The sequence below is a fragment of the Moschus berezovskii genome, chromosome 3 (assembly GCF_049115385.1).
Source record: "Moschus berezovskii isolate FMDL1 chromosome 3, NW_MosBer_1.0, whole genome shotgun sequence".
Taxonomy (NCBI): domain Eukaryota; kingdom Metazoa; phylum Chordata; class Mammalia; order Artiodactyla; family Moschidae; genus Moschus; species Moschus berezovskii.
The window spans coordinates 62794602-62866690 of NC_142462.1; positions in this window are offsets into that span (position 1 = coordinate 62794602).

Below are 72089 nucleotides of genomic sequence, written 5' to 3' on the forward strand. Positions count from 1 at the left end.
GTGCTTCAAAGTCACAGAAGGCAAAAAATTTTATGAGTTGGATTTTTTTCCCTCCAAGTTGATTCTTTTAGACAAATGTCATGGCTCACTTCCTTCAACTCAGGGATTAGAAAACAGACATTGTGTTCTACTGACAAGAGCCTGTGTGATCCGTTAAGAAAACAAGTGCAGTACAGCTCCACCATCAACTATGTGTCTTTGGGCCAGTAGTTATCCTCTCAGAGCCTCTTATAAGTAAAACGGTAAAAAGTAATGCAATAACTTTTGTAAAGATTTTGGGGAGACTGCCTGGCAGATATGAAGCCTGAACTAAAAATCAAAAGGGAAAAGAGGGAAAAACAAGCAAGCAAGCAAACAAACAAAAGAGCAATTCTGTGGTAAAATAGCAGAGTAATATGAACATTATGACAAAATACAGAAAAGACGTTTAAAAGTGCTAGAAAAGAGTATTACTTACTCAAATAGAAACAGAAGTTGAAAGGCAAAAATAAGATGAATCAGTGATTTTTTTACAAAAAGATATTTCTTTAAAAAAGAAAAATAAAAGGAAGAAAAACCACAAAAGACCCAGAACAATTTATAAGCAAGAGGCAAAATGCTATCAAACTTCGAAGGAATTTAACTTTCCAATTTATCTTGTTTTTATTTTTATAAAAACAAAAACTCCCACCCTATTAACTCAGTAAGAAAAGATCTATTTAATAGACAAAGTATAGACCAAAACCCTAAACAAATACTAGCAAACCAAAACCAGCAAGCTACAAAAATAATAGAGAATCTATTATGATCAAATAGGGTTTAATCACAACATTCAGGAAAACTATAATTTAAATTCAGTAGTAAATTGAAGGAGAACCTCTTCTCAATTGCAAAAAATAGTGTGTGACAGGGGTCACAGCTATGTGAGTTTTTACATCTCAAAATCTATTAATGTAACGTTTTAAATCTTAACACCTAACTTCCAAAAACACTGGAAGGATCTCTTAAAAATAAGGAACAAAACAAAGATGCCCACTATGAGTGCTTCTTCCAACACTGTAAACTCTCCTTGAAGTTACTGTCAGCTGAGAAATAAGGAAAAAAATAATAAAAGGTAGAAGATTTTAAAAGGAAACTAAAACATATGATATAATTGATAACAGAGACAATGTATTTTGTATAATAACTAAAAAACATAAGCCATAAAGATTCTAAAAATATATTTAGAAATCTGTTCATGTTTTTATAAAGAAAATTGTAAAACTCTATAGAAAGAAGCTAAGAATGTATAAACAGAGATGAATAAAATGTTCATCAGTAGGAAGACTCAAATAGTATTGCTCAAAGTTCCCTCATACTGATTTATGTAATCAGTATTATATCCATGAAAATTCCAAAGGCTTTTATGAAAACCAAAAAGCTGACTGTAAAATTCATATGGAAAAGCAAAAACAACCTAGGAATAACTAAGAAAGTAGAAGTCTTAGGGAATCTACAATAATTACAAAGGTAAAGTTCAGAGATGGACAAATTTACTAAATAAATAGAATAAAGTCCCCAAATAGGGTAATACATATTATATACAGTATAGGGCAGAGAAGATATGGACTTGCCAAAAACAGTACTAGAATTACTAGTTATGTATAAAGAATAAAACAAAATTGATTTCCATCTAACACTCACAACATATCCCAGTGGAAGAAAGACTTAAATGAAAAAGACAAAAACTATAAATTTCTAGAAGGAAGGAGGAAAACAAAAATAACTTTATGACTGCAAAATCGGAAATGTTTGCTTAAATTAGAAACAAATAAAAAATATCCTAACCAGAAAGAAACATGGATAAATTAAATATTTTCACATCATCAAAAATCACTTAAAGAAAGTAAAAAGGAATACCAGAAATTGGGGTAATATATTCACCATGTGCAATCACAAATTAGGAAACTGTTTTTGCCATCTATCTATGAATTTGTAAATACTGAGATTATAGATAAAGAATTCCTTCAAATCAATATGCAACAGAAGCATAATGCAATAGAAAAATGGAGAAAAAAGACAAAACAGTGACCAATAAACAAAGGCTGATCAACCTGATTAATAAACCAGGAAATGTAAATTAAGAACATCATGAATTATCTTTTTTTCACCCATTGAAAAGGGAAAGTGAAAGTCACTCAGTTCAGTTCAGTCACGTCTGACTTTTTGCAACCCCATGAACAGGGCTCCCTGTCCATCACCAACTCCCAGTTGTGTCCAATTCTCCAGGCCAGAATACTGGAGTGGGTGACCTTTCCCTTCTCCAGGGGATCTTCCCAACCCAGGGATCGAACCCACGTCTCCTGCATTGCAGATGGATTCTTTACCAGCTGATTCACAAGGGAAGCCCAAGAATACTGGAGTGGGTAGCCTATCCCTTCTCCAGAGGATCTTCCTGACCAAGGAATCGAACCAGGGCCTCCTGCATTGCAGGCAGATTCATTAACAATTCAGCTATCAGGGAAGCCTGTTTTCACCCATTCAGTTCAGTTTAGTTCAGTCCTGTCCAACTCTTTGTGACCCCATGAACCACAGCACACCAGCCCTCCCTGTCCATCACCAACTCCCGGAGTTTACCCAAATTCATGTCCATCGAGTCGGTGATGCCATCCAGCCATCTCATCCTCTGCCGTCTCCTTCTCCTGCTACCCCCAATCCCTCCCAGCATCAGGGTCTTTTCCAATGAGACAACTCTTCGCGTGAGGTGGCAAAAGTACTGGAGTTTCAGCTTCAACATCAGTCCTTCCAATGAGCACCCAGGACTGATCTCCTTTAGGATGGACTGGTTGAATCTCCTTGCAGTTCAAGGGCCTATCAAGAGTCTTCTCCAACACCACAGTTCAAAAGCATCAATTCTTCAGTGCTCAGCTTTCTTTATTGTCCAACTCTCACATCCATACATGACTACTGGAAAAACCATAGCCTTGACTAGATGGACCTTTGTTGACAAAGTAATGTCTCTGCTTTTTAATATGCTGTCTAGGTTGGTCGTAACTTTTCTTCCAAGGAGTAAGCGTCTTTTTATTTCATGGCTGCAGTCACCATCTTCAGTGATTTTGCAGCCCAAGAAAAGAAAGTCTGCCACTTTTTCCACTGTTTGTCCATCTATTTGCGTGAAGTGATGGGACCGGATGCCATGATCTTTGTTTTCTGAATGTTGAGCTTTAAGCCAACTTTTTCACTCTCCTCTTTCACTTTCAAGAGGCTCTTTATTCTTCTTCACTTTCTGCCATAAGGGTAGTGTCATCTGCATATCCAAGGTGATATATTTCTCCTGGCAATCTTGATTTCAGCTTGTGCTTCTTCCAGCCCAGTGTTCCTCATGATGTACTCTGCATATAAGTTAAATAAGCAGGGTGACAATATAAAGACTTGACGTACTCCTTCTCCTATTTGGAACCAGTCTATTGTTCCATGTCCAGTTCTAACTGTTGCTTCCTGACCTGCATACAGGTTTCTCAAGAGGCAGGTTAGATCAAAAAAAGGGAGGAGTTGTCTGACAAATGTTGATGAGCACAGACAGCATGTAGAACATGTATATGTGCCGGCAGAAGTGTGAAATGATGCATACATCTAGGAAAATAATTTGGTATTGTCTTTTAAAATTGAACATGCAAACATTGTAACTTAGCTATTTCATTCCCAAGAAAAGACCCTCGGAACATCCTACATACGTGCATCAACAAATGTATATGAAATGTACTAAAATTTTACCATTGTTTACAATAGCAAAAATAAACAGAAAATGCCTACAGACAATAAAAGATAAATAAAATATGAGAAAACTACAAAATGGAATGTTACATAGTAAAAATGAATTAATGCATTTATTGGTAATGTTCTAATTCTTTTATTGTGTGTAGATTCACAATGTTTGTCTTATTACATGTCAGAACATATGAAAATATTACATACATTCTTTAGTATGCATCAACTATTACATAACAAAAGGGGGGAAAGAAAGAAACTCAATAATCATAATTAATGCAACTCCTTGGACTACAACAGCTACTCAAACGACCAGAAAACTTTTTCCAAATTTTTCACTGAAATTTTCTTGAATATACTTTAAAAAAAAAGAATCTGACAGCCCAATTTATTTTCTTGAGTGTTTACTGCAGATATAGAAAGTCACAGAGGATAAGAAAGCTGTACTGCTGTGAGAAGAGTTAGAAAGATCAAGATAGAAATACAAATCTGGATATGCTAAAGGGTATCAAGAGGAACAAACTAGTAGGTACAAAGCAAGTTATAAGGATGTAATATATATCACAGAGAATGCAGTCAATGTTTTATAACTTTGTATATATAGTATTATATATAAAAATACCACATTACTATGCTGTACAACTGAAGCTAACACTAATACAATTATACCCCAATAACAACTGTAATATATTAATTAGTTAAAATACTACCTTTTGTTCTGAAGCAACTAATGGAAACCCCACTTAACAGGGAATATATCTTACTATAATATTTCATTTCTCTATTTTTATTTCCATAGAGCCTTACAGTTAGTTACTCTACTATATCATACATAAACTGCAGAAGGTGGAGAGGCCTGTTTCTATCTCTAACATGGTACATAATACCTGGCACACAGCAAATGCCTAATAAACACATATATAAATATAAACTGAAACAAATTAGTTAAATGAATAAATTGATTAACTAACAAAGTAACAGAAACAATGTCAAGGGTTACTCCTAAACCACCATTTTATTCCTGAATACAAATACTCTTGGGAGACCCACTGGAAGTAGCCCGCTCCTGTCCTGAAAAATAAGGACTGGTCAGTTTCACATGAATAAAAAGGCACATATATTTCTACCATAAACCCTTTTTCTCTGCTCAGAAGTCAGTAACACATCCTTGACGTGAGTGGAACTAAAACAGAGCTTAGGCGAAAAGCATAAAAAAGAAACCCAGCAACTCTTGAGAACAGTTATTTGAGTCAAGTGCAGAGTTCTATCAGTGCAGCCTAAGATCAGCAGCCACACAGTATCACTAATTTATCAGATATTTCAAGTCATTCAGTTCAAAAAGTTCCCATGAACATGATGTGCAAATTTAATTTAATTAGGAGAAAGGACGTAAGCAACAAAAACATATAAAATTCTACTTCTAAAGAAGGATGATTTACTGCAGTGCACAGCCTTATGGAGACAAGAGGGGCCATAGATACTATATGCAGGAGTTAGAATAAATGCCACCCATTTATTCTTTGCTGGGAAAACAAAGGATGTAACAGAAAATAGAGAGGATACACATGAAATAAACATTACTTGCCAGTTTAGTCTAGGATTGATCCTTATACCTTCTTTTCCCTTGACCTTTTTGGCCCTAAGAATAGTAAATCCAAATATTTCTTAGAAAAATATTGAATTACTTATTTCTGGGCCATAAATTTTAGGACATTTTGAAATACAGGGAAAAAAATGTCTTGGCAGTACCCATTTCCCCCCACAATTTCCTGGAAATTGTGTCATGAAACAGAAAACCACAAAGTGAACTATTTTTACCCATGTGAAGGGGTATTAAAATTATAATTCAGTATTTAATACTGACTAAAGGACTTAGTATCAAAACTATGAAAAATAATAGAAAAACCAAGTCCATAAACTAAAATCATAAAGTCCAAAATGAAGTCATTTAAATCATAAAATTAAACTTCAGTACCAACAGATTGGTGACAGATATTTAAAATACTGATTGCAAGATATACTACAAGATGTATAACAATCAGCTGACATTAAATTGGCTGTATCATATACCTATCCTAAAATTAATATACTTCATGCTGCTACTACTCCTACACTTAATAACAATGATGATAATCACACAATGCAACTTAATTGCAACTAAATATCATAGCATATCATATAAATATCATTGCTAATATCATAGCATAGCTATTGCTATGTGATTACCTTTTACTTGGACAAGGAAACTAAATAAATGGGTGAGGAAAAGACAGAAATTATTCAACAAATAGCAAAGAATGAAGAGGCAATGTACTAGAGAGGTGGAAAAGTATGATATTCATTAAAATAATTTAAAATTTTGAAAAAGATATTTTTACATGCAATGGGTCTCGCTAGTAACACCAAATAAACATAAATAGGTTTAAAAAACCTCTGCCACAAAATAAAGTGACTCAAATTCCAAGTAAATATGGAGAAAGTTTTATCTAGTAAAGTACGTGGTTCCAAAGTGCTAACAAAGATATATAACAAACATAGTTGTCATCACTGAAAAGAGAAACTGAAAAGCAGAGAAAAATATATTTTAATATAGCCAAAGTAAATTAAAATGTTAACAATCTTCTAAAAAAAAGATAAACACTGTTCTAAAAGGGAAGACCACAAGTTATTATATCCTTTTAAAAATGTCTTCTTATCTAACACTATTAAGTAATAAAATACTACTTTTTCATTTTTTATTGTCATTGAAATCAACTTTATGTTCTTACTATTGGGTAATTAATTTTTATCATGAAGATGGATCTATGGTTTAGTGAAGTCAAAGTCGCTCAGTCGTGTCCATCTCTTTGTGACCCCTTGGACTATCCAGTCCATGGAATTCTCCAGGCCAGAATACTGGAGTGGGTAGCCTTTCCCCTCTCCAAAGGATCTTCCCAACCCAGGGATAGAACACATGTCTCCCGCATTGCAGGTGGATTCTTTGCCAGCTGAGCCACAAAGGAAGCCCTAGAATACTGGAGTGAGTAGTCTATCCCTTTTCCAGGGGATCCTCCCAACCCAGGAATTGAACTGGGGTCTCCTGCATTGCAGGCAGATTCTTTACCAACTGACCTATCAGGGAAGCCATGGCTTAAATGACAATGAAGTGAAGTGAAGAGAAGTCGCTCAGTCATGTTCGACTCTTTGCAACTCCATGGACTGCAGACTATTGGGTTCCTCCGTCCATGGGATTTTCCAGGCAAGAATACTGGAGTGGGTTGCCATTTCCTTCTCCAAGAGATCTTCCCAACTCAGGGATTGAACCCGGGTCTCCCACATTGTAGGCAAATGCTTTACCGTCGTAGCTATCTTTAAGACTCTAAATATGTTGTTTAAAATTTACATAATCTTTTGTATTTGCAAAACTTTATAAAATTAAAAAATTTATTAGTATATAGCCTGCTTATAAAATTAGTATAATTTATTTTAAAGACTAGCAGCTTTTAAGCTAAAATAAAACGGGACCTCAATTTAGTCTAACCACTGAATATCAATTTGGCAGAAAAAGTTCCACTTCATGCGTTACTTGCCCAGGATCAAGAAATAAGGGGAGGTGGGGGGATGGTCGGCCATTAAGCAGCAAATATTATATGAAACGTGTGAGTTTAGAACAGAACTTGGGACCAAAATATACCAAGCATAACTTGATATAATAATATGTAATTACATAAACATGTTCTTTGTTGCTATAGTAATATGAGTGGCCGGAGATAAATAATACTATCTTAATGATTGACACTGCCCAATAAAAGTAACTGAAATAGCACACAGCAGATAGCAACAATCCTGCCAGATAAGTGAAGATTATTCTTTCATAGCTAACATATTCAGTGCTTGACACTATTTTAATTTTGCTTAAATTAGGCTATTTTTTGTATTCTCTCTTCTTTTCCATATTGCTTTTATTGCATATTTCCATTACTGCTTATTATGTGCAGCAATATAGAATGTGGCTTTCTTGATGAGCCTCCTCTCTTTAAATACAACACAGCTCTGAAGAGTCACTCCCACTGGGTGAAAAATATCATTTTCATATAGCCCAGAGGCATATCACACAATCAGTTACTATAAGAAAGACCTATATTTAAAAGCTGCCTTATAATTCTTGCTGCTTGGTGAGCAAGGATATAGTGGGGAGAATTCTGGGGGTTAGGCTGAGGGTCATCCCCACTCCCCTAACAACACCGACATCTAACCAATAAATTTAAACAGAAAGATGTCACAATACTTTCAGAGTGCAGTGGGTACTGTAATACAATTAGATCAGGCTTTTCCATATGAAGGTAAGATATTAGCACTTTTATAATACACACTAAGATTATATACATACATACATACAGACTTTATTTTTGGGGGCTCCAAAATCACTGCAGATGCTGATTGCAGCCGTGAAATTAAAAGATGCTTACTCCTTGGAAGGAAAGTTATGACCAACCTAGATAGTATATTAAAAAGCAGAGACATTACTTTGCCAACCAAGGTCCGTCTAGTCGAGGCTACGGTTTTTCCAGTGGTCATGTATGGATGTGAGAGTTGTACTGTGAAGAAAGCTGAGTGCCGAAGAATTGATGCTTTTGAACTGTGGTGTTGGAGGAGACTCTTGAGAGTCCCTTGGACTGCAAGGAGATCCAACCAGTCCATTCTAAAGGAGATCAATCCTGGGTGTTCATTGGAAGGACTGATGCTAAAGCTGAAACTCCAATACTTTGGCCACCTCATGCGACGAGTTGACTCACTGGAAAAGACTCTGATGTTGGGAGGGATTGGGCACAGGAGGAGAAGGGGACGACAGAGAATGAGATGGCTGGATGGCATCACTGACTCGATGGACATGGGTTTGAGTGAACTCCGGGAGTTGGTGATGGACAGGGAGGCCTGGCGTGCTGTGATTCACGGGGTCGCAAAGAGCTGGACACGACTGAGCGACTGAAATGAACTGGAGATTACATATGCGTATTAATTCTTCCTAAGCTTAAAATGATTTCAGCCAACTTTTATGAACCTAACACTTTCTGAAAAATTGGGAATAAAGCACTCACTATCTAATGGAGAAAACAGGTAAAATAATAATTAATTGTAATTTATGTAATAAGGACATGCTTATATGCATGAATGGTCTCAATATCATACAGATTTTGATAAAACTCACTATCACAGCACCCTGGACTTCCCAGGTGTCTCAGTGAGAAAGAATCCGCTTACCAATGCAGGAGGCATGGGTTCAGTCCCTGGGTCTGGAAGATCCCCTGGAGAAGGAAATGGCAACCCACTCTAATATTCTTGCCTGGAGAATCCCATGGACAGAGAAGCCTGGTGGGCTACAGCCCATGGGGGTCACAAAAGAATGGGACATGACTTAAAGATTAAACAACACCACCATAGCATCCAGGCCTAAACTGAGATGATGTCCTACTTGGAAAGGAATGTAGAATCAACATAGGCTAATATGTTTAGACTAATTTTCACATTTTTGTGTCTGTTTAGTTGTAAGTCATGTTCAACTCTTGTGACTATATGGGTGGTAGCCCACCAAGCTCTTCTGTCCATGGGATTTTCCAGCAAAGAATACTAGAGTGGATTGACATTTCCTTCTCCAGGGCATCTTCCCAACCGAGGGATCGAACCCATGTCACCTGCATTCGCAGGCAGATTCTTTACCGCTGAGTCACCAGGGAAGCCAATCTTCACACAGATAATAAGAAAACTTTTCCTAAATTCTGGAAATTATGTTTTATAAAAGCAATGTTCTATAACTGCACTGAACAGCTTTGGAAGTTTTATTTTTAATATCATTATTTGAGAATGGGGGATTTATGTCAAACAGTATCCTATACTTGTTTTATTTTACTCCCTTTAGTTCTTACAACAACCCTATGAATATATGACTCTTAACCCCCATTTGCTACCAGGAAGATTTCATGCCCATCATTATGTGCTTTATATATATTAATTTTCAATCACAACAATACTATTGCTAAACTTGTATTGAAGAAAGCTGATCACCGAAGAATTGATACTTTTGAACTGTGGTGCTGGAGAAGACTCTTGAGAGTCCTTTGGACCACAAGGAGATCCAACCAGTCCATTATAAAGGAGGTCAGTCCTGGGTGTTCATTGGAAGGACTGATGCTAAAGCTGAAACTCCAATATTTTGGCCACCTCATGCGACGAGTTGACTCACTGGAAAAGACTCTGATGCTGGGAAGGATTGGGGGCGGGAAGAGAAGGGGACGACAGAGAATGAGATGGCTGGATGGCATCACCGACTCGATGGACATGAGTTTGAGTGAATTCCGGGAGTTGGTGATGGACAGGGAGGCCTGGCGTGCTGTGATTCATGGGGTCGCAAACAGTCAGACACGACTGAGCAACTGAACTGAACTTGAACTTAAATTTGTATTATCAGCCCCATTATGCAAACCAATATGCTAAGGTTAATAAATTTACACTGAGGTTAATAAATTTACTGGTGATTTAAAATATAGTAAATAACAGAAATGGAGTCATATAGGTGGAGTCAAATGGAGAAATACAGGTGTCTTGCTCCAACCTCAACTATTTCCCCAACTCCATACTGACTGGCACTCCTACTCCGACCAGTCATTGCAGCCTCACCTCTCTTCCCCACCCTTGCCACCACTCTTATAGTCCAGACAGTTCACATCTCCTCACATTTCAGCATGCTGCTCTTTTTGCATCTAGTGAGCTTACTAGCCTTTACAATGGTTTAAAATGTATTCATCCGTCAGATCCCAGTTCACATTGTACCACCTTCTGTAATACCTCCAAAATAATTCATCATTCTGGCTCCTTTTTTGTTTATACTTCTACCAGAGTACTTTCGTGGTGAAATTTGTATTGAAGTATATTATGTTTATCTCAACTCAGGCTAAGAACTCCTGGGAAAGCCAAGAACTACATCTTACTAATCTTTCTGGTGCCTAGCATGGCTCAAGATACTCAACTATAATATGTGATCAGCAAAGTCTATTAGTTTTACACTAGTTCACACTTAAGGTCTTCCACATTGTGATCATTACTCTTTTTCCACTCTTCTTCCACTCTCCAGAACCAATAGATCCACTTGACATTTCTCCCACAAGTGACTCCAATGTTTTGCTTGGCTCATGTTTTTCCTCTTTACACAACATACCATTTGCTCCCCAATCCTATTAACATATAAAATTCTGCCTGCCTTTCAAGATTTAATTTTATTGCTGCCTACCCAGGAAAAATCTTTGTAAGCTTTCATTTTTCTTAATGCCTTCAAAGGACATTTGTCAGATATATCACACATGACCTATACTGATGACAAAAATTCGAGAGGGAAAGAATCATGTTGTTATTCTTTTCATCCCCAGTTTTATCATAAAACTTTGCTATAGTAAACATGTATTTGATAGTAATCTAAATTTAATTCCTTGAGTTATAAAGTATAATATAGTAGAAAAATGTGAAATAATTTTTCTGCCTCTGTTCTCCCTTTATTTTTAACTGACACACACTCTGGTAAGAATGACACTGCACTCTGCATTATAATCATGTTAGGAATCCCAAGGCAGGGAGGGGGCTGGTCAACCTAAACTATTGACAGTATCCAATATATGCAACTGAAATATCACATAGGCACGTTGCCAGAGAAGTAAAGGGTATTCTTTTAAAGTTAATGTATTCATGCATCATACTGTTTGGATAATTTTGCCAAAATTAGGTTAGTTTTTATTAGTTTTTATTCCATCTCTTTTACCAGGCATACCTCATTTCTACACATGAAAGCATAGAAGAAAAAAACAAGGCACAGACATAACTGAAAATATTCATCTATTTTATTGGGAGACAGTATTTCAGATATCACATTTGGAATACCCTTCCCCTAATTGGTAGCCTTCCTATGTAGCCAATAGGCTTTATTATTCCAATTCCAGAGGCAAGACTGCACATATGGTGGATATGGCTATATCAGACTGCCTGGGTCCAATACCATAAAACATCTGATACATCAACCTCTCTTCAATTTTGATTCTATTACAATCACCAAGCAACCCTGTGATTTTAATTGTTTTTTAGCCACCAGTGTTAACTCTGCTTAAAGGAAGTTTATAATGCCAAAACTCATTTGAAATTTTACATATACAGAACTCACAAATTCTTCATATCCTATTTTTGTCCCTAGAAAAATAATTTATCATTATAGAGCAACAAATCAAGCTTTTCAGTTGTAATTTCATGAGCTTGCTTAACATGAATCTATCCTCAGAAATGTGAGTCTATTTTATAGACCAAAGGCTACCTGTTAGACCGTGACAGGATATAAACGCTAGTCTTCTTCTGGTCCTACTAGACTTCTCTTCCAGTGTCCTTCTTTGATAACAGTAAGATGCCAGCATTAATTTCTACAAACCATATATTTTACTTCCTTTATGGTTAATTCCAAAAGATAGAATAGAAGATAGCATCTCCTACAATGAACTAGCTCACAATTTTACCTTTTATATAGTCATTTTAAAACATCCAGTATCTGTCCTATTTGGTGATAAATAATTCCAATCTGTTATCAATCCACTTGCCAATCAAGCAGAAGGACTTTAATGTTAACAGGTTAAAATAATTATTTCTTCATTATTCATTATTTTATATTAGCAAATCATAATGCTTATTATTTTTAAAATGACAATACTTATGATTTAATTCTGTCAATGAAAACTTACTTATTAAATTTGGATAGAGCTAGATTTTACTAACATATTCCATTTGCTTTATGATGTTTTATTTTGTTTCACTGTAAGTTTTAGATAGAAATCAGAAATAGCGAATGAAGAAGATGCAAATAATTTTTCTCACAACAATGAGCCACAAAATAGAATACCAACTTAGCCACCAGAAAACTGAGATGTGTACTTATGAGATAAACCTGAGAGTTTTTTTATAATGTCAGCTACAAAAATGAAGCAAATACATTAAAAATCCTTTAGTAGAAACCAAGATCACAGTGAGTGGATACAGCATACATATCATATATAAAACTTGAAAAATGAATATGCTTTCCTTATTGTTTTACTATTATGCTTATTTTGTTCAAGGCTCCACTGTATTAGATTAGTTCAGTGTATGCATATGTACACTAGAACAAAAAATACTTATTTTAATGATTTGCCAATGTTGTTATAGATAAAGTCACTTAAATTGGATCTTATAAATCCCAAACAAAAACTGCAGAAAAGTTAGTAGCATCAATATAATTCAGTTCAGTTCAGTCGCTCAGTCGTGTCCGACTCTTTGCGACCCCATGAATCACAGCACACCAGGCCTCCCTGTCCATCACCAACTCCCGGAATTCACTCAAACTCACGTCCACAGAGTCGGTGATGCCATCCAGCCATCTCATTCTCTGTCATCCCCTTCTCCTCCCACCCCCATTCCCTCCCAGCATCAGAGTCTTTTCCAGTGAGTCAACTCGTCGCATGAGGTGGCCAAAGTATTGGAGTTTCAGCTTTAGCATCAGTCCTTTCAATGAACACCCAGGATTGATCTCCTTTAGAATGGACTGGTTAGATCTCCTTGCAGTCCAAGGGACTCTCAAGAGTCTCCTCCAACACCACAGTTCAAAAGCATCAATTCTTCGGCACTTAGCTTTCTTCACAGTACAACTCGCACATCCATACATGACCACTGGAAAAACCATAGCCTTGACTAGACAGACCTTTGTTGGCAAAGTAATGTCTCTGCTTTTTAATATGCTATCTAGGTTACTCATAACTTTCCTTCCAAGGAGTAAGCGTCTTTTAACTTCATGGCTTCAATCAGCATCTGCAGTGATTTTGGAGTCCAAAAAAGATAAAGTCTGACACTGTTTCCACTGCTTCCTCATCTATTTTCTATGAAGTGATGGGACCAGATGCCATGATCTTTGTTTTCTGAATGTTGAGCTTTGGCATAGTCAATGAAGCAGAAATAGATGTTTTTCAATATAATTAGTTGGAGGTATTTATGTTTAATTAGAGTGTCATGGGGAACAATAGGAAAGTTCTATTTGTTTTGCTCATATTTTTATGAAGAGACTTTTGATCAAGAAATGCAAGTAGCTTTATTCTGTCCCTTCAATTCTTACCATGGGAAAAGCAAAGACTCATCACACTGGTGAATTTAAGAGAACATATGAACATGACCAGTTTAATTCCTTTTCTTCAGTTCAGTGCTACCTATGGAAAGATGGATTCAGTCCTATTTTTACCCAATCCTCAGTCACAGAGGACTGTGGATGTCCCATTGTGACAGTGGCTTGGAGGGTACAACTGTCTGACTCAGAGGTGAAGCCAATTTCATCTGGATACCTAATGCATGTCCTCCAATTCAGCTTCTATCAGTAATAAAACTGGTACTTTGATCTCCATCTGCCTGGCACCTGTGTCTGTTTCTCTGAAGTTTCCAAAGTCTGGAGGGATTATGATTAATATGATTTATCCAACCTCTAAAACCCCACCAGAATCAACTGCTGACACAGAGGTGGAGATCTACATAGATCGAATACTGTTAAGATTGACTATTCTTATTTATTCTCTCAGTAAATATTTACTGAGCACTGAGTATGTGCCAGGTACCATCTAGGCGTGGGAATATGGCAGGGAAGAAAAACAAAACCCTGTATCTTAGGAAACCAACTCTAAACACACACCACCAGGCTATGTGTAAATCATCAGGGAACTAGAAGAGGAATACATCTGTGTTTTCTTTCTCACTTATTTCAGACTATAAATTACAGTATTTCAACATATTAATTACAACAAAAAATAAAGACATAAAAAACTGCAGATAGTCATTCATTTGACCTACAAAAATAAAAGTTGTCATATTGTGGAGCCTAATAATTAATTTGACATTCAAGAATAAGTGATCAAATTCCATCTTCTTGGAATGACAGAAAAGAACATATAAATATTGAAAAATATAAAATAAAACTAATGATTACAAAGAGATATAGTTTAAAATAGGGTTTAAACATATAAATAGAAAATAGGGTTTGATATGGGAAACTACGTGTATAGATTGACTGAATCTTTTCAATTCTGGATAATAATACCATATCCTATTGCATGACTAACAGAAGCAGAATCAGTTTTCTTTTAATATAACTGAATAGTAAAGATTAAATATCAAAAGTAGCACTGATTTTCCTCTAATGCAATTGAATATTACGGATTCATATTAATAATACTTATCCTCTCTAAAGTGTTTCTCATATTTTAAGTATTTCACAAATATTAATTCTGAAAAATCATTAATAGTGTCAATCCAAGACAGATTAATATTCATGTTTCAAATATAGTCTATATCTAAAACGCTTTATATATCTGAAAACAGAAGATTTTACAAAAATTCTGATGAACTGCTAATTCTAGCTAACAAAGACACAAAATATAACACTTTTTTTTGTATTTATAGAAGATTATAATCATTGGGATACTAACAGGGAAGAGGTGGCATTTTGCCAACTGGACTGAGAGCCATTCTGCTCCCTGCTGCTGCTGCTGCTGCTGCTGCTGCTAAGTCACTTCAGTCGTGTCCGACTCTGTGTGACCCCATAGACGGAAGCCCACCAGGCTCCCCAGTCCCTGGGATTCTCCAGGCAAGAACACTGGAGTGGGTTGCCATTTCCTTCTCCAATGTGTGAAAGTGAAAAGTGAAAGTGAAGTCGCTCAGTCGTGTCTGACCCTTAGCGACCCCATGGACTGCAGCCTACCAGGCTCCTCCATCCATGGGATTTTCTAGGCAAGAGTACTGGAGTGGCTTGCCATTGCCTTCTCCGATTCTGCTCCCTAGGAAATTAAAATTTTTTTAAAATTCCATACTAAATAGAAGTAAAGGATAATAGAGGGGAAACTATGTTTTATCAGTGAAACAAGGCAGAAAGGTAGTTAGTGAACAGTTACCCCAGCAGAGGCAGAGCCAGCCTGCAGTACGCTCCAGGTCAGCTTGAGGTGTATCACCCAATATCATGCCTTGATTATTACTGCACCTATCTCAGTCTACATATCCTGAGAATAGACGTGCTAGTTTATTATGAGTCTCTGAACTTGAAAAGAGCACACAATAATTATGATAAAAGATGATTTCTTGAAAAGCAACAACAAATTTGATGAAATACTATTCAGCTACTTCTTTAGATTATTTTTCACCTCTGAAATCTCAGCTGGAGATAGGACCTTGAAAACTCTAGCATGATGATAACATTTCAGAACAAAAATCACAAGTCTTAAAATGAGTATATTCTACAGAAACTTATGTCACAGCTTATCCTCTCGTTTTTCCTTTCTATAAAATTGAAATGATTTAAAAGTACATTTTCAGTATAACCTGTTGCAAAGTGAGAGCTCTGTAGTTCACATACCTGTATCTGTGTGCATCAAAGACTGCTAAAGTTTTACTGGCTTTCCCTAAAGCCAATCTTTTGTAATTTTCGTGACATTAAATTAAAATATACCATTGTATGTAGCTACTTCTCCGTTATGTTAAAATAGCATTGAAGTGAAACAAATAAAAATAAATATTATGGTTCAGATAACTAACAGTTGGATCATATTTGAGGCATCTAAGGAGAAACTAGTACAAATTTTTTAGTTTTGAAATGAAAAAAATAAGTTATTATAAACCTTAATGCAGTTTTTAAAACTTTCTAGAAAAGATTTGAGTCTGGGAGATGAAGTCCAACCCATGGGAAGAAATTAATTGCATGTGTTTACAAAATAAGTAGGTCAAATAAGAATCTAGATGATATCAACAGGCATTGTAAAATTATTCTATTATTTGAGTAAATACACACATCCCTTGATATTCTTTGAGAAGTTTACAAACTGAAATGTCTTAGATTTATACATTTCAAACTCTCTAAATATATAGTCTTTGTTTTAAAACCCAGTAAATATAAGAGTTCAAATGGAGAGCACATAATCACAGTGAAACCCTCAGGTTCACACAGTTTAGACATTCTCAACTAGAGGAGCATATATCTTTTTAATACATTCCTAAGATGACAAGATAAAGCAACTTCTGGATCATTTATTTTAAAAAGATGAGCTATAAGCATTCTGAAATAACATATTCAAATGTAATGTGGATCAGGAAAACAATGAGGTAGTGCTCACAACAAATAACACTGACAGACAAATCTAAACTTCCGGATTATTTGACATTTAATAATAACAACAATAACAATAATGAAATCTTCTAACCACCTTAGTAACATAGGAATGCTGACAGTAAAGTTCATTGAGAATCAAGTTCAGCAATTACTGATTAATGGTTTACCACGAACAAGGCACTATGCTCGGCACTTAAAGGAAGCAAAACCAAACAAGACCTCACTTTCTCAGATGTATTATGATTGGCGCAGACACCAAAACTGGCACTAAGTACTAAGCCCATTTACTTCCACGGTCTTTTCCAGCTCAAATGTTTCCAGTCTCCCGGCAATATTCACTTACAGGATGTTGTTGTTGTTGTTTTTCTGGGAAAAGGACTTTCCCCACCCTTGTTTTTCTGTCTCATCTTATTCTTATTTTTAATTTATGCCATCTTGTTGTATTTTACATGCTCTAAGTTGTCTTAAGACCATTCTGGAATGAGGCAGGGTATAAAGAAACAAATAGAAAACAAACACAGAAGAAAATCAAGTCAAGATATCCCAGGACACACTTGAATGTCAAATTTTCAATGTCCAACTTTTCTGTCTCAGCTGGCATACTGGCTTGAAGTTAGAATATCTAGATTTTAATGCTATCTCACTACTATAAAATTTTAGGCAGGATTCTGACCCTCACTAGGTCTTGGTTTTATCATCTGTAAGTAAAGGAAAACAGCCATGTCACAAGATTTTTTTGTATATTACAGGGTAGTCGGCATGCAAAAGGTGTTCAACAAAAACCAACTTTATTTCCTTCCTTTACAAACTCATTATTGATTATTTATTTACTGCACTAACATTGCAGTAACATGTCAGTCAACAGTATGTCATGCCATGTTAGCAAAAGCAGAACAAATGGAAAACAAGTACAGAGATAAAACAATACGGAAAACCAAGTAAAATCAAGATAAAAATTCATTTAAAATCCTGCCCACACTTTATGATTGGGCAGGATTATAATTTCTACACTATCAAATACTTTGCAGAATGAAACAGAGACTTTTTTTAAGGGGGAAAAATGGTCCATTATTTCTTCTACATTTCTGCTTCTTAGGGTACATATATGACCCCCAGAGTGTACATAAGAAACCAAAGGATGGCCATTTTCTTGCTGTACTGATTGGAAAAATTGTCAACATTCTTATATAAAATATTGTAACTAGACAACAAAATAGAATTCAAGATTCCCTTGAATTTAGGGGTAGTTTCCTCTCGGGGGGACCCTTGAGAGATCAATGACAACTTTCAATTGTGAAGTGCTTTTTCAGTTAATTCTCCCTAAGTTGATCTATATATTTAAAACAATCTCCATTAAAATCTCAGCAGAAAGGCTGAATCTAAAATGTATGTTAAAATTCAAATAATTTAGAATATCCAAAACAATTTTTTAAAGGAAATAAAAAGTTGGAGTACATACACTGTCTGGCTTCAAAACTTTGATATAAAGTGGCAGTTATTAAAAGAATAGCACTGTTATAGTCATGAAGATCACCAAAACAGATAAGGAAGTACAAAAATATGCCCTTAATATGTGCCTATTATATGGCCAACTGATTTTTGACAATAGAAGCAAGAAAATTTAAGCATAAAAGATGGTATTTTCCACTGACAAATCCTCCATACCACATACAAAAATTAACACAGAATGGATCGGACAAAATTTGTTAGCTAAAACTATAAAACTTTAAAAATACAAAAATAATAGAAAATCTTTGTGATCTTAAGTTAGGCAACAACTTCTTAGACATAACACCAAAACAGCAATCCATAAGGTAAAAAATAATTAAATGGGGCTCAATCAAAATTAAAATGTTTTATTCCTCAAAACACCATTAAAAATATCACAAATTAGGACAAAAATTTTGGAAATCATGTATCTGGTAAGGAATCTATATCCAGAATACATATAAAAAACTCTTAACAACTCAACAATGAAAAGTCAAATGACCCAATCAAAAATATGGGCAAGAGGTTGAATAGACAATTCACCAAAGAAGACATAGTAATGGCCACATGAATATCATTAAAGAAATGCAAATTAAAACCACAATGAGATACCATTATATGCCCACTAGAATGGCTTTATAAAAAGAACCAAAATACCAAAGTTGGAAAGGACAAGGAAAAACGGATCCTTTCACTTTTCTGGTAGAGATGTAAAAAACAAATAACCATTTTTGAAAAAAATTTCCATTTAGTAGTTTCATAGTTCCGTTACGTTCCGTCGCTCAGTCGTGTCCGACTCTATGCGACCCCGTGGACTGTAGCCTACCAGGTTTCTCCGTCCATGGGATTCTCCAGGTAAGAATACTGGAGTGGGTTACCGTTTCCTTCTCCAGGGAATCTTCCCGACCCAGGGATCGAACCCAGGTCTCCCGCATTGGAGGCAGACGCTTTAACCTCTGAGCCACCAACCCTGCCTTTATACTTCTAGAAAACTGTATAAGAGAATGAAAAGATACGTCACACAAAGATAGGCTTCCCTGTCCATCAGATGCTCCAGGCAAGAATACTGGAGTGGGTTGCCATGCCCTCCTTCAGGGGCTTCCTGTCCCAAGGATCAAATCTGCATCTCTTATGTCTCCTTCATTGGCAGATTTTATTTTATTTTATTTTTTTACCACTAGCAGCACCTGGGAAGCCTATACAATGAAATACTTTGCATTATAGAAAAAATTCTAAACATGCTACAACATTGAAGTCTCAAAAGTACTGTTAACTGAAAGAAGAAACAAAACATTACATATTGTAATCTTGTAAGATTATATTCATAAAAATTTTCTAGGAAAGGCAAATCTGTGAACACAGAATGCAGATCAGCAGTTGCCTACAATGGGTGTGGTAGCAGGGCTTAACTACAAATAAGCATAAGAGAGTTTTGAGGGGTAAGAACGGAATCACAGAACTGAATATGGTGATAATTACACAACTTTAAATATACTAAAATCACTGAACTCAATTACAATGAGGAGGTTTTATCGTATGAAAAGTATACCTTATAAAACTGTTAAAATTAACATAACATTGTAAATCAATTATACTTCAACTTTTAAATATTTAAAAATAACTACAAATGAGTATGTAAGGTTCTAAACTAAAGCCATAGATTATTTTTGCAATGACTAATGAATAAATTATTAGTTTGAGATGTTTTACTCAAAGAAGCAGACATATAGTAGAAATATAACTATTTTCAAATTCCTGATGTTTTCTAACATATGATATAGGTATACATAAGTAATATGCCTTTCAAAGAACAACTAAGACTACTGGGTTTTAATTAGAACAAATAAACTAAACTATAAGAATACAAACACAAATCAGTGCACTAAGAGCTCTCTAAAAATAAGAGCCAAAGTTTCCAAAAAAATAAAAGCTGTCAACAATTAACAGGATGTTCCATGAGTCACCCTATTTCTTGTTTCTATTTAAAATAGTTAATCGAACAACTCTTTAGTGTTGTTCAGATTCAATTCCTACATGGAATGGAATTGAATAATAAATTAGGGGTAACCTCCAAGATTCCTTTCATTTTTCAGTTCAGTTCAGCTCAGTTCAGTCGCTCAGTCATGTCCGACTCTTTGGGACCCCATGAATCACAGCACACCTGGCCTCCCTGTCCATCACCAACTCCCGGAGTTCACTCAAACTCATGTCCATCGAGTCAGTGATGCCATCCAGCCATCTCATTCTCTCTCGTCCCCTTCTCCTCTCGCCCCCAGTCATTTCTGCCAATGAACTTACACATTAAAAAAGAAAGTAGCCTTGAGAAATATGGCCCTCAAACAAAATTACAGTGGCTGATGACCCAGATATATTATGGGTCTGGAAGTGAAGTTGTCAAGGTTCTGGATGAATACACTGTGACTGCCCCTGGCAGCTACTGGAGATGCTTACTCTAATTGTAACAGCATAAAAGGTCATCTTTTTTTTAATATAAATTATTTATTTTAATTGGAGGCTAATTACTTTACAATATTGTAGTGGTTTTGCCATACATTTACACGAATCCACCCCGGGTGTACATGTGTTCCCCATCCTGAACCCCCCTCCCACCTCCCTCCCCATACCATCCCTCTGGGTCATCCCAGTGCACCAGCCCCGAGCATCCTGTATCATGCATTGAACCTGGACTGGCAATCTGTTTCACATATGATAATATACATGTTTCAATGCCATTCTCCCAAATCATCCCACCCTCGCCCTCTCCCAGAGTCCAAAAGAGTGTTCTATACATCTGTGTCTCTTTGGCTGTCTCGTATACAGGGTATCGTTACCATCTTTCTAAATTCCATATATATGTGTTATTATACTGTATTGGTGTTTTTCTTTCTTGCTTAAGGTCATCTTATAGCCAGTAATAAATTGTCTTTTGATCTGATAAGCTTTGGAGTATGGGCATGTGTGCTCAGCTGCTTTATTCAAATCTGACTCTTTGTGACCCCATGGACTGTAGCCTGTGAGGCTCCTCTGTCCATGATACTTTCCCTTCAAGAATACTGGAGTGAGTTACCACGCCCTCCTCCAGGGGATCTTCCCGACCCAGGGATCGAATGTGTATCTCTTATGTCTCCTGCACCCCAGGCATTCTTTACCATTGAGCCACCGAGGAAGCCCACAAGTTTTAGGGTATATATTTTCCAAAGCATTATCAAATATATATATTTTTGTAATTTAAGGAGGTAAGGTACTGATATAAAAAGATTATTTTATTCATTTCTTAACAAAAATAACATTTCAACAAGAGAAGAATGATTAGAATTATAGCAGTATCATGCTGTGCTATAAGTAATCAGTCAGTTCAGTTCAGTTCAGTCGCTCAGTCGTGTCCGACTCTTTGCGACCCCATGAATCACAGCATACCAGGCCTCCCTGTCCATCACCAACTCCCGGAGTTCGCTCAAACTCATGTCCATCGAGTCAGTGATGCCATCCAGCCATCTCTTTCTCTGTCATCCCCGTCTCCTCCCGCCCCCAATCCCTCCCAGCATCAGAGTCTTTTCCAGTGAGTCAACTTGCCGCATGAGGTGGCCAAAGTATTGGAGTTTCAGCTTTAGCATCAGTCCTTCCAATGAACACCCAGGATTGATCTCCTTTAGAATGGACTGGTTGGATCTCCTTGCAGTCCAAGGGACTCTCAAGAGTGTTCTCCAGCACCACAGTTCAAAAGCTATAAGTAATAGCTGTTATCAAAATAAATCTCCTCCTGCCTTAAAAAACACCTAACCTGAGCTCAAGTAAAACTAGATTTCAGAATTTATCTCTGCAGTAGTCTACATGCCCTGTAGTGGAGAGGTGATGGAGGTGCAGAGGATATATCAGCATCAACTACAACAAACAAACAAACAAAAAATATGCAATGTTACAGACAAAAACAATGTGCTTACAATTTCAGTGAAATTTCTGAGACTATAGCTTTTTTAGAATTAAAACTGGAATTTTAATAAAGCTATACTTACTTAAATAAACCATTGAAACAAATACTCTTACTGTGGCATTTTTTGACATTTTGTTCAAAACCAGAGAATACTATACATGTGTGTGCATGTGTATATGTGCATGCACATATATTTTAGGTTTATAGTTTTCTAACTTCAAATTTTGTATTAATTAGGTGGTTTTACTCTTTCATTAGATAAGCCATTAAACATGGCATGAAAATGTAATGAAACTGGACAGCAAATTACAGCAACTGGCTCGTTCTTGGTTATCTGTGAGCTTACTATTTGTTTCCTGTGTGTTCAACTACTTTAAAAAAAAAAAAAACCAAGATGATCACCTCAACAGACAAAGAAAAAGCATTTGATAAAAACACTCAGGAAACTAGGAATAGAAGGAACCTTCCTGGACCCAATAAAGAGCACCAACAAAACAAAACACATCTAAAATCATATTTAGTGGTGAAAGATCAAATGCTCTCCCTCTAAGATCAGAAGGAAGAAAATATTATCAGTTTTTATAATATCTATTCAACACTATACTGGAATAGCTAGCTAGTACAATTCCATGAAAAAAACAAAAGGTATCAAGATTTTAGAAGAGAAATATTAAATGCATCTGATTTTGTGAACAAAAATCATGTACATAGTTTATCCCAAAGAATCCACACAAAAAATCTGCTAGAACTGAAAAAAATGAATTCAGCAAGGTAGCAGAACATGAGATGTATATACAAAAGTGAACTGTATACTAGCAATGAACGATGTGAAAATAAAATTGAGGAAAAATCAATTTACAATGGCACCCAAAAGAATAAAATACTCCAAAAAAGCTAACCAAAATAAATGTAGAGTTTACAGTAAATGAAAAGTACTAAATATCACTGAAAAAATCACAGAAGACTTGACTAAAAGGAAAGACTTCCAATGTTCACAGATGTGAAAACTTAACAGAAAGACAGCAATGATGACAAAACCAATTTACAGAATCAACACAATCCTTATCAGAGTCCCAGCTTCTTGTTTCTGAAGAAACTGATTTATATGGACATGCCAAAACAATATTGAAAAAGAATAAAGTTATAAGACTCACACTTCCTAATTTCAAAACTTACTATAAACCTAGATAATCAAGACAAAGCAGAACCAACAGAAGGACAGACATACAGATTAATGGAATAAAACAGAGTACAGAAATCAACACATTTCTGTTTAACTGATTTTTGGTAAGGGAAGACAATTCAAAAGTAGAATTTTCTTTTTTTAAACATTTGTTTTTATTTATTTTTGACTCATTGTCGTGGGCTTTCTATAATTGTGGCAAGCAGGGGCTACTCTCTGTTGCAGTGCACAGGCTTCTCAGTGCAGCTGTTCCTCTTGTTGAGGAACATGGGGAACGGAGTATGTCAAGGCTGTACACTGTCACCCTGCTTATTTAACTGATATGCAGAGTACATCATGAGAAACACTGGGCTGGATGAAGCACAAGTTGGAATCAAGATTGCTGGTAAAAATATCAATAACCTCAGACATGCAGATGACACCACTCTTACAGCAGAAAGCGAAGAAGAACTAAAGAACCTCTTGATGAAAGTGAAAGAGGAGAGTGAAAAAGTTGGCTTAACGCTCAACATTCAGAAAACTAAGATCATGGCATCTGGTCCCATCACTTCATGGCAAATAGATGAGGAAACAGTGGAAACAATGACAGACTTTATTTGCAGGGGGGCTCCAAAATCACTGCGGATGCTGATTGCAGCCATGAAACTAAAAGATGTTTACTCCTTGGAAGAAAAATTATGACCATCCAATGCTTTGGCCACCTGATACAAAGAATTGACTCATTTTAAAAGACCCTGATGCTGGAAAAGATAGAAGACAGGAGGAGAAGGGGACGACAGAGTATGAGATGGTTGGATGGCACCACCAACTCGATGGACATGAGTTTTGGTAAACTCCAGGAGTTGGTGATGTACAGGGAGGCCTGGTGTGCTGCAGTTCCTGGGGTCACAAAGAGTCAGACACAACTGAGCGACTGGACTGAACTGATGGGCTGTAAGCACACAGGATTCAGTAGTTGTGGCACACAGGCTTAGTTATCATGCACCACGTGGGATGTTTCCAGACCAGGGACGAATTCCTGACCTCTGCATTGGCAGGTGTATTCTTAACCATGGACCATCAGGAAAGCCCCAAGAATAGTATTTTCAACACAAAGTCCTGGGAATACTGTATAGCTAAATGTGGAAGAATGAACTTGGACCCCTATCTCACAAGATAAATAAAAGCTAAGTCAAATTGAATCACAGACCTAAATGTAACAGCTAAAACTACAAAATTCTCAGAAGAACACATCTTTGTGATCCGCCATTAGGCCATGATTTCTTAGATGTGGCATCAAAAGCACAAGTGACATATGAAAAGCACAGATAAACTGGATTTGTCAAAATCTTAAATATTGTGCTTCAGAGGACATTATGAAGAAATTGAAAAGATAATTCATAAAAATGGAGAAAACATTTGCACATCATATACCTGATAGGAGACTAGTATGTTGAATATATGAAGTCTTATAACTTAACAATAAAAAGATACGTACCCATTTTTTTTAAAGAGGACACTATTTGAGAAGATATTTCTCCAAAGAAAAATGATCAATTAACACATAAAATAATGCACATTATCAGCTGTTAGGGAAATTGAAATCAAAGACACAATGAAATACTACTTCACATCCACTAAGATGGCTTCAACTAAAAGGACATGACTATAACAAGTAGAACCTTCCTACACTGGCTCATGGAATTATAAAATATATCCACTTTGGTTTCCCAGTTTTTCAAATGTTAGGCATAGAATTACCATATGACTTCTAAGTATTAAAGAAAAATGTATTCAGAAAAAATAAAGCAGGTGAGCCATTTAAGATAGATCAAGACCATCATTCAGTAATGAATGAAAAAAAATTATCAAGGACCTACTACAGGAAAAGGTATAAATTGGGAAAATGACTCACATAACCTTCATTCCAACTGGGGAAGACAGAAAACATAGAAAAAATTAAATAAACAAAAATAATCACAGCTTGTAATAAGGACTATGAAGGAAAATATAGTGACCTGACAGAAAAGTTATTGGAGGCACACATTAAACAAGGTAGTCAAGAAAGGCCTCGATGGGAATTTGATCCAAAGAATAAGACAGAAACTATCACATAAAAAGTGTGGAGGGGTGCATGATTGGTTGGGAAACAAGAAGTGCAAATACCCTCAGATAGAAGAAAAGTTGGCATGTTAGAGAAAGTGATAGAAGGCTATAGGAAGTCTGTCCTCAGCTGAGCCAGTAGCTGGGGAATTAATTCCTTCATCCCCAAAGAGAGTTTGGGCAACATATCACAGTATCTACTGTACTTAGGTTAGAACTGAAGTGCTGGATATAGTTATATAAAATGACTCTCTCTTTTTCCCGTGGTCATGTATGGATGTGAGAGTTGGACTGTGAAGAGAGCTGATCGCCAAAGAATTGATGCTTTTGAACTGTGGTGTTGGAGAAGACTCCTGAGAGTCCCTTGGACTGCAAGGAGATCCAACCAGTCCATTCTAAAGGAGATCAATCCTGGGTGTTCATTGGAGGGACTGATGCTAAAGCTGAAACTCCAATACTTTGGCCACCTCATGCGACGAGTTGACTCACTGGAAAAGATTCTGACGCTGGGAGGGATTGGGGGCGGGAGGAGAAGGGACCAACAGAGAATGAGATGGCTGGATGGCATCACCGACTCGATGGACATGAGTTTGAGTGAACTCCGGGAGTTGGTGATGGACAGGGAGGCCTGGCGTGCTGTGATTCATGGGGTCGCAAAGAGTTGGACATGACTGAGCGACTGAACTGAACTGAACTGAAGAAGACAAGATTAGATAAATGAAAGTCACTCAGTCCTGTCCGACTCTTTGCCACCCCCATGGACTGTATAGTCTGCCAGGCTCCTCTGTCCATGGGATTCTCCAGGCCAGAATACTGGAGTGGGTTGCTGTTCCCTTCTCCAGGGTCTCTTCTCAACCCAGGCATCGACACAGGTCTCCCACATTGCAGGTGAATTCTTTACTGTCTGAGCCACCAGGGAAGCACAGATAAGAAGATAAAGCATTATTTACAACTGGTGATCAGATTAATTAATATGGACCATTAGAGTTGAAACATATTGTTGTCGTTCAGTCACCTGGTGATGTCTGACTCCTAACCCCATGGATTGTAGCATACCTGGCTTCCCTGTCCTTCACTATCTCTTGGAGTTTGCTCAAACTCATGTCCATTGGTGACTTCCCTAGTAGCACAAATGATAGGGAATCTGCCTGCAATGCAGGAGACTGGGGTTTGATTCCTGGGTCGGGAAGATACCCTGGAGGAGGGCATGGCAATCCACTCCAGTATTCTTGCCTGAAGAATCCCATGGACAGAGGGGCCTGGCAGGGTACAGTCCATGGGGCTGCAAAGAGTTGGACACAACTGAAGCAACTGAAAATGCATGCATGCACTTTCAAGTCAATGGAACTAAGATTAATTGAAGGCTGATTCTGTGTTTATGGGACTAACTAAATGATAAAATTTGCAGTCTAATGTAAAGGAAGACTTATTATAATTTTAGCCTATTAGTTATAAGGCAGAATATGTTTTAAATAACATATATTCTAGTTGCCTTAGACTTAAAAAAAGTTTTACAAGAGTAGATTATAACGTGTCAAATTTATCCTTCACCCCATTTAGGCAACAGCTGTGTTGAATGTACAATCTGTTTTAACAATTCCTATAATCTTCTGTGGTATTTTGAGTTGGTATATTTCTAAGTGTCTTTTACATCCACACTTGAACAACTTTCTTAAAACTTAAGAATCAGGTTTTATGGTCATTCTATTAATTTTCGTCTTGCTTTTCTTAACCACAGTGCCACAATCCTTATTGGATCTCAATTCAGACCTTTAACACATTAGTTACTCTTCCTTAGTTTATGTATTTTCCTTAATGTGATAACCATACCAAGTAAGGCCAAGCAAAGAGCTCTATGATTCATTACTCTGTCTGTGAATCAATGTGCTCTATACCCACTTATGTTATTTGCTCCATTTCTAAAGTGTCCACAAAGTTAAGAGGGAATTGAATCTTTTCGTATTAATAGTATAGGTACTGAACCAAACTGAATACATATGGGATTGATCACCATTTATCTATCTATCCATTCATTTACATATATATTTATTTTATATTATTTTCATATCATTTCAAAATTAGAAGGATTACATATTTTAAATGTAGCTGTGTCTGACTCTTTGCCACTTCATAGACTGTAGCCCGCCAGGTTCCTCTGTCCATGGGAATTCTCCAGGCAAGAATACTGGAGTGGGTTGCCATGCCTGCCTCCAGGGGATCTTCCTAATCCAGGTATTGAACCCAGGTCACCCGCATTGCAGGTGGCTTCTTTACTGTCTGAGCCACCAGGGAAGCCCAAAATTAGAAGGATTACATATTTTAAATGTAGAATTGACTCTGAATATTAAGGGATGCCGCAATGGTTAACTTTCTGTCAACTTTGCTAGGCTGTGTGTACGTGTGTGTGTCTGTGTCTGTGTGTGTGTGTGTGTGTGTGTGTGTGTTAGTTGCTCAATGGTGTCCGACTGTTTGAGACTACATGTGATGTAGCCCACCAGGCTCCTCTGTCCATGGAATTCTCCAGGCAAGAATACGGGAATGGGTAGCCATTCCCTTCTCAGGAGTATCTTCCCAATCCAGGGATTAAACCCAAGTCTCCTGCATTTCACACAAATTCCTTACCATCAGAGCCACCAGCAAAGCCATTGCTATGGCACAGTACTCAGATATTTGGTCACATACCAGTCTAGATGCCACTATGAAGGAAATTTTTGGATGAGATTAACATTTGAGGAAAGCAGATTACTCTTCATAATGTGGGTGGGCCTTATCCACTTTATTGAAAGCCTTAAGGGAAAAAGAGAGCTCCCCCAAGGAAGAGAGAAATCTGTATCCAAACTGCCTTTGACTCAAGCTACAATATCAACTCCAGCCTCAAACACTGCCCTGCAAATTTCAGACTTGCCAGACCCTAATTTCTTAAAATCAGTCTCTCTCTATCTGTCTCTATCTCTCTACATACAAACACACACACATCCTATTGGTTCTGTTACTCTGGAGAACGCTACTAAGTGACCTTCAGCATTATTCCAAGCCAAGGTTGGGGTGCTTGAGAGGGATGCACTAGAGGGGCTTCTGTATCAGAAAGATACCTAACATAGTTAGGTAACGATGCTCCCATAGTCTGGATTATTTCTATGATCATTTTCAATGCTTCATGACTGCTAGTGACCTGTTCTTTCTAATCAGTACAATCTTTATATGACACACAGCTTATTGTTCAGATGAACCTATAGCTGAAACACCCTGGAGTAGGAAATGGCAACCCACTCCAGTATTCTTGCCTGGAAAATTCCATGGACAGAGTCTGGCAGGCTACACTCCACAGGTTTACAGTCGGACATGACTAAGCACATACACACACATAGCTAAAATATAGACAAATGACAAAAAATACTGATCAAAAGTTATAATGACCTTTATTACTGTTATGGGGCTTCCCTGATAACTCAGTTGGTAAAGAATCCGCCTGCAATGCAGGAGACCCTGGTTTGATTCCTGGGTCGGGAAGATCTCTGAAAAAGGACAGGCGACCAAACCCAGTATTCTTGGGCTTCCGTTGTGGCTCAGCTGGTAAAGAATCCACTGCAATGCAAGAGACCTGGATTCGATCTCTGGGTTGGGAAGATCCCTGGAGAAGTGTAGGGCTACCCACTCCAGTATTCTGGCCTGGAGAATTCCATGGACTGTATAGTTTATGGGGTCGCAAAGAGTTGGACACAACTGAGTGACTTTCACTTTATTACGCTTATACTGTGGGGTAACCTATACACCACTCTTTCACATATCTATTATACTTGAATTTCCCAACAATCCATGACACATATAGCTTATATTTTTATTATAATTTCAAACAAAGAAATCATGATCAAAAAAATACACACTTACTTTGGGAACAAATTAGGACTAGACTCTGCAAGTCTTTTTACTTTAGCATCCCTTCTTATTTAAGAAATTAATCCATGGAAATTGGACTGCTAAGGATTGAATTGTGTCCTCCCAAAATTCATGTGTTGAGGCCTTAATCCCCAACATTATAGTATTTGGATATGGGGCCTTTGGAAGGTAATTAGGTTTACATGAGGCCATGAAAGTGAAGACCTCATGATGGGATCAGTGCCCCTTTAAGAGCTAACTCTCTCATCCACCACATGAGGATGAAGTGAGAAGACAAGTCAGGAAGAAAGTTCTACTAACTCGAACTCTGATATGCTAGCACCCTGATCTTGGACCTCTAACTTCCAGAACTGTGAGAAATAAATGTCTATTGTTTAAGCCACATAATCTATGGCAGCCAGTGCTAACTAATATACAGACTTACAAATTCTGGGTGTTACTGAATACTACAACCCATTCAAAGATTATATATTATGAAAACGTATTTTATAAAACAGACAAAATAATACTAATCAAAGAGAAAAATCATATAAACAAGTGGGACTCAGACATGAGGCTACACCAGAATCCCTTGCAAAGTTTTCTAAAGTATATATATTGCCAACCCCACACCCACAGTGTGTTATTCAACAAGTCTGGGTTGTGGTCCCAAATTTTGCACTTCAAAAAATAGTTCCCAGGTGACAGTGATACTGAATCATATTTTGTAAATGACTGGTATAGGCTGCTACAAGATGTAAATCACAACCTATTTAGAGCATTAATGGTACAGAACACAAGTCCGTGTGCCTGACTCACAGTGAGCCCAAACAATACCAAAACGTCAGAGTTTGGAAGAGAGAAAGGTTTACTGAGGGTCATGCAAAGACATGGATGGCTCATGCCTTAAAAAAACCCCATAACTCCCTGAAAGCTTTCAGCAAAGCCCTTTTCTAGGAAAGAAGGGTGGGGGTGAGGTTAGTTATTGCAAACTTCTGGATGTTAGACCCTTTGTTACTGAAGTCAGGTCATAGGTAATGATGTTCTGAATATCTCTTACCAAACAAATGAATGTTATTCTAGACTCTGACAAGAAAGGGTCTGGTCCCCAGGCACAGTTTTCACCCTCTGAAGTCCAGTCCTGGCCAAGAGAAGGCAGATCTCAGCTGGCAGCTCCCTCAGGGAAAAATCCCCAGACCCTACCCAGCTTGTCATTGCTGAGGGAGCCAGGTGCCCAGGACCCAACCTGCCCTCAGGCTCCTCAGGCCACCCAGAAGCCAGGGGCCAGGTCCCACAGACTGCATCTTATGCAGACTGCCGATGCAACGAGGCCGCAGAGGCTGTGATGCGGGAGTTCATCACCACCTCAAAACCTGAGCCCCACCAGTGGGTGGCCTGGGCTCTGGAGCCCTGCAGAACACAGCCCCCAATCTGTTCCCTGGGTTCCCCCAGCCTCCCCACTGGCCCAAGGCCCGGTGAGCTAAAGGCTCTCTGGGAGATGGTGAGGGTCCGCCTCTCACTTCACTCTCCACCGCTCGTTCGCGCAGAGGACCACCATTCCCCGGGTCATTAACTGAACAGGGCCACTAACGGTCCGTCAGTGACAAGTGCTTACCTGGGGCCCCACTGAGGTGCGACCAACAGCTGAGCCTGAGCACTAACTGTCACTCAGTGACAGCTGCTCACATGGGGAGGAGCCCACTGCTGCACCCAGTGATCTTGCAGTAAATTTTCTTAAGGTAACCTCACATAACTTCGCGGTAACTTCAGGGAAACAGCTGCTTAGTGCGGGGTAACCAGTGGCCACGTGCTAAGGGCTGTACACGGTCACACTCTATAATATTAAGAGTGCATTTTAAATACACACATATACACAGAACACCAAACTCCAAGATTTAAACCTGGATATCTTGGGTAGGGCACGTTTTCAAAAAGAAGTTTCAAAAATTTCTCCAATTTGCTTTAATAATCACCAGGTTTGGGAAATTAACAGCCTAAGAGTATTAAATTAGAAAAAACATTAAGTTTCATTTAATTATCTACAACAGGAAAACTAGGTAAAGATGTTATTTAGTAAAAGATTCTTTCAAAATTTTCTTAATGTGAATTACAAAATTACAATGCTGCTGACAATACTAAGCTTTTATTTACAAAGTACACTGTCAGAAAAGAGTTTGTTATTTTGAATGTATTTGATATTTGTCATTAAAATCCTAGGGACATTACACATTTATTTAAGCCCTTTGATCCTGGGCAGGGTAAATCTCCACTAGTCTAAACCTAGCCAGAGGGAAATCAACAGATAAAGCCACAATACTATCAAAGAAAGCATAATATAATTTAAAAATGATCATCTGACACACACAAAAAACTCTAACAGTGGTAATCTTTAGTAGTGTTTGTTTAATGAAATTAATGAATGAAATAATTATTGTTTAAAATATCAGTTATTTATAATAAATATATATAACTTAAAAACACATAAATGACAAATTGATAAATATTTCACATAAATAGTATATAGATAAAAATCTATCATAAGCAGTAATGCAAAGATGCTTGAGAATTCTATATTTTATCTACTGAAAGAACTACAAGTAAAATCAGCCTGAGCATGGGTCAGAATAGTAATCAACAGAATGTATAGATACATAAGATAAATGTAAAGACAAATGATCAGTAAAGTAAATCTGAACTGAATACCCAACGCCATTTTCTACGTGTGAACTAAGACAGCCGTCACTTGTTTCTCCTGGTCTCTTTCTTCAACTACAGAATGTCCCTCAAGAAATTTCTTGCTTGAAGCAGAAACATAACACCAAATATTTCATGAGTTTCTACCTTTCCTTATAATACTTATCTGCTTGTCTCCCTCAGTGAAAAGTGAGTACCTCAATCTCTACTTCTCAGTTTCAGTTCTTAGGATACCTAAGCACAGACTCATAAACCAACAACCAACCCAATTTAGTAGAGTTTGGTTAATGTATTTGCTGCAGAAGTTTCTTCAGTTTCAAGAAAATGCATTATGATATTAATATTTAAGAATTAACATATATTAAACCACTGTTTAAACTGTTTGGACAGATAAATATTGTGAAAGAATTATAATTTTATGATAATCTTTTTTTATTATGCTCTTGATCTGCACTTATAATAGCATTATAAATGTATTCCATCTAGTCCCAATGATTTAATAAAAGGAAAAATTAATTGTAGTCTAGCTACAAGAAAATGTTTATGTCTCAAAAAACATATTTTGTATACAGTTAAATGTAGGGTATTAGAAAAATAGAAAATGACTGAATTTTCTATATATAAGCACATCAGTTATTTGGGCTTTAACTAAAAAAAAAAGACAAGGAAAAAAAATGAGAAGAAAATGTGTCATATAAATCTTTCAGTTTCCACACAATAAGTTTTAATAAGTATTGTTGTTGTTTTCTTTCTGTGTAATATGGAGGTTTTAATAGTATTTTCTCTCTTTAATTCAGTATCTGTAGGCAGAATAGGTTTTCCTTATATATAAAGGAAAACATAAAGTTAGAAAGATAAAACAGAAAGAAAAAAATCAATGAAATAGCACAATGTTAAGAAGTAACGTTTAAGAGGAAATCAAAGGGAGGGAGAGCGGCTAAAAAGACCGAAAGAAAGATAAAGGGCAAAGGATTTAAAAATTAAACAGAAGAGAAAAGATTAAAGAAGGAAAGGCAAAAAGCAATGCAGCAGGATTTAAGAAGCCAGTAAAAAGAAAAGACATGCAGTGATGACAAAGGAATAGCAAGTGCCACAAAAAAGATACAGTAATGAAAAGAATAGAGAAAAAAACAAAGTAAAAGCAGTTGTAAATTAATTTTAAACAGAATTTAAGAAAGATACAATGCTAATGGGCTTTCAGTTGGGTTTTTTTTTTTCCCTTCTTGGGTCTGTTATTGATGAAAAGAAAAAAATTAATGTTCAGGCACAGGAGATTTAGAACAGTATGTACAGAGATGCAGCAGGGTTAAAACAAAACGCACTGCCACTGGCAGGTTCTGTGATGCTGTGTGAGGACCCTACATTTCCTGTCCCACACTACACCTCACAAGTTTCTAATGTACATATTGAAGTCGCTGCCTTATTTCTGAGGTCCTTTGACTACATGTTGTGACTTTATACACAACCATCATTGGCTCAGATTCTGAAATCACTAACTTATTTTAAGGTGAAATAAAATGCATCATAATGGACAAACTGAATTACAAATAAACTCACCTTTAAATAACCAGCCTTTCTCGGCAACAGTAGTGTCACTGAGAGTTTCAAAAAGTTGAGGGGGGTATTTTTAGTTGTCATAATGATGGGAATCAGTTCAGTTCAGTCGCTCAGTCGTGCCCAACTCTTTGCAACCCATGAATCACAGCACGCCAGGCCTCCCTGTCCATCACCAACTCCCGGAGTTCACTCAAACTCATGTCCATCGAGTCGGTGATGCCATCCAGCCATCTCATTCTTGGTCGTCCCCGTCTCCTCCCGCCCCCAATCCCTCCCAGCATCAGAGTCTTTTCCAGTGAGTCAACTCGTTGCATGAGGTGGCCAAAGTATTGGAGTTTCAGTGTTTTAGCATCAGTCCTTCCAATGAACACCCAGGGCATATCTCCTTTAGAATGCACTGGTTGGATCTCCTTGCAGTCCAAGGGACTCTCAAGAGTCTTCTCCAGCACCACAGTTCAAAAGCATCAATTCTTCGGCGATCAGCTTTCTTCACAGTCCAACTCTCACATCCATACATGACCACTGGAAAAACCATAGCCTTGACTAGATGGACCTTGGTTGGCAAAGTAATGTCTCTGCTTTTTAATATGCTATCTACGTTGATCATAACTTTCCTTCCAAGGAGTAAGCATCTTTTAATTTCATGGCTGCAATCAGCATCCACAGTGATTTTGGAGCCCCCAAAAATAAAGTCTGACACTGTTTCCACTGTTTCTCCATCTATTTCCCATGAAGTGATGGGACCAGATGCCATGATCTTAGTTTTCTGAATGTTGAGCTTTAAGTCAACTTTTTCACTCTCCTCTTTCACTTTTATCAAGAGGCTTTTTAGTTCCTCTTCACTTTCTGCCATGAGGGTGGTGTCATCTGCATATCTGAGGTTATTTATATTTCTCCTGGCAATCTTGATTCCAGCTTGTGCTTCTTCCAACCCAGCGTTCCTCCTGATGTACTCTGCATATAAGTTAAATAAGCAGGGTGACAGTATGCAGCCTTGACATACTCCTTTTCCTATTTGGAACCAGTAGCTAATATTTAATAGATAAGGGTGAGGGATGCTAGATTTTTGCAATTTCCTGAGGGAAATTCTTTTAGATAAAAACATGTTTATAATTAGTTTAGGTACTGAATGCAAATGGGAAAGAGATGGGTATACCAGACCACCTGACCTGCCTCTTGAGAAACCTGTATGCAGGTCAGGAAGCAACAGTTAGAACTGGACATGGAACAACACACCGGTTCCAAATAGCAAAAGGAGTACATCAACGCTGTATGTTGTCACCCTGCTTTTTTAATTTATATGCAGAGTACATCATGAGAAACGCTGGGTTGGAAGAAGCACAAGCTGGAATCAAGATTGCCAGGAGAAATATCAATAACCTCAGATATGCAGATGACACGACCCTTATGGCAGAAAGTGAAGAACAAAAGAGTCTCTGATGAAAGTGAAAGAGGAGAGTGAAAAAGTTGGCTTAAAACTCAACATTCACAAAACTAATATCATGGCATCCGGTCCCATCACTCCATGGGAAACAGATGGAGAAACAGTGGAAACAGTGTCAGACTTTATTTTTTTGTGCTCCAAAATCACTGCAGATAGTGATTGCAGCCAAGAAATTAAAAGACGCTTACTCCTTGGAAAGAAAGTTATGACCAACCTAGATAGCATGTTAAAAAGCAGAGACATTACTTTGCCAACAAAGGTCCATCTAGTCAAGGCTATGGTTTTTCCAGTAGTCTTGTATGGATGTGAGAGTTGAACTATAAAGAGTGCTGAGCACCAAAGAATCGATGCTTGTGAACTGTGGTGTTGGAGAAGACTCTTGAGAGTCCCTTGGACTGCAAGGAGATCCAACCAGTCCATCCTAAAGAAAATCAGTCCTGAATATTCATTGGAAGGACTGATGTTGAAACTGAAACTCCAATTCTTTGGCCACCTGATGTGAAGAACTGACTCACTGGAAAAGACCCTGATGCTGGGAAAGATTGAGGGCAGGAAGAAAAGGGGACGACAGAGGATGAGATGGTTGGATGGCATCACCAACTCAATGGACATAAGTTTGTGTAAACTCTGGGTGTTGGTGATGGACAGGGAAGCTTGGCATGCTGTAGTCCATGGGGTGGCAAAGAGTTGGACATGACTGAGCAACTGAACTGAACTGAATGCAAGTTTAACGCATGGCTAAATGAAGTGTAAAGCAAATAAAATATCCTCATTCCAACACAGTCCGTAGTTCTCCTCTAATTGCATATATTTGTTTCTATTAAAGGGTAGAGAATATTTTCAGTATGTGGAAAGTGAAGTATGCTGATGTGATTACTTTAAATTTATGCAGTACCTTTTCCAATTAGAACCTCTTTTCTAGCAATGTTAGGGCCAATGTAATATTAAATAGTAATGTATCAGTAACTACAGAACTCATAAAACCTTTATAATGAATTTTTATTTGTGTAAACAATGACAAGTGAAATGCAAATCACTATTGACTGCCATGCACATTGTTCTAAAAAATAATCTAGATTACTTAGAAAATGTAATAACAAGTTAATCTGAGCCACTCTGGAAGACAGTTTGATAGTTTATTGCAAAGCTAAATATAGTTTTACCACACAACCCAGACATTATGCTCTACATTTCACCTAATGAGTCAAAAACCATATACACAGCAAAGCCTGCACATGAAAGGTTGCTGCAGCTTATGTATAACTGCAAAAACTAGAAGGCAACCAATATATCCTTCAATAAGTCAATGAATAAACAAACTGTGATAAATTCATGAAATGGAAGGTTGCTGTGCGGTGATCTGCTGTGCTCAGTCATGTCTGACTCTTTGTGGCTCCACGGAATATAGCCCTCTATCCATGGGAACTCCCAGGCAAGAAAACTGGAGTGAGTTTCCATTTCTTACACCAGTGGATGTTCCTGATCCAGAGACTGAACCTGCAACTCCTAGGACTCCTGCATTGCAATTCTTTACCTAACTGAGCCACCTGGGAAGCCCTACGAGGGAAGGTTATTCAACAATATAAAGAAATGCATTATCAAACCATGAAAAGACATGGAGAAACCTTAAATAACTTAAATAAACATTCCTAAGTCAAGACAGTCTGAAAATGCTACATATTGCATATTCTCAACTGCATGACATTGGAAGAGGTAAAATCATAGACAGTAAGATTAGATGTTGCCAGAGTTCTGAAGGGGAAGGAGAGGGAGAGGAATAAATAGGTGGAACATGGGATTTTTTTAGGGCAGTGATATTATTCTTTTTTATTTTCATTCCCCAACCAGGGACTGAACCCATGCCCCATGCATGGGGAACACAGAGGAGTCTTAACCACTGGACCAGCAGGGAAGTCTCTGCCACACTCTATGATACTATACTGGTAGATACAAGACATAATGTATTTGTCAAAATCCACAGAACTGTATAACACAAACAAGCCCTAATGTAAACTCTAGAATTTAGTTAATAATAAAATATCAATTTTGGTTCATCAATTGTATCAAATGAACCACACTAATGAAAGATGTTAATAATTGGGGGAATTATTTTGAGGCTGGGAGGTAATATGGGAACTCTCTGTACTTACTGTTCATTTTTTCCGTAAATCTAAAAATTCTCTGAAAAATAAAGCCTTAAATTTTAAAAAGAAGTTAATAATCAGCTTATATGTTAATAATCCTTCAATGGAAATTTGACTGAACTGACATCATATGCCCTCTAAGAATTTGAGCTTAACTGTTTGGCTGCATATGTGCCCCTACATGAAACTTCAGTTTTTATTGCTATCCTCACCTCAAATCAACTATAGGGAGGTAAGGAACTAATAAGCATGGGTGAAGTTAAATACTTTTATTGGGCAACAAGGCATGGTTTTTCTTCAGATTTTATTATTATTATTTAAGAGTATTTCTTTCTCTCTTTCCATGTGTAACCAGATACCTCATTTATTTCTGTTGAATATGAAGTAAGAACTTCCAGTTCAAAACAGAATGGAACACATCTCTTTTCCCTCCATAAACCACACAAACATGACAGCTAAAGACCTTTCAATAAAGGAATAAATGTACAAGAATAGAAAGTTCAAGAGAAGACAATGGCAACAGCATTTTGGAAGCTGAAAAGCTAACACGTGAGTTATAGTTGATTAAACAAACTTCAAAAAGCTGAATTCTTGGCTAACACTGTGGACAAGCCAAGAAGTTATTTGATCCATAGCAGAAGCCCCAAACTGGGTAGCTTGAGGTCTCTTGGCAATAAGACTGAAGACATTTAAGACGGAAGTAGGCTCTCTTGCTTTCCCTCTCCTACTCTACAGAGCCAGACAACACTCCTCCCCATCCCATGCAGAAACTCACTTTACTAACACGATTTTTTCTTTGTATTAATTGATTTGCTTGTTTTCTTATATTGTCTGATATCAAACACATTGTTTTTACATCTTATTTGGAAGAAAGATAGGCAAGAAGAGGGGAGCAGAGGAGGAAGGCAAGGAGAAAGAGAAGGGAGGGAAGAGGGAAATCAGCAAGACTTAATAGATTCAAAATTGGGATCAACTATCAGGTGTGAAAGAGACAGCTAGTGGAAAGCTACTACATAACACTGGGAGCCCAGCCTGGCGCCCTGTGATGACCTAGGGGGGCAGGATGGGTTGGTGGATGGGGTTTGGGAGGCTCACGAGGGAGGGAATATATATAATTTTGACTAATTCATGTTGTTGTACAGGAGAAACCAACACAACACTGTAAAGCAATTTTCCTCCAACCAAAGAAATTTTAAAAAATGGGGTCCAAGATAACTTCAGTGTATTAAATGATGAGGAGAGAAACAGTAGTAGGAGATAGCATTTATTAATCAAGTAATGGGGCTTCCCTGGTGGCTCAGATGGTAAAGAATCTGCCTGCAATGCAGGAGACCCAGGTTCTATCCCTGGGTTGGGAAGATCCCTTAGAGAAGGGAATGGCAACCCACTCCAGTATTCTTCCCTGGAGAATCCCATGGACTGTACTAATATCACCTTTGTGTTCTCAGGGACCTAAAAGGAATAGAGGGGGTGCATCAAAAGAGCACATAGACCTTCTTTTTCCTTCCCGTTATATTTTACCTGAGCTAAAGCAAAACTTCCTCAATAAATATACATTTATAAACATACATCTATCTGCAAGAAATTATCTACAAAGAATCAATATGATCAAAAGAATAAGCAATTATGTTGAGCCACAAGTGAAATAAGAAAAAAGAATATCTTTAATCATTTAGTGAGCTCTAAAGACTTAAAGGATAAAAAGTAATACAGGCAAAAATAATCACTTTCTCAAGAAGAAAATTACCTACTTTTTTTGGCCCACAAAGGTCCCCTAAATAATGATCAAAATATAAACTAAATTTTATGGTTTTCTTCATTTTTATAGATAACAAGGTCATCTAGTATAAGATGATACTGGTTACTTAGGATAATAAGGAAAATATTCTCAGGTTATCACTAATTTAGTTAGAGAAAGAAAATAGAGTACACAAGCCTTTCTCCAACTCTGCTGAATGTTTCCCTCAAAAGAGGTGGGAGAGAGTATACCTGTGTGGGATTTACTTCCACATATAATATAAAAGGGTTACTGTTCAAATCTATGTGTCATTGGTATGTATCTTCCATTTTTATGAAGGGTAAGTTCAATAGACATACTTTAAGTTAGAGAAAAATAATAAAAGGCAATTGCTAACTGTAACAGGATAAAAAGTATTTAATTATCATAATTTTGAGATTTAACTTTTTCATGCAAATGATAAAATATTTTGAAAAGTAAATGCTATATATAACAGAAAAGCTGTTTCAATGGATGCACACACGATTTTGGTGTATGGTAATCAAGTGAATCAATCATAAGACAAAGTTATCATGAAATAGAGTTAATTAGGTATAGGCTTGGGGTATGGCAGATGGAAGGTGTAACATATGAAAGGAAGTTAAGCACTTTTTTGAATTCTGATTTTCTGGGTGGTTCCCCTTGTCATATAATGAACTATTATATTTCATTTCTGAATAACTGAGGAGATTAAAGCATTCAACTGTAGCTCATGAATTACTCTGAAAGCTATTCAGAATTTAAATGTTATAACTGGTGGTCTCTCATTTTTCATTGTCTAATAAATGAGTTTATGAATAAACAAGTGCATTCAAATACTGCAAAACGCAGACCAGACATGCACCCCCAATTCATTTACTCATTCAGTTTGTCATTCATTCACTATCTACTGATCTATAAAGGGTCAGACCTTACCCTAAATGACAGTCTGAATAAGATACACATTTGATGCCCCTATGGAATTCACAAGTCAATATGAAAACAGATATTAAACAAACATATGAAGTGTTTGTGACCACTAACAAAGTAGATGAATGAGCTGTGGAAAAGAACAAAAGCGTAGATGAAAAGGGAGCTATTTTAGAGAGGGAGGTCAGCAAAAGCTCCCAGAGAAAGAACCATTTAAACAGAGCAGGCCAAGCATGGAAAGGAACATTTCAAACAGTGACAACAGCAAGTGCCAATAACCTGATTCAGGGAGGGTTGCAAGAACTAAAAGAAAGCCAGTGACACCAGGGAGAGAGAGCAAGGGAGGAGGAGGCAACAGATGAGGAAGGAAAGCTAGGCCGGAGTCATTACTGAGGGTCTTTCAAAGCCAAGGTAAGAAGCTTATATTTTATACCAACTATATGTAAAAGCTTTAACACCAAGGAGTACATGATCTAATATTCTTAGTATAGCATCATGACTGTGCTCCATAGCAAATAAATTAGATTTATTGTGAGGATTCTAAGCTGTTTTGGGCACTGTGAGAACTTTCATTGGTCTACTGAAGCCTATAAATCCCTCCTTGGAATAATATCTATAAACACACGAGATAAAATACGTACAGTTACAAAGGAAACCAATTATATTGAAGTTCATTTCTATCAAGAACCCCTGGAGGCAAAGAACACAGGGTAAATAATATCTGCAATGACCATAAGTGCTAGTAGAGCTAGAAGGCAACTGCACTGGAGAGGAGTGGGTGGTTCCAAGAAAATAATGGGATTTTTGGATTCTTTGCTTACATTGAGCATGGATAAAATGTGAGTGTGTTTTCTTTTCAGTCAAACTCCTCTGAACTACACATTTGTTTATTTTAAAGAATATTTTCTCTCTTATAGAACCAAAATGTTTACATTAGAGAATTTTTCTAACAGAAATTGTTCTATAGGCAGGCAATCCTTCAGTCTGTGATCATTAACTGATTATAACAGTAAACACTAGTGACAAGAACTACATTTATTGATCAATTACTATGTTCCAGGTATTAAGCAAAGTACATTGCCAAGTCCGGTTTAATTCCCACAACAACCATTTGAGATAGAGGCTTTATTATTACTCCATTTTTACAAATGAGAAAAATTAAAGCTCAGAGATATTAAGTAACTTGTCCAATATCACACAGCTGGTAATTTTCAGTCCTGGGAATGGAGGCCCAGACTAAATCTAGAGTCAGGAGTGACAGAGCATCCACTAACTGTTCATTGGGTTGGCAATAATTAGAAACCAAGGGCTTCCCTGGTGGCTCAGAGGTTAAAGCGTCTGCCTCCAATGCAGGAAGACCTGGGTTCGATCCCTGGGTCGGGAAGATCCCCTGGAGAAGGAAACGGTAACCCACTCCAGTATTCTTGCCTGGAGAATCCCATGGACGGAGAAGCTTGGTAGGCTACAGTCCACGGGGTCACATAAAGTCGGACACAACTGAGCGACGGAACAGAACGGAAAGATGTATAAGCCAGGGCCCAGATCTTAAGGTGCCAACAAAACAGTTTTTAAGTATGACAAACACATATATATTATTAGTGGGATATGGGAGACTATAAAAATATGCACTTAGTTAGCACTAAGTATTCAGCAAAAGGAGAGCTCTTGAATTTTGTAGGAAATGTTTCAGGACAAGTATAAGACTAGAATCATTTATTTAAAAAACCAGGTAAACTTTAGATAAGCTTAAAGGTGGAGGAAGTAACTCTGGTAATGAAAGCCATGAATCATATGAAGTATTACGGTACAGTTAAAAAAAAAAAAAGATAAACATAATGGTAGAAAGTCTAGATTTTTAACTTCCTAGCAGTGACATTTTAGAAAATTACTCAAACTCCCCTGACATTCAATATTCTCATTGCAAAATGTGTTTTAAAATTTCTACTTAAAATTATATGGATGTATGTTGCAAACCAAAAAAGTAGCTTCCCTTAGCAGTTTTATACATATATTAAGCAGCATGGGAACTATCTTCTCTTCATTTTGCCGAAAGGCATATATCTAATATAATGTTGTTTCTGTTTGTCTCTCTTTTCTGACCCAGCCCCAGTGAAGAATGCTACCGTACATTGTATGATTCTTTGTTACCTTTCATTTGTAATTTCTTTTTTTTTTTCTCTTTGTGTAGTATAACTTTTGTTGGTCTTGGGGTTTGTTGTTGTTGTTGTTGTTTTAATTTAATTTTTTATTGAAGGATAATTGCTTTTGGAACTTCTTATTTCTACACATCTATGAAACCCTAAAGGCAAACCTAACCCGAAACACCTTTCTTCCAGTCACCCTATTCGTGGAATCCAGTTCCATCACACCAGCTTCTGAGTGATGAGGATAATGACTAATAATGGCTTAATGTGTTATTCCCTCCAGAAAGTATGTATGTTTAATAATAATCTCCAAAGTCCTATAGCTAAAACTTGGAAAGTAAAATAATTTCACATCTTCTAGAAATAATGAGAAGGAAAGCTGAAATTCTGGGACAGGAGAGCCACTGGGTCTTCTTTAAATCACACTGCTCAGGAGCTGCAGCCTTTCTGAGAACACTATAATACATTAACCAGTAGTAAAATAACCAATATAAAAATCAGAGCGAAATATCAGTTAAGAGTCTTAGGATGTTGCTGTCAAATAACCAGTTCAGCAATGAGCATTTCAAGACTAAAAAGGAAGGCTTTGATCTTTTGTGTGTGTTAGTCACTCAGCCGTGTCTGACTCTTTGTGACCTCATGGACTGTAGCCCTACAGGCTCCTCTGTCCATGGAGTTCTCCAGGCAAGAATACTGGAGTGGGTTGCCATTTCCTTCTGCAGGGTTCTTCCCAGCCTAGGGATTGAACCCAGGTCTCCTGCATTGCAGTCTGATGCTTTACCATCTGCACTACTAGGGAAGTCCTTTGATATTTTAAGATCTCTTAGGCGTGCTGTGATTCATGGGGTCGCAGAGAGTCAGACACGACTGAGCGACTGAACTGAACTGAACTGAATAAAGAGACAACATTAAAATAGCAACATTTATGAAACCTGAATGATGGTGGGTACATGGATTCGGTTAAATTGGTTTCTGTATATTTTTGTATGTTTTAAGCATTTCTTAACCTGAAAGTGAAAAATTGTAAAAGCAAAAATAAAGAAGTTTTTATTACAATGGATACAGAAATATGTTCAACAACTAATTCCAATGCTAATATTTCTCATCTTGTGCCATACTACTAATCCTCTGGCAATTAAGTATGTCAGGCTGTATAAGACACATCTGGATGAAACAAAGCACTTTATCTCAAATTCTTAAGAATTCAAGACCTAGGTTAAGATATTGCTTTGAGGACTTCTAAAACCAAAAATTTTAACAAAAGTATCACAAATTAGTGGGGGTTTTTTTTTAGCCTAATAATATAGCCAACAAAACTGCATTGATACGATTTGCCAAAATGATAATAAATAATGTAATGCACACAAACAGTATCATGTAAACCAGATATTTCAAGAAACATAATGCTAATTTATAATCAATTTTACAATTTACAGTTTTCAGAGAACTTTCAGCTGTATTATTTCACTTAATGCAGACACTATAGCTTATATATTCTGTAGGGAAAAGAAAAAAAAGTTAATTCAGCAAAAGTCTCGACATGCCAGCTGATAAAGCTAGCCTTTGGCATCATTTCAGTTAAGGAGGGCTTTCTTGAGTTAACTTGTCGAAATTGCTCAATATGCTAATTGTATAAATGATGGCTTGATATAAGATTGTGATTATTTATATTTTTCCACAAAGTTTGACAGTTTAACAGTCAACAGTTTCATGCTTCCACATTTGAACATAAATTTTAACCTGAAAACAAATGATTAGAGAACAAGAGGCAGCAAAAACTAAATAATCATGTCATCTGATTACTGTACAGATTAAAACTTGATGCAAAAGTGCTATATTTAAAATATACTTAAATTATACAAGGATAATTTCCAAACTACTTTTCAAAAGAGGTGCAAATATTTTTTTAAAAAAGCAAACACAGCCCAAGAGCCTGGACTTCTGTGATACAGACCTTTACCACCACCCCCCAGTTCTGACGATCCCTGCAGGCAACCAACTGCTGTATCTGTGGAATGTGCTCTTTGAACTGTACAAAAGCCTTCAGCCCTTCCTGCATTCTGCAAACAAAAACTGCCAAGTGCAATTATTTCTCTGATTTAACGTAATACAAATGTTACTTCTCTGCCCTCAACTCCCCTAGTACCAGTGATGGCCTATAATATATACATTTTTATCAATGCCCTGTAAAAGATTCATTTTCCTAATCAAAATAGAATTTGTCTTAGAAGTATAATAGTTCAACTGAATATAATATAAAATTCAACAGGCACCATATTCCCTTTTGTGTATATGTTTTAAGAATTCTTTCTATAGACGGATTCAAGGATTGAATGGGATTAGTTCTTTTAATTATATGACTAGGATCTTTAGCTTGAAATCTTTCTTACAAAAAATAAAAAAAGACAAGCACAATAGTTGTTTATATTCAATTCATTTACCAAAAAAAAACTCATTAGAGCTAGTAAGAATATGTCCTTCCAAATGTGAATATCCCTTGATATCCAGAAGAAAATGAAAAGTAAAAGGCAAAATAAGTCCTAAGATAGAGTTGTGTAGATATTTAAACTCACCTACTAGTTAAATGTTAGAATAGTGCATTCTCTTATCCTAGATCCAACATAAACTGCTTTTCTTCACTGAGCATATCCTTGGCATTATGCATACCTGAGCATTTTTCTTTCTAAAAAGATAATATTGAATCCAATACTGAAAAGTTAGTTCTATTTTCCATGAACATTAATACTTCCAACTATTGGTGTGTATAAACAAATTATTAGCTGCATTACTCCATTGGAAAATATTTGAAGTTTTGTAAAATTAAGTTATGAAGAGATAAGATACTATCACTTATTTTGTATCCCAAAAAATAATTATCAAATAGAATCAGCCATTATAGGAGATTCTAGGAAAAGGTAAGACATGCTTTTTTTCAGAAAAAGTTAACAATCAAGTTGAAGGGAGAAAGACACAAATACATAAAGCAACTAGAAATAAGAAAAAATAAACATGATGCATATTTGCCACTATTAATTAAAAGTAATTTGTTCATTTCATGGCCTATTTAAATGAAGTTTAACCTCATATCCTTTTTGAGAATCAGAGGGATGTTAGGGTGTTACAAACAAAGCTGAGCAAAACTGGATTAGAAGTTGTATCACTCTACAGATAAGGATTCCTCTATTCTATCAAACATTTTATTTATTATATCAGTCATATCACTTTTTCTCATCGATGACATAAAAGCTTTTTTACCTAATTAGTTCATATCGTATTTTATTTTTCTTAGTGATGCTATTGTCTAACAAAGGATAGTTAAAAACTGATGCTTCAAAGTCAGACAGGTGAAGGTTCAAATTCTGGTTCTATAACTTAGTAACTGGAGCAGCTACTTAACTGTTCCAAGTCTCAGGTACATCTTCTGCAAAATGTACACAGGTGACACAAAGGAAGTTGTCATTGACAACTCTGAAGGCTCAGAGTGTCTCAGAGAAGCTGTGCTTCAACTGGGCCTTGAAGGACAGTAGGGGGTGCATCTACCACAAAGGCAGAGGAGTACTTTCCAACAAAGAGAACAAAGCACGCAGAGGCGTCAAGTGCAAGATATCTTTGGGGACTCACTACACAAAGAGCAGTTCTGAAACACTTCACGTTGCAAAAGGTTAGGATAAAGAGGGCTCATATGCATGTTATTCTTTGGTGCTTAGATTGTACATAAAATATAATTGCAAAGTTTTGAGTCTTAAGATCACCCAGACTTTTGCCCCGTGCATTGATTACCAAGTCCTAGAAAAGGAACAACATGCACACAAGTCACAAAACACAAAAGAACTCAAAGTCATTAATTAATGAAATCACGTAGAGTAAGTGAAGTAAAAAAGAAGAGTCTAAAATATACTGAGAATAGAAAGATGACACTAGATGGGGGAGGCATGGTCCAAATTTTACAGGAACTTACAGACTACTCTGAAGAATTAGTTCATATTTTACCCTAAGGTCAAGAGAAAACAAATGCAAAATTTTAAGAAGAAAATAAAAATTATCCAATCTTTTTTTAAAAGGCAAGTCACTACCTTGTGAGTCAGAAGGCAGCATTAAGATAAAGGCCATTAAGAATTTAGTAAAACAGGTAGTCACTGCAGTGATCCAAGTGAATGTTTCAGACTAGCACAGTATCACTGGGAGGCAGAAAAAGAAAAACCTTTGGATCAAATTTGGAGACTTAATTAATGAGACTAGGATACTCTGGCCACCTGATGTGAAGAGCTGACTCATTAGAAAAGACCCTGATGCTGGGAAAATTGAAGGCAGGAGGAGAAGGGGACGACAGAGGATTGGATGATTGGATGGCATCGTCGACTCAATGGCCATGAGTCTGAGCAAGCTTCAGGAGATAGTGAAGGACCGGGAAGCCTGGCATACTGCAGTCCGTGGGGTCACAAAGAGTCTGACATGACTGAGCGACTGAACAAGAAAGGGGAGTAAACAGAAGAAGAAGGGAGATGTCCAAGTGACCCAATGTTAGTGATCCAACATTTCTGACATAGGCAACTGGGAGTGTAATGGTGCCTTCTTTTCAGTAAGACATAACACAGCATAAAAGAAGCCTATTTTTCCATCATATTTTTTAGGTGAGACAAGAGTTGACAATGAGCTGAATTTTAGATGGATCCCTATGGGACATTTAAGTAAAGGTAACAAGAAGACAGTTGTAAATGCAGATCTCACACTCAGAGGTAAAATATGAGCTAGAGATGCAAAAGTGGGAGCCCCAACACTAAACGTGGCAATCAGAGCTCCGGCAGTAAGGGAGCTCATCTAAAATAATGAGCACACAAAATGAAATGATGAAGAGAGAATACGGGAAAATACCTAAATTTATCAATGGGCAAAGGAAAGACTCACAAAGGAGACTCAGGAAAAGGAGTGAGTGGGAGAATATGCCATGAGAACATGAGCTGATAAAATAAGGAAGCAGTCAGACATGTCAAATATTTCAGGAAAGGCAAAGGACAGAAACTGCCCTGAGATTTATCACCAGTAATATCACTGAGGGACTTCTGATTAAGCACAGCAGTCTGTTATTTTCGTTCAGCTGCTCAGCAGTGTCCAGCTCTCTGCGACCCCATGGACCACAGCACGCCAGGCTTCCCTGTTCTTCACCAAGCAAGCTCTCCTGGAGCTTGCTCAAACTCATGTCCATTGAGTCAGTGATGCCATCCAGCCCTCTCATCCTCTGTTGTCCCCTTCTCCTCCTGCCTTCAATCTTTCCCAGCATCAGGGTCTTTTCTGAGAGTCTGCTCTTTGTGTCAGGTGGCCAAAGTATTGGAGCTTCAGTATTAGTTCTTTCAATGAATATTCAGGGTTGATTTCCTTTAGGATTGACTGGTGGGATCTCCCCGCTGTGCCAGGGACTCTCAAGTGTCTTCTCCAGCACCACATTTCAAAGGCATCAATTCTCCAGTGCTCAGCCTTTTTTATTATCCAGCTCTCACATCTGCACATGGCTACTGGAAAAACCATAGCTTTGACTACATGGATCTTTGTATGCAAAGTAATGTCTATGTTTTTTAACACACTGTCTAGATTTGTGATTGATTTTCTTCCAAGGAGCAAGCGTCTTTTAATTTCATGGCTGCATTCACTGTACGCAGTGATTTTTGAGCCTAAGAAAATAAAGTCTGTCACTGTTTCCACTGTCACCCCAACTATTTGCCATGAAATGATAGGACTGGATGCCATGATCTTTGTTTTTTGAATGGTGAGTTTTATGCCAGCTTTTTCACTCTCTTCTTTCACCTTCATCAAGAGGCTCTTTAATTCCTCTTTGCTTTCTGCCATAACGATGGTGTCATCTGCATATCTGAGGTTATTGATATTTCTCCCTGCAATCTTGATTCCAGCTTGTGCTTCCTCCAGCCCAGCATTTTTATGAACAGCAGTCTAAACACATGCAATTACATCCACTTCTTTACAAAGTACTAATAAAGTGACAATACAAGAATAAAAGTTATGAACCCACGAAAAGGATCCTAGCCAAAGGGGTGACACCTAATAAGACATGACAACACATCTTTGTATGCACTACACGGTCTAATACATATCTTCAAAGAAAGTTGTTTAGGAATCAATCAGTACATTATTCAATCATGTAGTCCCCTCTTGTAGAAAAGGAAACTATTCCAGGGGTCAAAAAAAAATGCAGAAGAGAAATTACACAGGCATTACACTCCAGGAAAAATTCTCAAAGCTGATGACAATAGCCCTGTCTCTCTCTGAGTGAACTCAGAAACTATTATATTTACATTTTTAGATTTTCTAAGGTAAATAAGTACCTACTATAATACAGCATAGGCTATTTTCTCTCTTTTTTAATTCAAAGGTGGGACTTGAAGAAAATGATCTTTGTTAATTAAGCCAAATATTGTTCCTTTGAGTTATAAAAAGAGCAAACCCAGAAAACTATGCTGTGTTACAGTAGGGACTTGTCATCAGTTTTGAGAAACTTTTTTCTGGGGTATTATTCCTGTTACACAGGAGGATACTAACTGCTCAGCTATTATAATTCATACTCATTTCATTTCAATGTGGTCTTCCAAAGGATTGAACTTCAAGGCAAAAGCTTCCACTCACCTTCTTTGGAAAGAGGCAACATCCTTTCTGAGAAAGTCCAAATCAAGTCATTCACCCAATATTTATTAAATGTGGACTGTGCACCAGTACTAACCTGACCAGTAGGGACACAGGGTTGAATCTGGTATATAGAAATGTATACAACACTGCATGAAAAGTACTGAGTGGAAAACAGGATGGCATCTTATCACACTGATTCTTAAAATCTAATAAAGAACAAAAATTACTGTTTTTAATATTTTCATTAACCATCATATTCATCAGCATTCATCTCTATAATGAAATTATTGAGAAATTATATTTCTTAAAACACCTCAGTTCATGATATATTAGATTCAAATTCAAATATAACTAGATTCAAAATAAGACAAATTTAATCTCAGATCACTTTAACCATAAGAAAACAGGAACACAATAGAAATACTATTTTTAAATTGCACAACAAACTAAAATTTTCTTTTGCACAAGGCTTCTAAGACCCAGTTAAGTGAAAAGGTTTTTGAAAAATTAACAAGCTGGCAATAATTGAGGGCTCAATTAAAATGTACCTGTAATAAGAGTTTACTCTGAAAAATCAACATGAAATTTTGAGTTGAAATTTGGTTTGCTAGTTCAAAACACACTTGTTGGTAGAAAGAAGATTGTCAATATCTACAATGAAAAAAGAGGAAGAGAGTAACATGTGTAGCAACATGCATCTCTCACCTGAAGAGAGAAACTAGAGGCTGACTAGATCAGGATGAATTAAGGATCCTGGCGGGGAGAAGGGCAATGAGAGAAATGGAAATTACTTTTTAAAGTAGTGGTAACAGAAAAACTAATTGAATTCTTTCTTTAAGAAAAATATTGACCTACCTCACTAATAGGGTCAAACCTAAGACTTGAGATAAAAGGCCTTCCTTCAGTCATCCTAAGCATCCCTGACAGTTCAGTTGGTAAAGAATCTGCCTGCAATGCAGGAGACCCTGGTTTGATTCCTGGGTTGGGAAGATCCACTGGAGAAGGGACAGGCTACTGACTCCAGTATTCTTGGACTTCCCTTGTGGCTCAGCTTGTAAAGAATCCACCTGCAATGTGGGAGACCTGGGTTCGATCCCTGGGCCGGGAAGATCCCCTGGAGAAGGGAAAGGCTACCCACTCCAGTATTCTGGCCTAGAGAATCCATGAACTGTATAGTCCAAGGGGTCACAGAGAGTTGGACATGACTGAGCAACTTTCACTTGGTCATCCTACCAATACTAACTTTGTCTGTTCTTACATTAAACAGAAAATATAAATATCTTAGTATTATTGACTAAAAACTATAAAATAAAAGCACATGCCACTTTAATAAAACTCAATGGGAATGGCACAAAGCAAATGTTGGTTGCAATTCACCATTTTGCTTAGGATCAAATCTTTAATATGAATATCATGAGTGTGTAACTCTATCAGTCAAATTATATAAACTTTCCAAACTATCTCAGTATATAATGCCATTGGGTGATCAAACATCAAGATCAAATATATGGAATGACTCTTGTTATACAGGTAAAAATAGAACTCTAATAAATAGATTTTAAAGATAGAAAGAAGCTACTTTAAATGTATGGTGAAAGAGCTTACATGACTTGTAATGGACACTAGAATGAGCGTTGTGCAGCAATATAATCAATTCATTAATAAGCAATATAATTAATATGCTTAATCCAACAGTGAAAACAATAATAATGGAAGCTCTTTACTTAATCTAAATGCCAGGAGCTGTGCAGGATGTTTCATCTCTCCCCATTAAATTTTCCCCAAATCATCTGGTCCTAAGCTTTACATAATGCTCTTAAAAAAGAGCAACATTTATACTCTGTACTTGAGTATGATTTATAAAGAAACAAAAATTATCACTTTGTGATATAACTCAATCAGACATATAGCAGTACATTGTAAAAATAAAGATGCAGTATTCTAAAACTCAGATATTCTACAGCAAGTTACAACCTTAACAAAACTCTCAAACATGTACACAAAAAAATATAGATACATTCACTGCATTAGTGTTTGGAATAATAAAAAACCTGAAAACAGTTGAACTGTTCATTTACTGAAGAAAGATTTTAAAATAGCTATGATTGAATCAAACCATGGAATGTTTGGAGCAATTAAAACCTAAGTGTCATCCACAACAATGGTAAAAACAAAAAAAGACAATCTCAGTGTTGGCAAGAAATGGAGAAACACTGATGCATGAGTTGATGGGACATCATGCATCAATGATGGGACAGTAAATTGGGATATAAACTTTCTAAGACTGCATGGCAGTGTCTACTAATGTTGACTATATAAAAATAACTGAGGATATAGACTCTAAGGGCTTCCCAGGTGGCTCAGTGGTAAAAGAATCCACTTGCCTATGCAGGAGACCTGGGTTCAATCCCTGGGTCAAGAATACCTCTTGGAGCAGGAAATGGCAACCCACTCTAGTGTTCTTGCCCGGAAAATCCCATGGACAGAGGGGCCTGGTGGGCTACAGTCCATAGTATAGTATAGTGAAGTCACTCAATCGTGTCTGACTCTGCAATCCCATAGACTGTAGACTTTGAGGCTCCTCGATCCATGGGATTTTCCAGGCAAGAATACTGGACTGGGGTCAAAAGAACTGGACACAACTGAGCAACTAGGCTAACAAAACTGAGCAACTTTTCCAACAAAGGTCCGTCTAGTCAAAGCTGTGGTTTTTCCCATGGTCATGTGTGGATGTGAGAGTTGGACTGTGAAGAAAGCTGAGCGCCGAAGAATTGATGCTTTTGAACTGTGGTGTTGGAGAAGACTCTTGAGAGTCCCTTGGACTGCAAGGAGATCCAATCAGTCCATTCTAAAGGAGATCAGTCCTGGGTGTTCATTGGAAGGACTGATGCTGAAGCTGAAACTCCCATACTTTGGCCACCTGATGCGAAGGACTAACTCACTGGAAAAGACTGTGATACTGGGAAAGATTGAAGGCAGGAGAAGAAGGGGATGACAGAGAAAGAGATAGTTGGATAGCATCACCGATTCAATGGACATGAGTTTGAGTAAACTACAGGAGTTTGGTGATGGACAGGGACACCTTGCGTGCTGCGGTCCATGGGGTCGCAAAGAGTCGGACATGACTGAGTGACTGAACTGAAATGAGCAACTAAGCACACACACAGACACTAAGTTGACACAATGATGTAGATATCTTGCTACACAGATATGCATAATATGAAAATTACATATACAAATGTCCTAATAGTGAAAACAATACAAATATCCCAAAGTCAAGTGGAAATAAACAAACAGTGGTATACTCACATAATGGAATACTATATAGCACTCAGGATAGACACTTAAATATACACAACAACATGGAGGAAGCATGTAAATCTAATATTAACAGAAAAATGTCAGACATACACAAAAGACTATGTACTAAATGATTCCACTCATATAACATTCCAAAGCACAAAACTAATCTATGTGTTAGAGGTCACAATATTGTTTTCCTGGCAGGGGTGGGGAGGGATAGTAACTTCTGAGTGGGAGCTTCTGAGACCTCGTAGTGTGCTATTTCTTTAGCTGGGTACTGATTATACAGATCTGTCTATTCTGTGAAAATTCACCACAATGTACATATATAACTTCTGCAGTTTTCAGTAGATAACTGCAAAACTCATAAATGTACAATGTTTACTTTAATAATAGCTAACTTAAAAAACCTAAGAAATCAGACCTGTGTTTATCATCATGGATAAGGCCCTTAAACATAATTTTTGAAAGCAAAACTTCTTCAGAAGGGCAGATTTAATATGATGCCACGCACATAAATGTTAAAATCACAAAAAATAATAAGAATACAGATAAACATCAAATTCAGCAGATTTCTCTAGAGAGAGAGAGACTAGACAAGAGAGTACACAGTTTTTGCTTTGTGGTATTGTATTTTTAAAAAAGGAACGACAGATCTGAATATAACAAAATATTTACATATGTCACATTTGAATATGTGAGTGCTTACTGTGTTATCTTGTGTATGTCCACAAGATTTTAAAATAAAAATCGTAAAGAAAGTTACCACTTTGGATTCTAGAGTGAAGAGAATCTTTAAAACAGTTTTCAGTGAAAGACATTCTTAACCAATTCACCCATATCAGCTGACCAAGAAATGCTTTTATATATAGCTTAAGTATCTGAGATAGTGGATGGCTATTTATTTAGGTAAAAAATTTACTAAAATATACTCTCTATATTGAAAAATGGTACAGTCTTACTTGCAAAAAGATAAGCTGGTCCTTTTAAGTTGTACAATAATAAAAATTATTGAACATTTAAGAGAGTTCAGCAGAAATTATCTTTAGGAAAAAATATACCTTCAAACTATATATTCTTTTCCCCAAGGCCACTATGTTGCTCTCATACTGTTCTATTGGGCTATAATCAAAATGAAGCATGTAAGTGATAATTGCATGGGTAGAATCATCACCTCCACAAAACTATTAATAGATCATCGATACTCCCACTAAGGGCTTCCCTGGTAGCTCAGCTGGTAAAGAAAACACCTGCAATGAAGGAGACCCTGGTTCGATTCCTGTGTCGGGAATATCCCCTGAAGAAGGGATAGGCTACCCACTCCAGTAGTCTTGGGGTTCCCTGGTGGCTCAGCTGGTAAAGAACTGGCCTGCAATGCAGGAGACCTGGGTTTGATCCCAGGGATGGCAACCCACTCCAGTATCCTGGCCTGGAGAATATCCATGGACAGAGGAGTCTGGTGGACTGCAGTCCTTGGGGTCACAAAGAGTCAGGACATGACTGAGTGAATAAGCACAGCATGGCACATACCCAGTAAAAAAGAGTCAATCATCCCAGGAATATTCAGTCCCTTTTTTCAGATATCACTTTGCATCATTAGCTTGGAAATAGACTCAAAAGCGTAATTAATCCTTCAAATGGATTTGGAGATTACCATCTATTTTGTGTTTAATAAGTTTTGTCTTTACTGTCTTAAAATAGAAGAGATATACAGGAATACAAAAGTTTTAACTAGTTTGCCTTTTTAAAAAATAATAATAAGCACTTAAAACCAAGAGGTCAGGCTTTTTGTGGTAAGGTACATAGCTGGATGGGTTTTAGCCTTGCATTTAAGCATTCTGTTTCTTTGTTACCATCCTCCCTTGAGGGTCTGAGAGTAATCCATTCATTAAGATTCTAGGGAGTCAGTCAGCAGTCACAAGACATATTCAGGTGGGTTACTTTCTTAAGACATTAACAACTGCTTTTGCAAAAAAGCTTACATCATTGTAAGAGAACATGGATATTATACCTCATTTTGCTGAATTACTATCTTACAAAGATTCAAGTCAGTTAGGAAGACAGCTGTAAAAAGTTCACCTAAGAAACTGGTGCTTTGTTATCTAATGAAAACTAAATCCCACGAATATCAATTTTTCGGGAAGATTCAACTCCTCCTCTGTATTTATTTTTTCTTGTTAAGACCGATATGTCTCTTTTTAAACATTTAATAAATAAATTATCTTGTTTTCCATATTCCTAGATAACCTCTCAAATTGACTAAAGCAAATCTTTTTGAACCCCTCAAAAATGTAGGATATATATCCTATATATCATCCTCTGATATATCATTGAAGGAAAAAAAAATTCCTCTATTGCCTGCTGGGAATTTGTAAAAGAAACATAAATGTTCTTTAGATCGTCTTTTAAGAATTTATAAATACTCCAGGTAGGTTAATATAAAGTTACAGAAATACTAGACCACAAAGAAATAATAACTTTTTAAGTATTTCCATGCGGTGATAGAAACCATATTTCCTGAATTATGGAAATACACCCTTTCCAGGATAATTATCTGCTTCAGGATTTAACAAATAGAATAAATCACTGTGTATTGTATACGGCTATACATAGAGACAGAGATGGAGACATATAGAAAAACACATACATACATGAAAACATACACACATACTCATACATAACAAACATTTCTACATGCATAGAAAAGGTAAGAGAGATCTCTACTATTAAGTGCCTATTCTGTGCCAGGTATTTTTAAAGTCTGATCATTCAATCTTCACAAAACCCTATATGAAAATCATTTTTTTCACATATAAAACTTACCAAGATCAATATAAAAAAATACATGGCTGAACAAACCCAGGTATATCAAATGCAAAAATGATCTTTCTTCCATGGTATGCTTAAAGTAAGTTAGGCAAATTGTAAGTATTGCTTGGTATAACTTTAACATGGAAAAAAATTCAGTCTGGCATTATGAAGAAACATAGCTGGTTTTTCAAACAAAATCTGATTTTATCCCCAAAATTTCAATATGGCAAAGGAAAAGTTGTTACAAAGATAATTCTTGGTTGAATATGTTAAAAATGTAATTCCCTGGTAATCTGGGTTTTGGCCAAGACAAATCAAAATCAAAGATATTTTACAAATGCCAAGTTTTCAGGGAAACAAAAAAAATGCAATAGCAACAGATGCATTCTCCCTAGACATTTGTGTTGAGCCTAGCCATATCCAGAGTTTGAAGAAAAGGCGGATTTTTAAATTTCAGTTTTATGAATAATAAGTTGGTTTCTGTTAATGTCAACTAATTAAATAAGGTTATACTCGCTCCTTCGAACATAAATATTAGAATATACTGAGAATGAAAGAAAAAATAAGGAGGAAAAAGAGGAAAGGATGAAGAAAAAAGAAAAGCAAGAAAAAATGTTAGAGACTAGCAAAAAGAAATAAACATATCTGGTACTTTTTAAACTGAAACTGCATTTGAAAATTTCTATTCAAAGACAGAATACAAAGTGCATCTGTTTTTCGTTTCTTTTACAACATGCTAACATTAAAATTAACAAATTAAAATCCCACTGTTAAGTGTCTCAGGAGGATGGACCACTGCATAAAATGCATTAAATTTTAAGAAGCTACAAAAAACTCAGTAAACATCACTTCTTTACTACAGAACGGGTTTTGGGTATATGGGTTTGGGATTTAAAAAAATGTATTTTTTAAATTCAAAACTGAACTATCTATCTTAAGACAAGTTTACTTTACATAAGTTGTCATCAAAAGTTAATAAATATATGCAAGCACAGAAGTCTTCCTATATGAATATTAGCACCTTCCCCAAGTAAAACACACTCCAGCAGATCTTCCCAACCCAGGAATTGAACCAGGGTCTCCTGCATTGCAGGCAGATTCTTTACAAGCTGAGCTCTCTGGGAAGTGCATTATAATATCAGAAAATAATGATTTTAAAACCCTACCTTTGTAAAAAGCATGAATATCCAGAGTAGACAGATCAAATATGATATTATTTCACTTTTTCTCAGAATTCTACTTAACACAATCATTAAGCACGTTTTCTTAATTAATAAAAAATTATTTTTGACATGCAAAAACATATCTAAAGTAAAGCCTTCATTTATTTAGAACAGTTTTACTTTTATAGAAAAATTCAAGTGAAACTACAGAGTTCCCATATACATCTTCTCCATCTCCAAAACACATAAAGTTTCTTCTATTATTCAGATTTTGCAATACTGTGGTATATTTGCTACAACTAATGAACCATGTTAAAACATAGTTACGAACTAAAGTCTAGAGTTCACACTAGGGTTCACTGTTTGTGTTGTATAGTTCCACAATTATACAGCTGACAAACACATAATGCTATGTACCCATCATTAAAGAACCACACAGAATAGGTTCACCACCCTAAAGATCCCCTGTGCTCTGCCTATTCGTCCTTCTCTGTCCTCAACCCCTGGCAACCACTGAGCTTTTTACTGTCTCCACAGTTTGCCTTTTCCAGAATGTCATATAGTTGGAATCTCAGTATGTAGGCTTTACAAATTATTTAACTCACTCAGTGATATTCATTTAAGGTTCCCCATGTCTTTTTGTGGCTTAATAGGTCATTTTTCATCAACTGAATTAACAGTCCATTGTCTAGCTATATCACAGTTTGTTTATCCACTTATCTAGTAAAGGGCATTCTCTTTGCTTCTAAGTTTTGGCAATTATGAATAAAATTTACATAAACATTGTGCAAATTTTTCATGGACATGTTTTCAACTCATTTGGGTAACTACTCAGGAGTGCAATAGCTGGGCTGCATAGTCGTGAAGACTGTATGTATGCTTCAGTTCAGTTCAGTTCAGTCGCTCAGTCGTGTCCGACTCTCCGCGACCCCATGAATCACAGCACGCCAGGCCTCCCTGTCCATCACCAACTCCCGGAGTTCACTCAAACTCAGGTCCATCGAGCTGGTGATGCCATCCAGCCATCTCATTCTCTGTCGTCCCCTTCTCCTCCCGCCCCCAATCCTTCCCAGAATCAGTCTTTTCCAGTGAGCCAACTCGTCGCATGAGGTGGCCAAAGTACTGGAGTTTCAGTTTTAGCATCAGTCCTTCCAGTGAACACCCAGGACTGATCTCCTTTAGAATGGACTGGTTGGATCTCCTTGCAGTCCAAGGGACTCTCAAGAGTCTTCTCCAGCACCACAGCTCAAAAGCATCCATTCTTTGGCGATCAGCTTTCTTCACAGTCCAACTCTCACCTCCATACATGACCACAGGAAAAACCATAGCCTTGACTAGACGGACCTTGGTTGGCAAAGTAATGTCTCTGCTTTTTAATATGTATCTAGGTTGGTTATAACTTTCCTTCCAAGGAGTAAGTGTCTTTTAATTTCATGGCTGCAATCAGCATCTGCTTATCTTCATAATAAACTGCCAAATTATTTTCCAGAGAAGCTGTATTCATTCCCACCAACAACAAATCAAGAGTCCTTGCTGCTTGTTTCACATCCTTGGCAGCATTTGGTGATGTCAGTATTTTGAATTTCAGCCATTCTAATAGGTAAGGTTCAGTTCAGTTCAGTTCAGTCGCTCAGTCGTGTCCGACTCTCTGCGACCCCATGAATTACAGCACGCCAGGCCTCCCTGTCCATTACCAACTCCCAGAGTTCACTCAAACTCATGTCCATAGAGTCGGTGATGCAATCCAGCCATCTCATTCTCTGTCGTCCCCTTCTCCTTGGTAGTGGTATCTTATTGTTTTAATTTACAGTTCCCTAATGAAATAAATACCAAGCATCTTTTCATATGCTTATTTGCCATCAGAATTGTCTTCTTCAGTGAGATCCCTCTAAAGCTCTCTCCCACTTTTAAATTGGATTATATGTTTTCTTATTGTTGAGTTGTTTATTTTGGATACCAAGTCCCTTATCAGATAGGTGTTTCACAAATATTTTCTTCCAGTGTGTGTCTTGTCTTTTAATTCCCTTATCAATCAATGTCTTTCCAAAAATAGAAGTTTTTCATTTTAATGAAGTGTAACTTATCAAACACAATTTTTTTTTATTTCATGGATTGTACTTTTGATATTTTATTTAAAAAAATCATCTCCTAGATTTTCTCCTATCTTACCTTCCAGCAGTCTTATAGTTTTACATTTTACACTTAGCTCTATAATCCATTTTTTATTCATTTTTATAAAAAGTATGTGTTTTGTGTCTATTATTTTGCATATAATTGTACAAATCGTTGTTCCAGTACCACTTTTGAAGTTACTGTCCTTTTTCAACTGAACTGCCTTCACTCATTTGTCAAAGATCAGTTGACTGTGCTTGTGTGGGTCTACTACTAGGTTCTTTAGTGTTCGTTACAAAGATCTATTATTTTGTCAGTATCATCCTGTCTTGATTGTGTTCGGTTCAGTCGCTCAGTCGGGTCCGACTCTTTGCCACCCCATGGACTGCAGCACACCAGGCTTCCCTGTCCATCGCCAACTCCTGAAGCTTGCTCAAACTCATGTCCATCGAGTCAGTGATGCCATTCAACCATCTCATCCTCTGTTGTCCCCTTCTCCTCCTGCCTTCAATCTTTCCAGCATCAAGGTTTTTTCTTTAAACAAAGTCTTGATATCAGATGGTGTTAGAGCTTCTGACTTTGCTCTTTTTTTTTCTATCCTGGGTCTTTTGTCTTTCCCTATAAACTTAAGGACTAGTTTATCAATATTCACAAAATAACTTATAGGGATTTGACTGGGATTATGTTGAGTCTATAATCTTCAAGTTAATAAGGCCTGACATTATAACCATATTGATTATATCTATATATGAACATGGAATATCACTCCATTTAGATATTTGATTTTCTTTCATCAGAATTTTGTAGTTTTCCTAATATTGTTGTTGTAATCTACAATATTGTAATCATCTTTTGGATTTTCTACATAGATAATCGTGTCATCTGCAAAAAGACAACTGTGTTTCTTCCTTCCCAATCAGTATGTCTGTTAATTTTTTTTTTTTCAATCTTACTACTTAGGATTTCCAGTATGACACTGAATAGGATGTTTAAGAAGGGACATTTTACTTTGCAGTCTTAGTAGAGAAACATCTAGTTTCTCATTGATGATTTTGTATAAAGCAAATATCTATGCAACCACCGGGAGTGGGTGATGAACAGGGAGGCCTGGCGTTCTGTGATTCATGGGGTTGCAAAGAGTCGGACACGACTGAGTGACTGAACTGAACTGATGCAGCCATCAGCCTAGTGAATAAACAGAAAGCTGCTGATACACCAGAAGGTCCTGGAACCTTCACCTCAATTTCGACCACCTACCTAGAACTTAACCATCATCTTTACTTTTGTTATAATTACTTCTTGCATCCCTAAACGCCAAAGTCTAGCTTTGGAACTTCATAGAAAGGAAATCTAACAACATTTATTCTTTTAAACATTATACTTTCATTGCTGTAAAGAAGATCAGAATTTTTTTCTGTGAATGACAATGCTTTCCAATTCTTCATCAACCTCAAACCAGTAAATGGTTCACTACAAATCCATCCAATTTAAATAACTTTTTAAAGTTTCCTCACAATTTTCGGTTATAAAAAGTTTTAAGTGAAAAGCAATTGTTTTATGTCCTGAAAGCAATACTAATATTTGTCATCTTTCTCTAAGTTGTCTATTCTAATTCAGTGATGAAAAATTATGAACTGAACTTCTGAGACTTATTTTTTATGCATAGTTTGTGCTAAGTTTAAGATTTCTAACTCACAAGTGTAGAATGTCAGGAATGGCCATAGTGTTTCCTGGCTCTATCAGACGTTCCAAATAATAAGATTAAACGTGAACCTAGAAATGATGAAGAATTCTCACTGCAGACTACTTTGACAACTTTGTCAGACACTATGTGGTTAAGAATAGGAGAACAGTGTGGAGATTCCTTAAAAAACTGGAAATAGAACTGCCATATGATCCAGCAATCGCACTCCTGGGCATACACACTGAGGAAACCAGAATTGAAAGAGACACGTGTACTCCAATGTTCATTGCAGCACTATTTATAATAGCCAGGACATGGAAGCAACCTAGATGTCCATCTGCAGATGAATGGATAAGAAAGCTTTGGTATATATACACAATGGAGTATTCAGTTCAGTTCAGTTCAGTTCAGTCGCTCAGTCGTGTCCGACTCTCCGCGACCCCATGAATCACAGCACGCCAGGCCTCCCTCTCCATCACCAACTCCCGGAGTACACTCAAACTCATGTCCACAGAGTCGGTGATGCCATCCAGCCATCTCATTCTCCGTCGTCCCCTTCTCCTCCCGCCCCCAACCTTTCCCAGCATCAGAGTCTTTTCCAGTGAGTCAACTCGTCACATGAGGTGGCCAAAGTATTGCAGTTTCAGCTTTAGCATCAGTCCCTCCAATGAACATCCAGGATTGACCTCCTTTAGAATGGACTGGTTGGATCTCCTTGCAGTCCAAGGGACTCTCAAGAGTCTTCTCCAGCACCACAGTTCAAAAGCATCGATTCTTCGGCGATCAGCTTTCTTCACAGTCCAACTCTCACATCCATACATGACCACGGGAAAAACCATTGCCTTGACTAGACGGACCTTGGTTGGCAAAGTAATGTCTCTGCTTTTTAATATACTATCAAGGTTGGTCATAACTTTCCTTCCAAGGAGCAAGCGTCTTTTAATTTCATGGCTGCAATCAGCATCTGCAGTGATTTTGGAGCCCAAAAAAACAAAGTCTGACACTGTTTCCACTGTTTTTCCATCTATTTCCCATGAAGTGATGGGACCAGATGCCATGATCTTTGTTTTCTGAATGTTGAGCTTCAAGCCAACCTCTTCACTCTCCTCTTTCACTTTCCTCAAGAGGCTTTTGAGTTCCTCTTCACTTTCTGCCATAAGGGTGGTGTCATCTGCATATCTGAGGTTATTGATATTTCTCCTGGCAATCTTGATTCCAGCTTGTGCTTCTTCCAGCCCAGCGTTCCTCATGATGTACTCTGCATATAAGTTAAATAAGCAAGGTGACAATATACAACCTTGACGTACACCTTTTCCTATTTGGAACCAGTCTGTTGTTCCATGTCCAGTTCTAACTGTTGCTTCCTGACCTGCATACAGGTTTCTCAAGAGGCAGGTCAGGTGGTCTGGGATTCCCATCTCTTTCAGAATGTTCCACAGTTTATTGTGATCCACACAGTCAAAGGCTTTGGCATAGTCAATGAAGCAGAAATAGATGTTTTTCTGAAACTCTCTTGCTTTCTCCATGATCCAGCGGATGTTGGCGATTTGATCTCTGGTGCCTCTGCCTTTTCTAAAATCTGCTTGAACATCTGGGAGTTCACGGTTTACATACTGCTGAAGCCTGGCTTGGAGAATTTTGAGCATGACTTTACTAGTGTGTGAGATGAGTGCAATTGTGCGGTAGTTTGAGCATTCTTTGGCATTGCCTTTCTTTGGGATTGGAATGAAGACTGACCTCTTCCAGTCCTGTGGCCACTGCTGAGTTTTCCAAATCTGCTGGCATATTGAGTGCAGCACTTTCACAGCATCATCTTTCAAGACTTGAAATAGCTCAACTGGAATTCCATCACCTCCACTAGCTTTGTTCGTAGTGATGCTTTCTAAGGCCCACTTGACTTCACATTCCAAGATGTCTGGCTCTAGGTCAGTGATCACATTATCGTGACTATCTTGGTCGTGAAGATCTTTTTTGTACAGTTCTTCTGTGTATTCCTGCCACCTCTTCTTAATATCTTCTGCTTCTGTTAGGTCCATACCATTTCTGTCCTTTATCGAGCCCATCTTTGCATGAAATGTTCCCTTGGAATCTCTAATTTTCTTGAAGAGGTCTCTTGTTTTTCCTATTCTGTTGTTTTCCTCTATTTCTTTGCATTGATCACTGAGGAAGGCTTTCTTATCTCTCCTTGCTATTCTTTGGAACTCTGCATTCAGATGCTTATATCTTTCCTTTTCTCCTTTGCTTTTCGCCTCTTCTTTTTACAGCTATTTGTAAGGCCTCCTCAGACAGCCATTTCGCTCTTTTGCATTTCTTTTCCATGGGGATGGTCTTGGTCCCTGTCTCCCGTACAATGTCACGAACCTCCGTCCAGAGTTCATCAGGCACTCTATCAATCAGATCTAGTCCCTTAAATCTATTTCTCACTTCCACTGTATAATCATAAGGGATTTGATTGAGGTCATATCTGAATGGTCTAGTGGTTTTCCCTACTTTCTTCAATTTAAGTCTGAACTTCGCAATAAGGAGTTCATGATCTGAGCCACAGTCAGCTCCTGGTCTTGTTTTCGCTAACTGTATACAGCTTCTCCATCTTTGATTGCAAAGAATATAATCAATCTGATTTCGATGTTGACCATCTGGTGATGTCCATGTGTAGAGTCTTCTCTTGTGTTGTTGGAAGAGGGTGTTTGCTATGACCAGTGCATTCTCTTGACAAAACTCTATTAGCCTTTGCCCTGCTTCATTCCGTGCTCCAAGGCCAAATTTGCCAGTTACTCCAGGTGTTTCTTGACTTCCTACTTTTGCATTCCAGTCCCCTAGAATGAAAAGGACATCTTTTTTGGGTGTTAGTTCTAAAAGGTCTTGTAGGTCTTCATAGAACCGATTAACTTCGGCTTCTTCAGCAGTACTGGTTGGGGCATAGGCCTGGATTACTGTAATATTGAATGGTTTGCCTTGGAAACGAAAGAAATCATCCTGTCATTTTTAAGATTGCATCCAAGTACTGCATTTCGGACTCTTTTGTTGACCATGATGGCTACTCCATTTCTTCTAAGGGATTCCTGCCCACAGTAGTAGATATAATGGTCATCCGAGTTAAATTCACCCATTCCAGTCCATTTTAATTCACTGATTCCTAGAATGTCGACGTTCACTCTTGCCATCTCCTGTTTGACCACTTCCAATTTGCCTTGATTCATGGACCTAACATTCCAGGTTCCTATGCAATATTGCTCTTTACAGCACCGGACCTTGTTTCTATCATTGGTCACATCCACAACTGGGTATTGGTTTTGCTTTTGCTCCATCCCTTTATTCCTTCTATAGTTATTTCTCCACTGATCTCCAGTAGCATACTGGGCACCTACCGACCTGGGGAATTCCTCATTCAGTATCCTATCATTTTGCCCTTTGTTACTGTTCATACTCAGCCATTAAAAAGAATGCATTTGAATCAGTTCTAATGAGGTGGATGAAACTGTAGCCTATTATACAGAGTGAAGTAAGCCAGGAAGAAAAACACCAATACAGTATACTAACGCATATATATGGAATTTAGAAAGATGGAAATGATAACCCTGTATATGAGACATCAAAAGAGACACAGGTATATAGAACAATCTTTGGGACTCTGTGGGAGAGGGCGAGGATGGGATGATCTGGGAGAATGGCATTGAAACATGTATATTATCATATGTAAAACAAATCACCAGTCCAGGTTCGACGCATGATACAGGATGCTCGGGGCTGGTGCGCGGGGATGACCCAGAGTGAGGATAAGGGGAGGAGGGAGGTGGGAGGGGGGTTCAGGAAGGGAAACTCATGTACACACCCAGGGCAGATTCATGTCAATGTATGACAAAACCAACCAATATAATATTGTAAAATAATTAGCCTCCAATAAAAAATTTAAAAAAATATCACGTTCAAAATCTGTAAAGACTCATTTAAATTTTTGAGATAACTTGGAGAATTTATGATTTGGTTTTATTCGACACTAGTAAGTATTCATTATCTACTGCATACTCTGCACCTTTTAATATGAAAATAATACACTATCACTGAGTCTTTTCACTAACAAATGAAAAAGGTAATCAATTATTAAACAAAAGTCAAATTTCTGGCAGTTAAGCCATCATATCACATATCAACTGCCTTACTGCAAGGATGATACATGAGGTAACTTTCCACATAAAGGTGTTGATGATAAGAAATTTCTTCCCAAATAATTTTCCTAAAACAAGCCCTGCCTTTAGTCATCATTCTTTCTACCAATTTCTGAGCAGCAACTGAATTCTGTTTCCATAAAATCATTAACAGACATCTTTTAAGTTCTCCCTAACAAAACAGGAAATCAGTCTTTCCAATACACTAAGCTGACAAAATTTATATATTTTTTATAGTATGGATACAAAGTCAGTTCAATTCATTTTCACCATGCAAAGTGAAAAATGGACTTAGTGTCTCTCTTACTGAAAGGTGGATTTAAATAGATATATTAAGATAGTCTTATTCTCAGATATGAAGAAATATAAAAGAAAAAGAAGGAATCAAAATTTAGAGCATAAAGGGATTATAATGGCACAAATGCATATATTAAGTCAAAGGAAGTTACCTTGTTTTCATCAGAATACTCTCAAAATTCTTAACAGTTCTCTGCCAGAAGATAAAATTAAAATTAATCCATCTTGCATTGAGTGATATTATTGTAAAGCATCACCTTATATTAGTTAGAAAGCATTAACACAAACACAAATTTAAGTTACCAACCAAAACAAATGTATATTATGTAGAGAAAAACAAATGCAAAGAATATTGTCATCACATATTTTTCTACTAACACCTGAGCAGCCACAAAAACAGAGATGGAAAACACAGAGTACAGATGACTTACATTTGGAGGGTTAGACTTTAATTCTCTCTCCCAGGATTGAGGGGTTTTATTCTTTGTGCTTACAATGCTCCTTTCTCCAGGGTATTCTTCTACTTCCAGAATAGGTCAGGACAAAGCTTCAACAGACTTCTATTATTTGTTTGATCTAGGGGGAAATTATACTTTTAATCAATTATTACAAAATGCATCAAACTTTTTTCTTACTGTGCTTGGGGGTGGGGGTTTCTCATTATTTTCTGTTGGATCTGAAGTGAACAGAGAAAATAGGAATCGCCATTGTTGAATATTATAATAAATAAATCAAGTAGTTTAAATTAACACCACTAAAAGAAACCCACATCTATCTTCTTTTTCATTTTTATGGCTAAGCAGCATAGCAAGAGAAAATTAATATTCAAAATCCAAATGACTACAAAAGCCTGCTCAAATGTATTTTTAAAAGACTTTAACATAATTTTGAAAATCCATGAGTTTGAATGGACTGGCAGAGACGATTAGGTATCAAATATTTTTACTCATTCATTTTAATGTCTTAGGGCTAAAGAATTACAGGATGATTAGAAAAGTGTAAAGGAAAATCCATTTTAAGAAATTTTAATGGAATAATAAAAAAGATGATTTCAAGAGCATGAGACAGACCAGAAACAGACAATAAAGAATCTGTAGGCAGGGCAAGAAATCTAGAGCATAAACTGTGAAGATGGTACAAAGGTTGGGAACTGCTATTCTAACAGAATGTTGGTCAAATTAAAGTATACGACACAAGGACATTTTAATCTGATTTGATGTTAATTCTCTAAGGAATCTATACAATGTAAAAATGCAAAACATCTTACTTTCACAAGAACACAGAAACATAATGCATGATTGTTTGACCTTTGGTGGTATGAAAATTCATAACTTTAAGAGAATTAATTGTATTCTACAAACTTTATCAAACTGCAGTTTTCTAATAATGGATATTTTCTGCCTCATTAAAATGAAATATTAAGATAAATGTCTTCAACTTGTACCATACTCTGGATCACACACTGTTGCCTTATCTTAAAGTCATTCATAATGCTTTCCATTAAATAATAAATTAGAATGTAGAGGGGACATTTAGAGAAAATCAGAAATAAAATATAGCTGGGGGAAACGTCTCTGCTAGCACTGTAAAGTCAGTTTCTGCTCAGAAATTTAAGACTATTACACTTGTGATTATTACTCCCCCCCAAAAAACACTATAGTGGCAATATACTAAACAAATGAAGTCAATTAATAGCTATATCACAATTGCTAAATACAAAAAACAAAATATATGTGGGCAGAAGCATTTCTTTAAGTCATCCATCTAATCACAAATTGGTACTTGTGTGAGCCTCTGCTGATTTTAACCAGTGTAAGTGGTACTTGCAATCATTTACCTGGAATAACGCAAAATTATTTCTGGTGAAACAAACAGAAATCTGACTATCAAAAATTAATGTTACTGAAGGAGAAAACTGGTATACTTTGCTTTAGAAAGATCAACTAATCTTGGCCTAACTCAATAGTCTTACTATTAAAGGTTATCAACATACATTCTATATGAATATTTCCATATGGCATTTCAAACATAGGTAGTTCTACTTTAGTTTCAAGAACACAGAAATGGTTTTGCTGTATTTTGGATCAGTGCAAGATCAATGAACATTCCTTTAGGGAAGCCTTTTGAACTGATAAAGGGTGAATGATTGACATCAGTAACAAATACTTTTTGTTGTCCTGGAATGACATGCCATTTATAGCAATACCTATGCTAATTAATGCCACACATATCTACCAGATGTGTCAGAGAAATATGCCAGACCCTTCACAGAATATAGTGAGTTCAACTAAAATTCCATTAAAGATATTGATATGCATTCCCTTGCTATAAAGAATTGATCTCTCTCTCTCTATATATATATATATATATATATGCATGTGTATATATATATACATACACACACACACGTATATATACACATACACATAGAATATACTTTCTATGATAGAGAAAAACACTTTTATATACAGTTAACTATACCTTATCTATTCCATTAGTAAAACTTTTTACAAAAAGCAAACTCTACCTTGTTCAAACACACAATAATCTGAACCCTAAAAAATACAGAACATAATGTACTAAAACTAGTTGTGGTCTTCAGAAACTACACTATCATGACACTTTGCTCTTGTTCCCAGATTCTCTCAACTCCACCAGTAGATTATTAACAATTAGAACTACACATGAATCATTTTCATCTCCCCATTCCCTAGGACACAAGTTGGTATAATGGGTACCATTTTTTTTTAAATATAGAGTTAAGGTCAATAAAGACATCAAAATTATGTATTACAATTTTGTCAGTGAATTCAGTATTTACAAAGAAACAATTGCTTATGATGGCAACTGAAATCCTTACTCACTAAATCAGATATGCTAGTAAAGAACTCATCTCACTGTCTGGAACAGAGCACTCAAAAAATGTGAACTATATAATCAGATTTAACATCCATTCCAGATTGCCTGGGATAGATGAGGTTTGTACTTAATTCAATTATTAAAAGCTAGCCCTTTTCTTTTCAAAAGTGTCCCAGTTCAGATGATAACTCTATAAATTTTTCCAAAGTATAATTAATTATAATTCATCTATATGTTCTTTTTATCAATAAGTTACTTTTTCATTTTCTTGTTTTCTATGATGCTGTTAACATGATAAAATAATTTTACTAAGATTGGAATGAACAACATTCCATCCTTTTAACATCAATACATTCACAAGGATGGTCAAAGGTTTACTAAATCCTCACATCCTTGAAGCTAAACATTTCATCATCAGTACAGGAATCACCTCCTAGCTGACCAAACAAAATGAGCCTTCTGAATTCTTAGATTGTTTAACTTCTCTAATTCATTTAGCTTTTTTCATTCCTTCCTTCTTAAAACTCTAATTTTGGCCTACATGTGAAAAGTCGCTTCAGTCGTGTCCAGCTCTTTGCGACCCTATGGACCATAGCCTGCCAGGCTCCTCCATCCATGGGATTCTCCAGGTATCAATACTGGAATGGGTAGATATGCCCTCTTCTAGAGGATCATCCCAATTCAGGGACTGAACCCACATCTCTTACGTCTCCTGAACTGGCAGTCAGGTTCTTTTCCACTAGTGCCACCTGGGAAGCCCTTTTGGCCTTCATGACACCCTTCTTTCCTGATTCCCCTATTACCTCTCAGACCTCCTATTTTCATTGTCTGCTGGTTCCTATTCTTATTCCATCTATTTCCTTAATGTGAGTTTCCCAAGACTTCATTCTAGTCCTCTTCTTTTCCTAATCTGCACTCCAGTTCTTGTAATAACCATAACTTGCTGCAAGTGATGCTATATCCAGCCTACACCTTTCTCTTGACCTGCAGATTTAAAGTTCCTACTGAATACACAGTCTTGCATTCCCTCCCCTCATCCTCCAGTCTTAACTCAGAGACCAAGGAAGCAACCAACAGTTAAGGAAGAAGTGATTCTGCAAGAATTCACAGGCAGCAGAAGACAAGGGGGCTGGGTAGGGGAATTCAAACCCACTAGAATGAGACCCAGTCTGTTCCTGGTATCTCATTTGTAATCCAAGCATGTTTCACTTTTAAAAATCATTGCATGTAGTGGACAGGTTTCAAGGCAAATACTACTAGAAAGAATAATATGATAAACATGAAATACATCATGAGGACCACAAACAAAATACCCAAAGATAAAAATGCAAAGCAGCCTGTTGTTGTTCAGTCACTAAGTTGTGTCTGACTCTGTGAGACCCCATGGATTGCTGGACGCCAGGCTTCCCTGTCCTTCATCACTGTCTCCCGGAATTTGGTCAAACTCATGTTCATCGAGTCAGTGATGTTAGCTAACCATCTCATCAACTGTAAAGCAGTTAGGTGAAAAACAAAAGAAAGTTGTAGGGTACTGTGGCAAACTTTCTAAAGGGGTGGCTTTTAAACACCATCAGATTACTTGCATAATCCAGTATTTGTTCCACAGGAATGCAGTATTAGTCCTTCCAAATGTGAATTTTCAAGAGAAATCAGAAAAGTTGTGCATATGTGTGTGTGTGTGTGTGTGTGTGAGAGAGAGAGAGAGAAACAGAAACAAAGAGAGATCCAATTTAAGATTTAGTAACAAATCTTGTATTTAAAAAAATAATAAATATTACAATATATGCAAGCTCTCTAAGCACATAAAGCACTTCTTTCTGACCTCACACTAAAACTGAGGGGCTAGCCTGTGATCTAAAAGTCATGTATAACAAGGTTCCTAAAGGAAAATGTGGTCTGAGTTCTGAACAACTAATACAAAATCTTTTGATATACAATCCATTTACATTTTGATAAAAGCATGCTATTTAATTTTACTGCCTAAAACATGTTGTGAATAAAATTTTCCATCTTCTCTTTGGCTCAGTTCTTTATCCTCTACTGCCTCTTAAACATCTTCACTTGAATACTCTGCTTCTGATACTTCTTCAAATTAATTATGGCTTATATGTCTTCAGAATTTTATTGGGGTGTTCAAAAAGTTCATTCAGTTCTTTCCTTAACCCATTATGGATGGAAAAACCCAAATGAACTTTGAGGCAGACTGACTATATCAAACCTTCTCTTTACTCAAGAAAACATGAGTTTCCTTAAATATATACCTAAATATTCATTTATTAAATTAGTGATTGAATATTCTAACAGAGAAGACTTTTTGTGCCTCCGGTGTACCCTCCACAGTTAACAGGAGTCATAGAAGAGAATACTTTATCCAAGATCTCAGAGGGTGTAAGTGACAGAGATGGAACTTGAGCTCACTTTCCTTTTGAAAACACAACAAGCCAAATTTACTTACAATTTATATGACAGGTAAATATACACATATAATGTTTAATTTCTCTAAATATATTTGAAAATAACTAACTCCCACTAAGGAAAATATAAAGAATCTGCCTGAAAAGCAGCAGATGAAGGAGATGTGGGTTCTAACCCGGGGTTGGGAAAATCCCCTGGAGAAGGCAATGGTTAAGTCACTCCAGTATTCTTCCTGGAGAATCCCATGGAGAGAGGAGCGCGGTGGAATACAGTTCAAAGGGTCACAAAGAGTTGGATATGAATGAGCAACTGATCATGAGTACAAAAATCAAAATGATAAAATAACAGTGTTTTTGTATGTTCTACCTCAGAGTATGCTATTCCATCAGAAAAACATCTACTTCTACTTCACTGACTATGCTAAAGCCTTTGATTTTGTGGATCACAACAAACTGAGGAAAGTACTTAAAGACATGGGAATACATGACCACCTTACCTGCCTCCTGAGAAATCTGCATGCAGGTCAAGAAGCAACAGTTAGAACTGGCATCGAACAACACAGTGATTCCAAATCAGGAAAGGAGTACGTCAAGGCTGTATATTGTCACTCTGCTTATTTAACTTATAGGCAGATTACATCAGGTGAAATGCCAAGCTAGATGAAGCACAATTAAGATAGCCAGGAGAAATATCAATAACCTCAGATATGCAGATGACACCACCCTTATGGAAGAAAGCAAAGAGGAACTATAGAGCCTCTTGATGAAAATGAAAGAGGAGAGTGAAAAAGCTTACTTAAAACTCAACACTCAAAAAACGAAGATCATGGGATCAGGTCCCATCACTTCATGGCAAACAGATGGGGAAACAATGGAAACAGTGAAAGACTTTATTTTCTTGGTCTCCAAAACCACTGCAGATAGTGACTGCAGCCATGGAATTAAAAGACGCTTGCTACTTGGAAGGAAAGTTATGACCAACCTAGACAGCATATTAAAAAGCAGAGACATTACTTTGCCAACAAAGGTCCGTGTAGACAAAGCTATGGTTTTTCCAGTAGTCATGTATGGATGTGAGAGTTGGACTATAAAGAAAGTTGAGTGCCAAAGAATTGATGCATTTGAACTGTGGTGTTGGAGAAGACGCTTGAGAGTCCCTTGGACTGCAAGGAGATCCAACCTGTAAATCCTAAAAGAAATCAGTCCTGAATATTCATTGGATGCTGAAGCTGAAACTCCAATAGTTTGGCCACCTGACACGAAGAACTGACTCACTGGAAAAGACCCTGATGCTGGGAAAGATTGAGGGCAGGAGGAGAAGGGGATGACAGAGGATGAGATGGTTGGATGGTATCACTGACTCGATGGACATGAGTTTCAGCAAGCTCCGGGAGCTGGTAATGGACAGAGAAGCCTAGCTTGCTGCAATCCATGGTGTTGCAAAGAGTCAGACATGACTGAATGACTGAACAACAACAAAAAGGTATTACAACATTTTAAATTTCACATTAAATATATTTCACTTTTGTATTATAACTGCAGGGTCAAATGAGTATATCAGACTTCCAAAACTAATAATCATACATCTTCAAAAGGGCACAGCCAATATCAGCATCAATAGATTCGCATTTAAAGGAGATTGACTTATTTTGTGCATGATTTCTGAGTAGTTTATTGTGTATCAGCTTATTTATGAAGTGGAAAAAAATCTCAGAACAAACAAGCAGAAGAGGGAAAAAAGAAAACTACCTTATCTATATTGCCCTGACAATTGAGTTTGGACAACAGTATTTTCTAAATGTACCCTATTCAGGGCTGGATATGTAATTACCTTCAGTTCATGGTCTAGACATTAATGCTTTCATAGTATTTAAGACTCCCTGTAACATGCTTGCAGCTTTAAGTAAGCAAGGCTAAATCTTGACCAGATAAATTAGCAAAGAATGCAATAAAAGCTGCAATAAAAGAACTTTATCCTACAAACCTTCAAGTTGCTGCTAAATGAGATTTCTTTGAAATGCAGATCAGTTGAACTAGATTAGTGAATTTTAGCTCCTGTCAACATCATAACAAAATACAAATACAATTGTTCACTGGCCTTATCTCCATGCTTCCATCTGCTGCCTTGTTATTTACTTTCCTTGATTTACTATGCAGATCTAAATAAGGCACATCAAGGAGGGCTTACAACACAATGGCTTCTTAAGCTTTACATCAAGGTATTTGAAACTGAAGCCAGGAAAGGGCTGCCATCAAAGACATATCTCTAATGAACTTCCATATCAGAGAAGGTTTGGTATTTAATACTGCTGTGAAAAGAAAGAGCTACAAATCAGAATGGGCTATGAAAGAAAATGCCTACAAATCTTGATGAGATTAGCACCTCTGAGAATTAATATCCTAATAAAAATGATGTCTGGTACCTTGAAGAGTTAACTTCCAACCTTTGCAAATATAATGCACTGTGTCAAGAGCAGGGAAATCACTTGACAAGGTTAAAAGGTCAGGGAAGAATTTT